Genomic DNA, 70416 nt, shown 5'->3' with positions numbered 1-70416 from the left:
TCTCGATGTACCAATGGTTGTAGATTCGATCGAGATATATGTGACGAAAGGACCGTACTATACGCTAACAATAACTTAATGTTCTTGCAAGCATTATCAGTGATACCAAGAGATCATGTGACGATGCTACTAGACTCTCTTACCATGATCCGATAGATGTACTTAGAAATGAGTTATGACATTCTTGATCAAGAAGTTGATGAAAAGAATGAGGCGAATATAGGTAAGTTCGAATAAGAATAAATATTATTCTGAATCACATGGAGATGTGACCCACGACTAGCTGTATCTATGAACCAGCGAGGGCCACATAAATATCGAATTCTGTGTTCTCGTTGAAAAAATTCAAAATTTAAGGAGTTGAACTTGACGATTGTAGTTTGATGGAGATCAAATAGAATATTTATAAAATGAATCCATAAGATGGAATAAATAGAAGTTAGCTTAACTGCTAATTGAGGAAGGAAAGTGAAACTGCTAATTGAGGAAGGAGAGTAAAACTGCCAGTTTTGGTGAAAGAGTTCACAAAACTGGCAGCTGCCAAATATAGTAACGGAAAATTCAAAATTTTCAATTTTCATTATATCAACAAGATTTGTACAATCGTTATATCGATGTTGTCAAATCATCGATAAGGATTATAATGAGTTTACAATTATTTATTTAGTAAATTTATATTTTACTAATCAAATATAATACTAGTAATAATGAATACACATATATACAACGTTCACATAAAATATTTTAGAAGTATGTGTGTGTGTATATATATATATATATATATATATTGCATTGTCAATGTTAATACATGATGTTATCATATGAAAATCTAATAATGATGGAAATAAATAATCTTAATTTAGGAGTGATTTCTTATGAGTATACATGTCAAAACAGATTGGCGCCCGCCACTCGCCGCAACCCGCCATTAGGCGGCGCGGCACGGGCCAGCCCGTCATTTCGGTTGGCTTCTAAATGGCCAACGCACCTTGGGCTGCGAGTTAGACGGTCCGACCCGTTTTTTTAAAAGAAAAAATGCTAAAAAGTAAACATAAAATAAAAATATACTTCAGTAATATAGTTTCATAAAATACTTAAAAACATTAAAATAAGAAATTAAGAAAGCATATAATATAATCCATAAAAAATAAAGTAGTTAAACAAAACATGAAGAAATTAAACAAGTACTTCAAAGTCTATTCTCATTAAACTTCATTCAATTTTCATCTTCTACAACAGCTTCCTCCACTGTTTCTTCATCGAACATTACAAAAAAGAGTGCACAAACTAAAGAGAGAAGGGACGAAAATAATTACAAGTGTGGTGAATTATTTATTAAGATACACATATTACCGCACCAATAAATCAACAAATATTTCAAGATCTGAAGATCATACAAAATCAAATAATATGTGTTTCGAATTCTTTGTCTCAAGAAAATAGAACCACGTGAAGCAAAGGGATGAGCATTCTAAAGCAGCACGAGATTGAAAATCACATGTTAGATGGAAAATAAATGATTCAAGAAATATGGCCCGTGACAAGAAACGAAAAAACCTAGGGGCCCATATGTGAAGAATAAGCAGTCTGCATCCTACTTTCCTTGTCGCATTGGGCTAGATTTTGGACTTCCAAAGGCAAATAAATAAACCGATTACTCCTCCACACACAAAAAGGAGGAGAGTATAATATCTTAAAAAAAAAAAAGAAAAGAAACACATAGATTTTACCAGAGTGACGGAGATGCGTGATAAAATTTAACGAAGAAATAAGATACGAGAGTGATGGAGACGCATGAGTCTTATCTCATTTTTTATATAAAACTTAAAATATAAAACTCTATTCTAATTTGGCGGGCCACGACCCGTTTAGGCCCGCAAGCCAAACGGGCTTAATCCTTTTGGTCCGTCTCCTAACAGGTTGTTCAATTCGTTCAATTTTTATGGCGAGACGAGCCTGACCCAATTTGACAAGTCTACTTGTGAAATCAGAAATCAACGTCTATAAATATCACATGCGATCATATGATTCTACGGAGTTAAAAAAAAAACAAAGTAAAGTGAATAAATGAAATAATTGAACTAAAATTTTTCAAAATAAATATTTAAAATAAAGGCAACACAAATCCATAGCCTGAAACAAATGAAAATCAATACTTTAATTATGTGTAATGGCCTACAAAATCAATATATATACATATATATTTTGGCCAAATACAAAATCAATAATTTAATTTTTAATCCAAAAAAATTAATTTCACCAAGATGAGCTTCATAAATATAAATAATTATAAAATGTGAGCGGTTGACTCATTGACTAATGGCTTCCTCCTCCTCGCCACTTGAGCACAATTTTCTTGGGAAAAATCAAAGCTTGCTTTGGATTTCTTTCTCAATTTCTTCTTCTTGATTTGAAGACAGCTTACAGAGTATAATAATATGTCAACAACGTATGATAACTGGGAGCGGTTGGTTGCAGCCACTCTTAAAAGAGAGCAGTTTCGGCAGCTTGCGCTTGCCCATTCAAGGGAATCCAGCTTCAGCTCCATACAATCAGATTTCTCCTTTGATTCTCCTCTTTACTCTGATTCTGGTAGCTTCAACGGTGAAACCTTTTTTTCTTTTTTGCTGTTTTTGGAATTGTACTACTATGATGTAATTTTTATCGAAATCATTTGGTACGAACTCGATATTTAGAAGGTTTCACAAGCTGATTATCTTGTTTACTGTTTTTTTGCGCGCTTTAGACTGGTCAAGGGTTGGGTTGGGTGGCCTCGGCTCTGATTCTTGATTGGTAGGTCAGATGGTTAAAAAAAACTTTACCTTTGTGGAATTTTTAGTGTTTTCATTGGCTGTAAGAGCAGTTCTTTTGAGTTAAATAAGCTTTTTTTTATTTTTTATTTTGGCTAGTCTGAATTTCCTTCTAGTTACATATTTACTATGCTTTACATCTACAGATGGACTGAAGAATGATGTGATTAATCTTTGTTCAGTTATTGTAATTACAGCCATCGCTCTAAGAAACTTCCTTTGTCTTCCATGGGTAGAAGTCCTCAGCTTCGTTTTGTTATGATTGTTGTCTATTCGGTCATTCACTTCAAATCATTAAATCTATTCACACGAGTCCTAGAAAAGCCAAAAGTATACCATCTCAGTAATATCATATGTATCTGATTGTATGGCGTTGTCACATTGATTTATATCATGGAATGTCATTCTTAATGGAGCATGTTACAGTTCGGAGTTGGTTCATATCCGTGTATTGTTTCGGTCCTATAAATGCATCAATTAAGATCAGATGGCATAAGAATTTAGCTGCAGAAGCCAGAACTTGAGATTGTGAACTATCCCTTTCTCCTCTCTTGTTTGGAGGTATCCTCAAATTTGCCGAAAATCTTCATGATTTGGTTTGTCCCAAACGAGGACACTTCTAAATGATTCTCATGATTCAGCTGCTAGATATGAAAGTAAGTGAAATTATTCTTGTTACTCAAAATATAACCACAACGGGAGTTTCAACTGCTAGATAAGAAAGTGAGTGAAATTATTCTTATTACTCAAATATATAACCTCTTTCTATTTGTGTAGAATATTTAGAAGGTTTATGTTTCAGGGGGTTTCAACAAGCTGATCATCTTGTTTATTCTTTTTTGTGAGCTTTAGAAGTGCCAGGACTTCCCAACATGTCCAATTCATCAGCCCGGTCCAATAGAAGCATTCGATTTTTGACTGTTAAAAGTAGTGCTGCAAGCCTTCCCACTCTGAGATCAGAAGTTGAAATTCTATCATCACCTTACGTGAAGGCCTTTTCATTTAACGAGTTAAAGTGTGCAACAAGAAACTTTAGACCCGACAGTTTTCTTGGGGAAGGAGGATTTTGTTATGTTTTCAAAGGTTGGATTGATGAACATACACTTACGGCTTCAAAGCCCGGTTCGGGATTCATCATAGCTGTCAAGAAGTTGAAGCTCGAGGGTTTCCAAGGCCACCAGGAGTGGTTGGTAAGTAAATTATATTTTGTCGATGGATGGCAAAGTGTTCCAAGTTTTTAATCATATGAAAATTTTGAAAAATGCCTCTGGTTTGCAGACGAAAGTTAATTATCTTGGTCAACTTCATCATACCAACCTAGTTAAACTTATTGGATACTGCTCCGAGGCTGATAACCGGCTGTTGGTATACGAGTTCTTGCCCAGAGGAAGTCTCGAGAATCACTTGTTCAGGAGTAAGTTATCCTCTGAGATCAACTGTTATCGCGACGCTTGATTGTTTTGCCGCCTGTTATTATCATTTTTAGTGCATTTTTCAATCAATATTGTTGATATGGTTCAAATGAACATGTTCATATTTTCTTTTGGATTCTAGTTATCTTCTTGATCAAATGATTTAAAAGCAAATTTTCTCATTTGAGGAACGCCATTATGTTTTGCAGGGGGGCCTCAACCCCTTTCTTGGGCGATTCGAATGAAGGTTGCAATAGGTGCAGCTAGGGGACTTTCTTTCTTGCATGAAGCAGAAGAACAGGTGATATGTAGAGATTTTAAGGCCTCTAACATTCTTCTTGATGGGGTAGGGTCGAAACTCATTTATCATAATCTACTTTATCATTCCCAGATTTACATGTGTAAAACTGATAGCTATATATCACACTGGCAATCCCATTTGCAGGAATTCAACGCAAAGTTGTCTAACTTCGGTTTGGCCAACGCAGGTCCCAAAGGCGATGTTATTGGTACGCGTGGCTATGCTGCGCCAGAATATGTTGCCACAGGTCCCTTGTTATCTTTATATTTTTATTCTTTCTCCTTGCAATTTGGTTCCAATTTTTCTGGCTTCATGAATAGGGCGATTGTCAGCGAAAAGCAATGTCTACAGTTTTGGGGTGGTTTTGCTCGAACTTTTGTCTGGAAGACAGGCTTTTGATAAAACAAAAGTGGGTATCGAGCAGAACCTTGTTGAGTGGGCGACTCCATACATGTTTGACAAGAGAAAAATATTCCGGATAATGGACACTAAAATGGAGGGACAATACCATCAGAAAGCAGCATTCAGTGTTGCTGCTATATCTTTGCAATGTCTATGCAACGAACCGAAACTCAGGCCACGCATGGCCGATGTTTTAGCAACACTCGAAACGCTCCAAGCTCAAAAAAGCATCAGACATTCAAATGCAGATAACCGAACTTCTTTTGATGCTCTATCTATCTCACCACTTTAACATTCCACTGCACGCGTAAGCTGAATGGAGTTGGCTCGTAAACTCTTCAGCTAGAGTTCGATTTTTTTCAAGCTTGATAATCCTAGAGTTGGAGGGGGATGGGCAGGGGTCGCCCCTTCCATTTCCAAAATTTTTTTTATAGATTCCTAAATGTATTTGTATCAATTATTTGCAAAAATATGAAATCATTCCACAACTCGTGAACCAGCTCCCAAGCCTTCTAAAACCATGCATACGCTGAATGTGAATTATAAGAAATATTTTGAATGAAAATAATAAAAATAGAAAATTATAAAATTAATATTCATATTTGATTGTGTTAATAATTTAAAATAAATCCAATATTATTTTTAAAATATAATATAATATAATAAAATACCGAATTTTCGGTATACCAAGATTACTATATCGAATTTATTGAATTTTCGAAATACCGAATATTTCGATACAGTACGGTAACTATAACGCATTTTTCGGTACGATAACAATATGACATTTGAAAATTTACTGAAAATATATATAATTTTAAAATATATAATATTTTAAAACAATAACTTGAAATGTAAGGTTTTTTCGGTATAAAATTGTATATATCTATATCGTACCGAAATATCGGTATACCGTACAATTTAGATATAATCGGTATGTTAATTATATGTACAGAAATTTTCGGTATGATATCGGTATAATTTGCTTCACCGTAATTATCGATATGCTATAACATAGATAATTTTGGTTACGATATGGTACGGTTTACCACCATTTCTCAACCCTTTTGTCGGGCGACCCGTATTAAGGTTGCAATTCGGATTTTCAACCGAACAGAACCAAAAAATCGATTTATTCATTTATTTTTATTTTTTTGTTGATTTATACTTATTAATAATAAATATAAATAAATAACTAAAAGTTTAAAAGTACCGAACCATTAAATTGGTAGGCGGTCTGGTACCTGACTTTACAACTACAAGTATAAAACAATTCATACATTATTTTTTTTTTATCAATAATTTCATTTCTATCACATAAAATTTTAAAATATTATAATAATATTTGAAATTATAATATGTCACATATGAGTCTAAAATGAATGTTTAAAAGGTTAATAAGAGTTTAGAAATTAAGATGTGCTCATACAACATTAATATGTTAATACTTACAACTTAAATAATCAATAGATAGCAATCCGAATAACAATTAATATTTAATTACAACTTAAGTAATTAATTTTTCATTTGTTTGTGTATGTATATGACAAAAACCATTGGGAACATAATTATGTGGGTGAAATAATTGTTGGTGGGTTGCAGAAAGTTGGCAAACTTGATTTTGTGATAAAAAAAAATTATTATTAAATTGCTAACATATTTCATTAAATGTGTAGTTCATAATTATCAAGTTTGAATATTTGAGAAACTAGAACTCGAATTTAGTAAAAATGAAAATATTACGAGCTTAAGTATTTCGATGATATCTCAGTGATCGAAATGACCAAGGGGAAAAATGGATATAAAACTCAATTTGTTACAAGTAATATCTCAGGCCAGCTCGACTAGTTTGGATGTTATCTAGGTGAAATAGTGGTTGCAAGATTAAACTAGATGACACGTATACAAATGCCAGCTAAACCTGAGCAATTCTGGTATTTTGATCATATCTCTGAGCTCGATTATTGAAATAGAATAATTTAGTATGTGTTACAAAGATAACACAATGATGTACAAATCATCTTCCAAAGTAGACGCTCAGATCAGATCTTTAGATGATGAAAAACCGCGATGAAATTGTTGGTTTTGTACTGAACGAAGAACAAGTTTCAAATTGTATATAGTCTTGTAATTTGATAATCTCTCTCACATAAATATGACATTGAGTGATTCTTGATTATTTGAAAAGTTAAGAGAAAATGTTACAACTTTCATGTTCATCACTTTCCCCAAAATCGAAAAATCAATAGTTACAATCAACAACTAGACTTGATCAACTCCAGCCGTAGCCGGACCAGACCAACTCTAGCCGCTCCTGCTTGAAAAAAGGCCAACATTAAAAATTGGTCAGAAATTCGAATATGACTATTTTTTGTCAGAAACCGTACATAATCTTTCCAAACGGTCATATTCTTGTTTCAAATGTCCATATCATTCTTGAGCCGCAAATACAATATTTTGAAAATTAAACAACAATCTTTTGATCGGGATTCAAATCATGAACATATTATAAGAAGAAAACAAGCTAGAGTGAGAGCAAGCCAAAGAAACTAGTGTGATGATACATTTGAAAAATATACACTTTAATAGTTTAAATCATCTCACACAATTACATATACGTACATGAGAGTTGAACTTTAAAGAATAATTGAGCGATAATCTTTATACAAAGACGAAAATGTTGTGTGTTTGTAGTCCTGACATAAAAAACAAGAAAATTTTGTGGATTGTGAGGTTGCAGACTACAATTGAGAGTGTATTAGGAGTTTCAATTAGGAAAATGATAAGTCATAAGTAGAATGGATTTGTAAAAAGAGTTGTATAAATCAAAGTTTTCTAGTTAATCTTTCATAAGTTGTTAATATCTGAACATCCATAAACAAATTTGTGTCTTGCTAAGACACGTCCTAAAATTTTCTTAAAAACTTGCAAAAAAAATTTTTTCACGTGGTCGAAACTCTAGGAATTTAAACAAAAAATATACATCATCGTTCACCAATAAAAAATAATATATTTCCTTAACATGTCCTCAAAGTTCGACCAACTATGATCATTAAAACTTTAGCATAAAATATGTCATGACCCAGGGACGGGGTTGGTCGATACCGACGTTGCTTTAAAATTTACATTAAAAAACAACAAGTCTCAAAAGTACACAATTCAGAAATCAGTCTTTTATTCATAATACTGAATGTTTCATAGTATGATACAAACTCAAATAACTAATGTTTTACAGCGGAAATGTAAAACCAGACATAACAATGTCTTAACAGATGCAGCGGAGAAACATAAATTCAAACTGATAAACAACAGTCTTCTTCACCAGCCCCAGAACTAATTTTGCTCCTCTTCTTCTAACGTTTCTTCTTTGCTCTTATCTGAGATGAGTTTGGTGGGTGAGTGATATGGTTGTCACTCAATAAGCGGTGCGAGAATAACTCCTAATTTTCAAAATCATTTTCAACAGAAACAGTAATACAAATAATATACAGAAAATCTTACTTTCAGAGCAGGAATCAGTATTCAGGAATAACATGATTCAGAACAGAAATCATAACTTAAAATTTAGCAAGCAAGCACTGAGCACGTTTGTGAATTTCATGGCTGAACTGATATCAGTCCCCTATATGTTATCTCCTCTAAGGGATGAGAGCAGTAATCAGGAATCAGGAATTATGAATGTTTCAAAATATATATTCCTACCATTAGTTCACTAGGTTTCAGTGCTTCAAAAACAAGAAATAAAAAATCCACATACTTTGCTTCAAAACAGGAATTATCAAAATGATTTCAAGATACTTATACATAAGCCTACTTACAGTAATTTGCTAGAAGGTTTCGGTTAGAGTCTGGAATCTGCTTGTTCTCGCTACTGGATTTTTCTGCTCGAAAATGCACTCCCTTAGCTCGAATTTCAAGTGATAACTCAATATTTGTGTAACAACATTTCAGAGATTTGAGGGTGTTATTTATGGGCAAAATTCTGACTGTTAGCCTCCCAATTAATGACTATAATCTTCCATGATGTGCCATTAACAGTTTTTATTTCATGTTAAATGCTTCATTATGAGTCATAAGCAAAATCGGTAGTTGTCTGCTGGAATCTCGCGCTACTGAACTCTTCTGCTGCTGGATTTTATCTGCTGGAAAAATACCAGCTTCTGAAATATTAGTTACTGCTAGAATTGTTAGCTTCTACTGAAATTTTGTGCTTTGCTGCTGCAAAATGCTAGCTACTGCTGGAAATTCGGGTTCTCACAAAATATAATTTCTTAAACATTAAAAACATAAACTTTAGCAACTAAATTCCGTAACATGTTTCGAAAATGAACTTTTCAAGAATGCTGAACAAAATTGCCTCAACTGTATTCAACACATTCTAATAAAATCTTCGCAGCAATATACCTTTTTATCATTCAATTATGACATGAAACTTTAACTCAAAAGAAACTACTCATCAATACATATTTATAAAACTAAACATAAATGCGAAAATACTATAGTGGCTTGAATGAGTGCTCTCCACCACGAACAGCCTATCTTCGTTAGCCAACACCAACTCGATTTTCCTCAACTGCATCGATGGACTAGTGAACCTAGACTAGAGGCCCAACAAGTTTTTCCGGGGGGAACTTGGTGTTCAGTCCCTGTTTGACCACAAACTTCCATTCCACTCCCTCCTTCTTCTTATCTTCCCAAAATACCCCTCTTCCCTATATCTTAAATAATTGTTTTTCCTTTTAAATTTAATGGCCCATCATGCTTCCGAAAATAAATTAAATCTTATACCTTTTTGACCGGAGTGCTACCGGGTTATATCCACCGTTTTTTACAAACTGCTCCTCACAGTCCAACCACACGATCGCAACCGATGGTTACAGACGCAAATTCCTTCAGCAGCACTTGGCACAACTCTAATTCGTTTCCTACCTTAGAGTGTACAGTATAAGAAAATTTTTTGAAAATAATACATGAGAGGGGCTAGAGCAAAGATCTCTTTTATTCAAACACAAATATTTATATATTACATAGTAACCTCCTGTAGAGGAGGAGAAACTTGTTTAGCTACTTATAGTAGCTGGACTTTCTACACACATAAAACTTGAAAGAAAATATTACAACCTTATATGAAAGAAATGAGGAAAATGTTCGATGATCTTCACTTCCTTCTTCCGGCTTTATTTGTAGGAGGCTCTTTCGGATTTGAAACTCGGATTTCAAATCTTCATTAGCCTTTACAGCTTGCTTGGAGACCATGTAGTGGTTGAAGGGTCCCTGTCTAGATTATCAATCTGGACATCAACTTCTCATCCTCCTTTATCTCTCTTAGATACCATTGACGATGAGTTTCCAGGATATCGGCAGTAATTTCATCTTTTTTATACTCTTTGAAATGATTTACTGACCATTTAAGAGCTTCTGCCTCTTTCCTCTTGTATGTTAACCTTCTTTTCAAAACTTTCAAATATACTCGATACATTTTTTAGTTTTGATTCTGGTGTGTTAACTGGTTGTCATTCTGTCTTTATTTATAGATGAATTTTCGGGACCAGTTAATTTACTTTTTATTCATTGGATTCCTTTTAACTTGGTATCCAATGCTTGCTGAGTCATCCACCATTTGTTATTGGTGGTCTATTTGTCCTTTACCACTAATTAGTGGTTGTATTGTTTCTACCACTCACATGGTAGTGGTCCTGCTTTTTGTAATGGAGGGTCACATGTCCCTTTTAATTTTGTCGAGGAATCTTCGGCTTTTTGTTTCCTCGAGAAAAATGTGAATGTGTTCCTTCCCCACTTGTCCTTGTTTCGGTAAAATGTTTCCGATCAGATCTCGGTTTGAAACCTTTACCGAACTCTGGTTCTTTCTGAATTTGGCATTCAGGGCAGATGTTCTCCGACCATCTTCCTATGTGTGCCATATTACAGAACTTTCGGCGAGTCTCTTTACTTGCCGGTAGCTTGCTGTTCCACAATAGATTTCTTTTCTTTTCAAATAGATCTTCTGCGAAACTTGTTGTTTTTCCTGTCATGGTATTCAACAGGAATGATCCGTTCACTGAATGATTGTAAAATTTGAACGGAAACTTGACTTTGTCCATCTCAGTAAGACAGACCCATAGACCCCAAGCTCTTCTGGTGGAAATGTCATCTTCAGTAATTGAAGCAACCAGGGGTGTTTCTTCTATTGGAGGATCCTTGATAAATTTTTGGATATTAATATCCGGCCTCCTTAGCTTGATGAAATGAAAGGCTTCGTGAGAACCTTTTCCTGCTGGTTCTGGTGCTGCACTGAAAAAGTATAGCTCCAAAACATCTCCTCTGGACAAATAATCATTATTCGCCCAAGTTTCGTGAACAGCTTCCTGGATCCACTTTGGTAGACCTGAGATTTCCGGAAAGCTGGGTGATGTCGTATAAACTGAGGCCAGAGCCCCGAATTCATACCATGATTTAACCTCCTTTGGATATGAATTTTGTTTCATCCATACCCTCGAATATTTTCCTGATACATCAACCCTATTGGTGGCTGGGTTAATGCCAATTATTGTTTTTAATTTCTCCCAATTCTGCTGGTAAACCTGAAATGGAGAAATTGTTGTTTCGTTAGTACCAACCTTAGATTTGCCTTTATCAATTCGAGGCCTAAGGTTGATCTCTCCCTCTTCAATCCCCGAGGTGAAGGGTTGACTTGAGGACTCAAGATAAGGATCAGGAGTCTCAATTTCTGTTTTAGCCGACTCATCTGGTGATGATCCCGACTTAACACTTGTGCAAGGGGTATTTGAATCCCCCGCTACAGGTATAGAGTCCTGTACTCGAAAACTCTCCATTTGGGAAACCAATGGCTTCTCAATGCCCTGGAGGATAGGCCTTTGCATTACAGACCATAACTGAGTATATGCCTGTAAACATCCTGTAATTCGATCAGAGACAATTCTCTTATCAGCCTGTTGTAGCCTTCCCGCAACTTCTGCGTTAACAGCTAACTTGTTGAACTCGGTTTGAAGCATTTCAAGGTGTTCCCTCAAATGCCTCTGCATCTTGATAATAGCATCAATGTCAATGCTGTCCATCTCTTGTTAAAAAATCTGCAAGAATATTTTCATGAGATTTTATTATCATAATATCAAAAATATAATTTTGACATAAAGCTTGCCATCGTAATAATCTAGCCTTCTCAGGTTTAGACTCAATTCTATTCCTAAAAAAAGCTTTAACTTGAGTGTTATCAACTTTCAAAGTGAATTTCTTTGCAAGTAAAAATAACTGCCATTTTTCAAAAGCCCTCTTTACTGCATAAAATTCCTTTTCGTTGATATGCCATCTTATGGCTTCTGCATCTGAGAATAGCCCACTACAATATCTGCATGGTTGTTCTCCATCTGGTGTGAGCTTTGTTAATACTGCAGCCCACCAATGATCACTGGCATCGGTATACAATACCAGATCATCCTCGTCTTGAGGAATAGCCATCTTCGGAAGATTTTTGCAAATCTTCTTTAAATGGATAAGTCCTTTTGTGTGTTCGTCTGTCCATATAAATCTAGCATCTTTTTTCAACAATGGACTGAACACCTTCCTGTGTTTTGCTAGGTTTTTAATAAACATCCCAGCAAAATTAACAACCCCTAAAAAACTTTGAAGTTGCTTCTTGTCTTTGAGATTCTCTGGGAAATTCTGCACTTTTTTCACTATGTGTTCTTGCAGAATTATTCCTGACTCATCGATTTCAATTCCGAGGAATTCAATCTTTCTTGTAGCAATGACCGCTTTCTTTTCAGATAAAACCAGTCCTTCTTTCTTGCAAACATTAGAGAAAATTTCCAAATGTTTAACATGTTCATTCATATCTTTGGATGCTATTAAAACATCGTCGATGTAAACAAACATAAATTTAAAATAATCTTTGAAAAGATTATCCATTTTTCTTTGAAATATCTGTGGTGAATTAGCCAATCCCATTGGTAATACCTCCCAGATATAATGTCCTTGCGGGGTGGAGAAAGCTGTGAATTTCTTGCTTTCTTCCTGCATCCGAATCTGATAGAATCCGGATTTGCAATCAAACTTAGAGAATATCTTGGCGTTGCGTATGCAACTAATCAAGTGTTCTCTACTAGGTATAAAATACCCATCAAACTCCAGAATTTTATTAATTTCTTGATAATTAATAACCAATCTGGGTTTTCCTCGTTTTATCTCACCATGGTTTCTTACTAGGAAACCTGGACTGCTATATGGTGATATACCTGTTTTGATCAAACCAAGGTCCAAATGTTCCTTGATTATAATCTGCATATCCCTTTGATCAATGATGTTCATTGGGATGGGTTTACAACGGACAAATTCAAACTCTTTGCCTTCCTTGATCTTAAGGCAAGCCCTGAGTTGATTTCTGTCCTACCATGCCAAGGGATCTTCATTGTAATTTTCTTTGATCCTCTTCTTGACATCTTCCAATGATACCTTAGACTCGAACTCTACTTCATTTGTTTGTAGAGTTATCTTAAGGCATTCTATATCTTCTGTTTGGAGTTCTTTATCTGCTCTCAACTGGAGCATTGTTTCTCCAAACCGTCTTGAATCCTTCATTTTTGGGTTCAGAAGTTTTCCTGAATAACCACGCTTGTTGCGAAACTGGATTGGCAATTTTCTGTAAAATGCCTCTCGAAGTCTCTGGACTATGATTTTGTGAGCACATGGTGTTGTGAACACTAATCTTCTAGTCTCATTTTCTTGTGTATAGGACTTGAACATTTGTAGGAAGTTATTTCCTAACAATATGTCAGCTCCTGTATCATGAAAATAAATTGGTGGTGTCTTTACCTTGTACCAAGGTGTTTGTCCAGCACCGCCAATCATGATTTCAGTCATCTTAATCCCTTTACATAAGATTAAGATTCTTCTGGAAAAATCTCTTCCAGCAATCTTGGGTAACTCTTCTTCCAAATTATTTGGAAAAACTCCTCGTTTTGCTGTACATATTCCAGCACCTGAATCAATATATGCAGCAAAGTATTCTGCCTTATATTGTTCATACAACATTCCTACTGGAATGTATATGGAGAATGGACTTGTGGTCATTGGACTTTCCACATCTTATCTTCTGCCATAAACTCCATTCCATACTCTAGACGTTTCCAAGGTTTGTGTTCCTCGAGAAACTCTAGTCCAAGAATCAGTCGATCTGATTCTTTTCTCGGAATTCCTTGAATATGGACTTCCAATTCTCCGATATTAATCAGTCCTTGGTAAGTTCCTTTCGTAGGTTGTTCCAAATAGTATATTGAATTACAAGGAAATTGATTCCTTTGCTTTGTAATATCAAATATTATTTCAACCTCCTTCCATCCTTCCGGGCATCTAAGTTTTCCTATTGTAGAAAAACTTTTCAGCTCCTGTTGGGTTTCTATGACAGGCTTTTTATCCCATCTGTAACTTGTAATTCTATCTCCTTGAAAAGATAGTCTTCTTGATTCCAGTCTAAGACTTTGATTCCTCTGTAGAATTGGTTTGTCTTGGATCTGGATATCTGTTTCATGTATTAAAGGAAACTCGACTCTGTCTGGATAAATTGCCTGAGCAACTTTTCCGAATATATCAGGGATTTCAATAAACTCATTTCTAATAAACAATTCAGAATGATGTGTATTAGATAGAGCATATGAAATTTGATAGGTAATAGAATATGGTCTATTACCTTCTTTCATCAACCTTTTTTCCTTGAAGTTCTGATGCAATGTCAAGGCTCGGCTGAAATCTCGATCTGCCAGGTTGTAGGCTATCCTTGGATAGATTACTCCTACAATCTTTCCCGCACATAGATTTCCTGAGATTGTTCCCAGTACTGAATCTTGTAGATTCCCCATTCTTTTATCGCATATAGCAATATCAATCGGTGAATCTATCCCTTCTTTGAAAGTGGCCTTTATCATAATTTGGATTGCTCCAATATGAATCCAGGACATTGTCCTTGCTACTTCTATCTTGAGTTTTTGTAATTCCTCTTTGATTTCTTCGGAAGGAATTAACTGCATCTCCATTCTATTTCCTGTAAGTTCCATCGGGATTGCCATTTCCCTTCGAGAAACTTTATAGATTAGATGATGCTTCCTGTTTCTTAGGCCAATACTTCCTAAGAACTTTTCTACCTGTCCTGCAGAGAAACCTTGATATCTCTGTAGACTTGGATTTTCTCTCATGATTCTTTGAACCATGTTATGAGATATAGTTGTCTGGCTGAAAAACCCAGACAAATCTTCATGTGTTTCGTGTCGAAACACCTCGTCTTCAGTCTGATTCCGATTCTGTTCCATCAGATTCTTCCTGACTTAAGACTTCCTCTTCTTCATATATACTTTCATCTGAGGCAATATCCTCAAATCTGTATATTTGAATAAGATCTTGGTAATAAACTGCTTCTTCAATATCCGGAGTAGGATCGAATCGTTTAATATCTCTTTTTTCATTTTCTGGACAATTGGTCGAGATATGACCTCTTGCTCCACATGTCCAGCAATTACAATCCTTGAAACTTTCATTGGCTCGAGTATGAGCTCTTCTGAAAGTTTTCTTTGTAGGTGTTCTTCCTGTGCTTCGAGATGAACTCGATGCTTGGGATGATATCCTACTTCTTGATGGTCCGCTTCTTTGTCCAGATTTGTAAGATCTGGCTTTTTGTTTAGACCATACGGTTCTTGGTTTCCAAGAACTTCTTCCACTTCTTGCATAAGGATGAGTCCTAAAACTTTTCCTTTTATGCTTCTGTGGTTTACTTCCAATAATCGTTGGAAGATCATTTTCTTTACAACACAAAGGAGTTCTTTTGTTTATATCCCTTAAGCGTTTGTAATTCTTTTGTAATGCTGCCATGTGACACCATTCTGCCAGTTTTCCTTTGAGGAAAGAGGCTCTTCTTGCCAATGTATCTGGATTACCAGGTACGTATTCCCTTATGAGCATTTCTCTCCAAGGACTTGGCATTTTTGCGAAGAAAAGCTGCATAGCTATATCTTCTTCGACTCCTGAATTCCATCTATATTTGATGAATAACATAATGTATTCATCTACTAAACATATATCATGTAATTCAAGACTATACAGAGCTTGAGTATATTTTTTCTTTTTCTCTGTATCTTGACTATTGAAATAGTCTACCCCTATAAAGTGTGCTTTGAATAGGGTAGCCATCTTTCCAGCGATCTCACTAAGAGATTCCCCAGCTAGGACTGACTCTTTCATGTCTGATGAAGTCATGTCCCAAGCAATTTTCACTGATCCCATAAGACTCATTTCCAAAAGTTTAATGAATCCTTCTTTGTTGAGATCAAGTGTTCCTGCTGCAATTCTCATAGCAGATGTCCAATCGTCTATGAGTTCTTCTCTGTTTTTGAAGTCTAATACATCAAGGTTAAGCATAACCCCGTAGGATGTATAGGATCTAAAACAGTTTTCCCATAAGGTGTTTGGTGCAAAGGAATTTGAGTTCTCCTTGCCCTTGTTCCCGCTGGGTGTGATCCTCCACCAGTATGGAAATCAGTCTGAGATTCTCTCATATTTACATTATGAGATCCCATACTTTCCCTTGGTATTTCCTGAGAAGATGACCAGGTTATTGCGGGTGGTGTTTCACCTACTGCTGTGTTCATCTTTAGATCTACTACTTTGAGGTTTGCGAAAGATTCCGCAAGCTCTTGTAGATCCTCTAAACCAATCCTTTCTAAAGTTGTCATCAGATCAATTTCTTTTCTGAGACAGATTTAATTAGATTGATCATCTTTTCTTCTTCAGTCAAAGGTTTTGACACCACTCTGGCCTTCCCTTGTTGGTGTAACAAAGGTTCGGTACCAAAGGATGGTGGTAACCAACCTCCCGAAGTACGTCTACTAGAACTTGGTTGTTGTTCTAGTTTCTGAATTCTTGTTTGGATATCCTTTAAGGTTACAAGAATTTCTTCTTGTTTCTCTAGGATTTTCTCAACTCTTTGAGGTACATAATATAGCAAAGTGCCATAACTTTGTACCGTTTTCTGGATTTCTCTAAGATCTGATGATAGCTTAGAGGAATCGGGTACTATCTCCAGAAACTTATTGTTCTGAATCATTACTTTACCTGATATTTTACCTTAGGGTGCTGATGCTTCCCTTCCGACTTCTGAGATCTAACAATAGTTAGAATCACTTGTTTATATTCCAAAATATTGGAATATTCCTTGTAAATTATTTTTCTCGAACCAAAGTTCGGATTCATAATTTTTTCGAAATTCTCCTTCTCATACAATTAGTTACTTGTAATAATAAATTTTTGTGTTTGAAATAAATCAACCATGCTCTGATACCATTTGAGAAAGCACGGGGATCAATTATTATTTAAATAGGGTTAAGGGTATTTTTGGATTTTAAAACTTATTTTTATCTCTCCAGGGAGCTAAGGCAAAATGGGTTTGAATTGGGGACTGAACCCCAATTCTCCCTTTTTCCGGAGATAGAAAGCATTATATAAATAAAATAAGACAAGCATTAAACATTTTTCCTCAACTCAGATTTTTATAAATAAACATAGGAGTCATAGAGTCAACATTTTTTCTTAAAACTTAATCTACCTCAGATCTTAAAATAAAAATCCTCAAAAATAACTTTATGAAGAGTGACTCAGAAATTTCCTGCAGTCATTAGTCATAGTCACTTGATTAACCGTGCAAGTATCCAGGTTTGGCGGGAAATCCAGATCCAAAAGCCAACAACCACACGCCGTCAATAGTCAAGTTGGCAGAGATAACCGACTCAGCCCGACCCGAAAGCCGGCATCTAAACCCGTCAAATTGGTGGAGGCTACCCAATTCAAAGTCCAAAATCCATAGCCGTCAAATTGGCAGAGACTTCTCAACTCGAAGACTGACATCCAAAGTCATCAAATTAATCATAACTTCGCTACAAATCATTATAAATCCTTGTATTTTCCTATTAAAAATTTGCATACACGTGCTTTGAGGAAATGAAATACACAAACTGCCTTCATTACACATGATGACCAAAATATTGTGGTGTAATTTCTGCTCGCAAGCTCACAATGTCAAATTTTAATAAATGATAAGTAAAATTCTCACTACACTCTAAAAAAATATTTAATAAAATATAATTTTTTTTATATAATATTACGTTTTTCGACTTTTTTTTACTAACCATAAAAGCTGACCGATATAGGAAGTAATAGCCACAAATTAAAAGTTTATCCTGCGGCAAGGGTAATATTAATATTAATAGAATGAGTAAAAAACAAACCTCCCTTACCACCATTTCTTTCCGACTTCCATGAAATAAAAACTTGGAATTTTGAAAATTAATCCGGGCCATCATATATATCAAACTGTAGCACAAGAGTTCCTCCAAACACTTCATCGAATCGAGGCGGTTCTCACCAACATTATGGACCCAATGAAGTGCTCAAGAGGAACTCTAGAACACATCTGATATCAACAAATATGAGTGCTACACATTTTTTTGGTTTGCTGGTTTCACTGACTATTTATAGGGTTTCCTCTGCAAGGTTTTCTTCGCTTTCAGATTCCTCGAACGCGAATTTTCTTCCCTTTATCAGCTTTCTAAAGTTCTTACAAACCCACGTTTCAGCAATGAACCTAGACGAGTTGGAGGGTCAGATGAGAAAACCATATTCATTATTTTGCTTGAGGTTCATCTGATGCTGTCGAATCCACGTGTTTTCTAGAAATATCATTTTTTTTTTAAAAAAAATTCTGTCTAAGCTGATATTGTGTATGATCTTTAAGCAAACCATGGAAATTAGTCGAATTATCTTTCAAGAGATGAGACGCTTCCACAGTCTCCCATTTTCTCCGCCTTATGCTTTGTCTTTTGGTCTCTTATTTTGTACTATTGTAGCATTTATGAGCAAACGTTGCAGTTAATGTTATATTTTTTTGGAAAATAATATTTTTGATACTGTAATTTACATTATTTATATTTTAAGCCATGTTAATTGTGAATACATGCATTTTTATTTGATTCAATAATATTTTATTCATATTCGAATTATAGAATTTGAGCTTAACTCGAATATGTTTGACATTTTTTTAAGCCGAAATACTCGAGCGAGCCTTGCGGGTATTAATGTTTTATTAAAATATAGTTCTATATATATCGAATAAATATATTTCAAACTTTTATTTTTAATAGGTCATATGTTCGAATATTTTGAGTCAAGTTTGAACTCTAGGCATGATTCGAACTAAACTCGAGCAAAAAAATATTATTCGAGCTTCGATCGAAATTGAGCTCAAATCCGAGTCTTAAAATTTAGATGTTCAATTACTAGATTTGATTTACATCCCTTGTCTTGGTGAGGTGTTAGACATGTTAGTGATATCCGGTGCTATGTGCAATTTCAAGGTGTACGTCGACACAACAGTAATTTTCGGCAAAAATCATTTTACCACCATTATTTAAAAGAATACCGCACCCAAAAAACTCGATCGGGCTCTGTAGCAAACCATGGATTCTCAACCTGTTGGCTCAAAACTCCAGATACAAAAGTTTCGATAATTTTACTTGCGCTAGTTAAAACATATGGTTCTGAGTGTCACACCCCGAGCATGCGTCAGCATGACTGCACAATTAGCCCTTATAATTCAATCCGTCCTTGTTTTATGAAAATGATTAACTCAAGTTGCTATATAAGTCCATTGTAGCCCATTATAAACTCATTTTAAATATTTAATTTATCATGTGCGACGAGAGGTATCACAATCACCCCCTCACACTGAGGACGACCTTGGTTGTGGAGTGTTTGAAGAATACAAGTCTAAGCCGCCTATATTAATTTAGAGTAGGTTGTAGCATTTTATTTTGGTATCCTTTATATACCAAGACATTCAGATAGATAAAGACATTTTTATCTATGAGACATATGCATATGAAATGGTTGACAACCATGAAACATATTTTTTAGTAATTGTAGTATCTAAATTTGTTTCTGACCAGGGTCGTCTCCAGAAAATTGGAAACCCTATGCTAATTTTTAGAGGAAGGTCATATAGAATTTTTTTTATTAAATTTAAAATATTATATATGAACTAATAATTAAATGCAAATAATTATCACAAATATCCAATATGCTACATAAATTTATTAAATTATAAAAAATGATATATATAAACTAAAAAAGAACTCATTGAATTAACTCACTAAGCCTAATCTCATGGATCGGAGATTAATCTTTGTATAATACAAACAAAATAAGAATCATCAAAATAAAAAATCATAAATAATTTATTTTTGTCACAAAACAAATCTAACAAAAAATAAAATTATAATTCAAATACTAACACGTTGGATCATTTAAGTTTTGTTGATGTGCTTGCCTTAAGAAATGAACTCGGATATATAAAATTCAGCACACTGCAGAATTCAGTAACTGATCAGTTCAACAGAACTCTTGATTATTTATTAGAAAATTTAATTAAGGTCTACTGAACTGCAAACAACCTTCACCGATTATCTACAGTTTACTGAGGTGTGACAACGGCTGTCTATGATAAAAACTGTTACGAAATTGTTGTTAAAACATTAACAACCCATTTGTTTTGTGATCGTTTCTTTGGGGATTTAGTTTGAAGTTCTTGATTGATGAGTGAATTACCATGTATTAATTGATGCAACCAGCAGGATTTTTATGAATTTTAAGTTACTTAACTATTTGTTTCTGATGTGCAGATGCTAAGCGGCTGATCGGTAGAAGATACAGAGATCCATCGGTGCAGAGTGACATCAAACTCTGGCCATTCAAGGTTATTGCAGGACCCGGCGACAAGCCCATGATTGTAGTCTCATACAAGGGCGAAGAGAAACAGTTTTCTGCTGAGGAGATTTCATCAATGGTTCTTGTCAAGATGAAAGAAATTGCAGAGGCTTTTCTTGGAACAACAGTGAAGAATGCGGTTGTTACGGTGCCCGCTTATTTCAATGACTCTCAGCGTCAGGCCACTAAAGATGCTGGAGCCATTTCCGGGCTCAATGTGATGCGTATTATCAACGAGCCGACTGCTGCAGCGATTGCTTATGGACTGGACAAGAAAGCAAGTACCTCCGGTGAGAAGAATTACTCAGAAAAAAAACACATTAAAGTCTATAAAATATTTTTAGAAATAAAATTGTGCTACCTTGTGCTCACTATAACTTCATCACTCATCTTTTAGAGTGAGTAATTGTAACTGAAATAAAAAGTCTTTCTGTTTAGATTTCATTCTATATAAGTCTTGTGAAATTGATACTAAGAGTTTCTGCGGGCAATGATTAATTCCTACTGAAGTGGTTGTTTGCAGAAGCAACAAAAGAAAGAGAGACGTTTTTGTATTTTCTTACTGCACTAATGTATTTTCTTGTATTTTCTTACTGCACTAATGTTTTTGTATTTCTTCACAAATTATCGATAGAATTTTTATGCATATTACACATCAAATATTGTCTACCGTACTTTGTTGGTCAAGATTAGACTTTGGCCGTTAACACCAGTAGAGGTCATCAAATAATCAGAAGCAAAAAAAAATTGCGAGGTGTCTATTCATCCCTTCTAAAACACCTCCACCGATCCTGACATAACATATGCAATGAATAATTATAATTGAATTAGGTAAAAATAAGACCAAGAGACAAATAAGCAAATTACAAGATTATAGAATCTCGGAGACCAAACACAAAATAAATTTAAAATAAAAACAACGACCACAACACACAAATTAACAGAAAAGAAAAATCACATTCAATGAAAAAAACAACACATATAATTGACCCAATTTGAGAACCCAACTCACCCGAACAGAGAAATTTAAAGAAGAAAGAGAGTTTTTTAAGAAGAAAGATGATTTTTCACACAAAGAAATGAGTAACAAAAGTACAAAAAATTGACCACAGCTTCAAATTTTCAACAAAAAAATTGAAAGGCTCGCTGGAGTTTTAAATGAAAATATCAAAATAAAATAATAATAATAATAAAAGATTAAAAAAATGGAAATCCCACAAGGGTGGAGAGAACCTGAGTAGGCGCCTACCCCCGGATCCGGCACTGTCCCATGGGTATATTTATCAGCTTCATGTCTAAGTATGAATGTTTGGGACGTCGATGGGGAATCTATGTATCGCGTGGTTATACATGAGGCTAGCTAGGACGATGTCAAATAAATTTTTTCTTTTAAATAATAAATTACTTAATTTTCCCGAGTTACATAAAATCCATAAGAATTTTCCCAAAAATTATCAAAGAAGAATTTGGGGTTGTGAGTGATAGTCATGATTCGCTGCGGAGGTTTTTCCAACTTATTGTGTATGTTAAAGATCAGTATATTTTATTGTTGGAATTATTTTGTGGGCTCACATAATTTAATTAATTGTACATGGACAAGCTATCTAATAAAAGACCCAATAAAGTGATCTAATTAATTATGGGTTTCCAAAGTATTAAATAAATTGGTATGGTCCACCTTATGTATAGAAACCCAGCCCAATTAGGTCTTCTATGATGGGTTGAAGACTGCTAAGGTTATATAAGGTTATGGTCCCCGAGGCACAGAGAATATAACACAGAATACATACGGCACACGTATTCTACATCTCTCTCCTTCTCCCATCAAAGGCAAGAATAAGGTGGTCGATTCTCTGTTGTCTTGGAAGATCCATAACTCTGACGTTAGATCAATCAATGGATTCTGGTACGTATTTACTGTTATTCATATTTTCTGATAATTCGACATGAATTCCTGGCTTGTTGTGATATATGGATTTAATCACATTATTTTATAGATTTAATATTATTGAATCTCCAACAAGTGGTATCAGAGCCACGTTCATGTTGAATTATGAGAATTTTTTTATTTATGGATCGAAACAGAAAATTATGTTTTATTCCCAGATCTGATGCAATTTTCTAGTCTATAAATTTTTTGATTCAGATCTGATTTTTCTTAAAATTTTCTGAATTTGAATGTGAATAAATTCATGCTTTTTGGATCTAGAATTTTCGATTTTTTACATCCAAAATTCAGATTAATTTTCGAATTTTAAAAAAAATAAAAATAAAAATTCGAAATCCGTTTTTCGCTTTTGGGTATGGGTCGCCGGATTTTGGCGAAATCGACCGTTCTCCGACAACTTTCCGGCGCCGACTCTTTAGGTGTTTTGTTCTTCACACTTTTTCGCTCCATAACCCTCCATCAATTAGCCGTAAACGTTTCTGTATCCATCGAATTTCGTCGAGATTTCATCATGAATCGCGATCTGCGATAATTTTTTTTATCTGGCCATATTCCGGCCGATTTCTCGCCTAATAAGGACCGAAGATGGTAGGGTAGTGGTCGACCATTGTAAGAAGATTATGGGTCATGGTCGCCGCCGACTGATATGGCCGGATATAGTGGCGGCGCGTTTTTTACGTTAGGGTTAGGGTTTTTCGAATTTGGGAATTTTTTTTTTTGGTTGAATTTAAGGCCTTGTTTGGTTGTCCAAGTCTTGAAATCCAGAATTTTAATCTTTTATTAAATTTTGACTTCCGCGATTCTGATTTGTGAAAATTAAATTCGACCATTTCAAGATTTAATTGCATGAAATAAAAATAATATGGGATTATTCATTATTTTATCGCTTTTGTTTATTTCGATAAAATATTTGTGCATGAATAATTATGAGGTGCAAATATTTTATTTCTTGCAAATTTAGTCTTCATGCTTTATTTGGCCCAGTCAAAGTAAAATTAATATCTTGTATCTCAAATTTGGTTAAATTTAAATTTCATGTTAATAAAGTGATTTTTTGAGATATGTAGATATTGTTCAAGTTGAAAATAAATTGTGTTTCAATTTATGCGAAAAATAGTCGGCCAAAAGGAAGATTATTTTTTGGCCAAATTTCAAACACAATAGATGATTTTAAAGTATATCTAGATCTATGCGGAAATTAATCGGCTTAAAGAAAGATTATTTTCTGGCCAGATTTTAGATTCAATATATCTTTTTCAAGTGCATTTATATCTATGCGAAAAATAGCCGGCCCAAAGGAAGAATATTTTTTGGCCAGATTGCAGACTTTATAAAAATAATAAATAAATAAATTGTGTTATATCTATGCAGAAAATAATCGGCCCAAAGGAAGGTTATTTTTTGGCCAGATTATAAGCACATAATTATGTGATCTTAAAGCGTGTCAAAACTACGCAGAAATTAATCAGCCCAAAGGAAGATTATTTTCTTGCCAGATTGTAGACACATTATATAATATTGAATTGTGTTAAATTTATGCGGAAAATAATCGGCCCAAAGGAAGATCATTTTCTGGCCAAATTTTAGCACAATATGTGGTGCTAAATATGTGATAATTTTGGATTTATCCATGCATGCAATGGCCGGTCCAAAGGAAGGCATATTGTTGGCCGGATTTATTATCAATATTTAATAACCATGATTTTTGAGTGTACCACTTATAAATTGTTATTTTTGTTCAAAGACTAAATATCAATGTTATGCTAGGTACTTTTTTTTTATGGGCCCACCACCAGCATGCTTATATTTTCTGATTTATTTAATTTAAATATATGCATGTACTATATTTTATTGTGAGTTTTTTGTTCTATTTTGTTATAGCATCTTCTATATCTGCCAATCTGAACAACATTCCAGTACTTAATGGCTCAAATTTCAAGAAATGGAAAGAGCATGTTATGATAGTGCTCGGCTGCATGGATTTAGACTATGCGCTAAGGGAAGATCGCCCCGCACTTTTGACCAGTTCAGGAACTGCTGATCAAAAAGGTTCTTTGGAAAAGTGGGAGCGATCAAATCGCATGAGTCTGATGATTATGAAACACTCCATTCCAGATACTATAAGGGGTGCAATTCCTGAAGAAAATGATGCCAAAAAGTTTCTTACTCAAATAGCAGATCGTTTCGCTGCAAACGAAAAGGTCGAGACAAGTACTATTCTGAATAAACTTTTCTCAATGCGGTACAAAGAGAAAGGGAACATAAGAGAGTACATAATGGAAATGTCAAATCTTGTGACTCGACTAAAAGCATTCAAGTTGGAATTGTCGGAAGACATAGTCGTGCATTTAGTCTTGATCTCTCTGCCTGCGCAATTTAATCAATTCAAAATAAGTTATAATACCCAGAAGGAAAAGTGGACTTTGAATGAGCTTATTGCGCAGTGCGTTCAGGAGGAGGAGAGATTGAAACAAGTTATGATTGAAAGTGCTCACTTGACATCTAACTATCAAGGTAATTGCATCAATAAGAAAAGGAAATGGAGCAATAAGGAAGTAAACTCTGGGACTTCACATCATATGGAGCAACAGAAACAAGATAAAGTGATCACTTGTTTCTTTTGCAAAAAGACTGATGGGCATGTGAAGAAGGAATGTCCCAAATACGCCAATTGGCGTGCAAAGAAAGGGTTGCCTAAGGAGCCGGTTGCCAACTGATGGTGAAAGATACATCTTATAAAAAATGACAATAAGATTGTTGGTGTTTTTTTTTTTTAAAAGCTTTATTTAGGAATTGAGTTTTTTTATTTTCTGATACTTGAATTTGAAAAACGAAATTTGATTTTAGTTTAGACAAATCAAGTTTTTCCTTTATCTATGTGGTATTTTCGTTTTTTCGAAATTCAAATATGTTTGGTATGAGTTCTTTGATTGATAAGCTTGATAAATTGAACATCAATATAAATGTAATTGACATTATGAATGCATGAAATTTTGAAATTAAATGCAAATTAATTTCGTATGTTGACTTTAGTGGGAGTGAGTAAATTGGAAAGTCAACATTGAGAAGAATATATTGATGTTTATATGTATATATATGGTGGTACAAATTTTATCTTGTGGTAATCTCATTCGGATTTATAGAGAACATTGTTTAGATATTGTGAACATCATTAGAATGTTGGGCAGATATTTAAGAAACCTGAAATTGTATTATTAATCGGGTTATACGGTACATAAAGTGAACTAAAGATTTTATGCTCACACATCGGAAATCTGACATTTGGAAATAGTTGGATATTTGGAAGTCCGAATAAAGTTGCGGAATTTTATCACCGGTAATGATCATTGGTCTAAGAAACCATTGAGGATCAATTGTGATAATAAAGCCACTATATTATACTTAAAGAACAACTGAAACTTGTCAAAGTCAAAATATATTGATATGAAGTTTTCAGTTGGAAGTAAATAATTCGGAGTGGTTATGTGTCAATTGAGCATGTTATTGCAAACTCTATAATTGCGGATGCATTTGTCATGGGTTGGCCACCCAAGATGTTTATAGGCATGTGACACGCATTGGTGTTGTCCATATAGTTGATATGCCTGTTCAGTGGGAGTTTGTATTTGATTTGAGTATTGACTCGGTTGACATGATTTAAGTTTCTGTACAGACTAAGGTTTAATTGAATTACTCTGAAATAAAGTGATGACTTTTCATGCGGTTTAGCATTTGGTTGAAAGTTTGTTATTGGACTCTTTGAGTCATTAGGAGGACCAGTTGGAAATGCAGGTTTTATTCTGAGATCACATTTATGTATTTCCATGCTACACATCCATACTTGATCTATGTTATTGATTATGCTAATATTGTGATCATTGATGGGTCTAGTGATTTTAAATGTAGCGATGACTGCTTTGGTTCGATATTGGTATAATCGATAGACCAGATTGTTAAGGAATATTTTGGTTTAGATAGCAAGAGCTCAATCCAGTTTTTGCATGTACAATATCCGGATAACTTATGTGGCCCAAGTGGGAGATTGTTGGAATTATTTTGTGGGCTCACATAATTTAATTAATTTTACATGGACAAGCTATCTAATAAAGGACCCAATAAAGTGATCTAATTAATTATGGGTTTCCAAAGTATTAAATAAATTGGTATGGTCCACCTTATGTGCAGAAACCCAGCCCAATTAGGTCTTCTATGATGGGTTGAAGACTGCTAAGGTTATATAAGGTTATGGTCCCCGAGGTACAGATAATATAACACAAAATACATACGGCACACGTATTCTAGATCTCTCTCCTTCTCCCATCAAAGGCAAGAATAAGGGGGTCGATTCTCTGTTGTATTGGAAGATCCATAACTCTGACGTTAGATCAATCAATGGATTCTGGTACGTATTTACTGTTATTCATATTTTCTGATAATTCGACATGAATTCCTGGCTTGTTGTGATATATGGATTTAATCACATTATAAGTTATATGATTAATTGCAAATTCACAATTAGACTAAAAATAAAAAAGTGCACACTAATGACCAAAAATGTGATTTTCTGTAAGAATATGATTTTTTGTTATTATTATTAATTATTAGTATTAGTATTATATTTATTAGCCATTATGGAGTTCAAAACATTGACAAACATGAGCTCAAAATATTGAAAAACAAGAGTTCAAAACATTGAAAAATCATGAGTTCAAAACATTGAAAAACAAGAGTTCAAAACATTTAAAAACAATTGTGCCCAAATTCTTGACTATAATAATTAAAATATTTTAAAGCATGCATTAAATTATAAGAATTATTCTCCAATCTTACCTATAAATAGATGTGTTGAGAATGAGGGAAGACACACCATAAACCTCTCAATCTAGAGCAAGCTTGAAGCTTGAACACCATCAACATTTTCTTGAGTGATATTTTTGAGCTAGAAATTCTGTTCATTTTCGAGAGAAACTTTCAGGTCCAACGGTTTATTCAAATCTAATCTCCACCGTTCATATTACACTTTCATATGTTTTAAACATCATATCAAAATTTCAGCCTCATCCATACGGTCACATTTTGTAAAACCCTTCGGCAAGAAAACTGCTCGGATTCCAAACGAGTTTAGCTAATTTACAGATTTTCGGACGATAAATTCCAGCTTGTTTCTTCCGTAATTTTGGAACACCTTTCGGTAAGTGGGCTTATGTTTTAAAGTATTTAAGTATGTTTTCGAAAATTCGATCGACATGATATATTCCTTCGATTTGATATATGAATATTTCGTTTTGATAAATTATTAAGCATGTTTAAATCAATTTCAAGTGCATGTTCTTTTCGTTTAAAAAGTTATGTTGTCTTCATTTCATGTTATATTCTAATATATGTTCTTAAACACCAATTTGGTGTATTCTAAGAATTATGTTTAAAGGCACTGTTATGATTCAAGTTAGAAATGGTAAAAAGGAAAATTTTCCTACAACATGATAAGATATGACAAGTTTATGGCCCTGATACGGTGGGTAATAATAACCGATATATGGCCTCACCCCTTAGAGGAATTACATATAGGGGACTGATCAGTAACACCATGGATAATAAGATGAAATAACAGTGCAATACGAATAATTTATGTCTATATGCATATGCTAAGTTATGTTTGCTCATTGTTAATATTATGTCTTGATTTTGTTATGAATAATTATTGTGACATGAAATTCATTTAATATTTACTTAAATATATATAAGTTATGTCGTATCTATCATTTTATTGTTCCGACGTTTGTTGAGACACGGAAAATTTAGAATTGTTAAAAATCTATATATGTATATCCTTGTGTTATTGTGATCGATCGGCCCCCACTTGCTGAGTATTTCACAAAATACTCACCCTTACACATCTCACTTCCAGATAAGAATGAAAAACAAGTTGAAGAAGAAGAGCAAATGCATTTCTGGGGATGGTAACAAGGTTTCAGTTGATCACGACATACTTTGGAATTTGACTATCTTTTATTTCTACGTTGTTCGCTTCCGCACTCATTTATTAAGTTGATTATGTTGTAAAGACAATGTATGTTTTATGAAAAAGACTGGTTTGGTTGTACACTGTACTACGAGGCTTGTTGATTTACGATTGAATAATCGTAAAACAACGCCGGATGTCAACTCACCCTGGTATCGGGACGTGACATTTAAGTGGTATCAGAGCCCTCCAGGTTCATAATCCGGCTGGGAAATTGCCATAGGAAATTTGACAAAGTCATTTTTTGGCAAGACCCTAGCGACTTCCTACCAATGAACAATACTCACTATTCTTATCGTGACATCTGAAAATCACAAAATTCTATTGTTGAAGCGTCCTAAATCACGTTTTGCCGTTTTTGGTAATAATCGTGAATATCATAAACTCCTTGTTCTAAGCCTTTCCATTGGTTTTATTTCAGGAAATGGCTTCCCGTACTCGTGCTGAAATACCCAAACGTATGCGTGAACTCGCTCTTAGTAACCACGAGATTGCGATGGAAAATCTTAGAGCTCAACTTTATGAAGAGCAACAAAAACACCAAGAGCAATTGTTGGCCAAAGATTTGGCATATGAAAACTTGAAAAAGGAAAAACAAGAGTTAGAAGAGATCAAAGACCATTTTCAGGCTGACATACAAAGGTTTGCTTACTATCTCAACTCAGAAGAGAAAAATCACGAAATGACCAAAAATAAACTAGAGGCTTTCCAAACAATAGTCCTTGAATTGAACAAAGAACACCAACAAATGCTAGAAGAATCCCAAGCACTCCAGTCTCAAATTCAACAAAGTATACTGATGGAAAATCAACGTCGTCAGCAAGATGAGGCAACCATTCAAGAACTACATAATTCAGTGCACAATTTGACTATGCAAAATGAACAATTACAGAATTATGTTCATCATATTGAGGATGCCATCATTATGGCATTGGAGCCGGAAGTAGAACCGGTAGAAGAACATACGGAAGATGAAGTACTAGGAGATGGCGAGGTTTTAGATGATTGAGTATTTAGTGTCGTAACTATTTGTAATAAAGATTGATAATCTATTTCCTTTCTTTTACTTCTTATCATTGCACTTCTGAAAACTTTGATTTGTATTGCTTTTCCTTCTCATTGGAATCAATAAAAAGTTTATTTGATCTATTCCTTGATTGATTTCATATTTGAGTTAATCTTCAATATTTTTGTACATAATTATTCAAACCTCTTAGAAATTCTCATGCGTGTAGGAAATGGCAGAGAGACCCTATCGTAGCAACCGCAACCCACGATATGCCAATCACAACAATGATTGCAACAACAATAACAACAAAGATTCACCACCAGCAGCAAGAGTTGGCCTTAGCAGAGAAGATTTAATGGCCATAGCAACCATTGTGGCAACAACCATCCAAGAAATGAGCCATGTAAATACCAACACTAATCAGCCACCACCACCTCCACCACCGAATGGAATCAAACACCATTATGAATCTCTTCGGAGGAATCGAGTCCCAACGTTTGACTGCAACCCTGACCCAGAAGTTGGTCAAGGCTGGCTCAAGAATATTGAGACACAACTCCAATTGCTTGAAGTGCCAAATGAACTAAAAGTGACTGTGGTGACACCATTCCTAGAAGAAAAGGCGGCCAAATGGTGGGAGACAATCTCAGCAAATATGACAGAAGACGGACCAATCACATGGCAAAGGTTTCGAGAAGCATTCTTGAAACAATATTATCCAGCAGAGTTGAGATTAAAATTGTTGAGTGAATTCGAGAATTTTACTCAAACTCCGGACATGTCTGTTGTGGAGTACACTTCTAAATTCAACTCCCTTGGAACCTATGCTCCTGCCATCATGACAGATAATATTCTGAAGATGCATCGTTTCAAACGTGGTCTGAACAGTCGTATCCAATCAGCTCTGGCAGTTTACCAACCCACAGGTTTTGATGATTTAATGGGAGCAGCCATTAGAGCTGAGACTGATATCAAACGCCGAGAAGATGAAAACAAAAATAAACGACCTCTCTCTGGACAATCTTTTCAAGGTAAACAACCAGTTAAAAGGTCAAACCAATCGAGTGGACCATTCAAGGGAACTCCTTCCAATTCAACTACTACATTCTCAAGCATAAAACCGTGTCCATTATGCAACTACCGACACATTGGAGAATGTCGAAGGAACACTGGTGCTTGCTTCAATTGTGGGAAGATGGGACACCGAATTGCTAATTGTCCTAAACCATTAAAGAAAATGACATGGTCAAACACTAATGATACCCCCAACAAGCCAAAGGAGAATAAGACCAATGCTCGTATGTTTGCCATAACTCAAGAAGAGGCAGATGATGCAAACGATGTCGTGGCAGGTACCATTATAATCAATAAAATTTCAGCTTATGTGTTGTTTGACTGTGGTGCCACTCATTCATTTATTTCTAAGAGATTCACTAAGAAGTTAGGACTTATACCAGAGATACTTGTTGAACCTTTTAGAATTGCTACTCCGACCAGTATAACAATTGAAACACATAAGATACATCGGAACTGCATAGTATATATCAATGAACACACATTCAACGCTGAATTGATTCAAGTCAACATGGTGGAGTTCGACGTTATTCTGGGAATGGATTGGTTATCCAAGAGTCATGCAATAGTAGATTGTCGGCGTAAGATTATCAAACTCCTAACTCCAAGCCAAAAAGAAATCACATACCATGGCAAGGCTAAGAAACGTAAATCCCTCATTTCTGCATCTCAAACCTGGAAAGCCATGAAGTCTGGAGAAATAGTCTATCTAGCAATGGTAAATGAAGTAAAAGAAGGAGTCGAGCTCAAGATAGAAGATATTCCAGTGGTACAAGAATTTTCGGATGTCTTTCCCGAAGAGTTACCTGGAATGGTTCCGGATCGTGAGATAGAATTCGAGATTAACTTGGTACCAGGTGCTACACCAATATCAAAGGCACCCTATCGAATGGCTCCAGCAGAACTCAATGAACTAAAAGAACAACTTCAAGAGTTGTTAGACAAGAAACAAATCAGACCAAGTGTCTCTCCTTGGGGAGCTCCAGTCTTATTTGTAAAGAAAAAAGATGGAAGTATTTGATTGTGTATCGATTATAGAGAACTCAACAAGATCACAATCAAAAACAGATATCCTCTTCCAAGGATAGATGATCTTTTCGATCAACTTAAAGGAGCCACAGTATTTTCCAAGCTTGATTTGAGGACAGGATATCATCAACTGAAGGTCAAACCAGAAGACGTTCCAAAGACAGCTTTCAGAACAAGATATGGTCATTATGAGTTTACGGTAATGCCATTTGGATTGACAAATGCTCCAGCAGCTTTCATGGATCTCATGAACAGAGTATTCAAGCAATTTCTCGACAAATTTGTGGTGGTATTTATCGATGACATTCTCGTATATTCCCCAAGTGAAGAGGATCACAAAGAACATCTTCACCTGACTCTTCAGATGTTAAGAGAAAAAGAGTTATACGCGAAATTCAAGAAATGCGAATTCTGGCTAAAAAGTGTGACTTTCTTAGGCTATATCATTTCAAAAGAAGGAGTATCTGTGGACCCTAAAAAGGTGGAAGCAATCACTGGCTGGCCGAGACCTAATACAGTAACTGAAATTCGAAGTTTTCTAGGATTGGCAGGTTACTATCGAAAATTTGTTGAAGGTTTCTCTTCAATAGCTACGCCACTTACAAAACTCACACAAAAGAACTCAAAATTTAACTGGAGTGAGGAGTGTGAAAAGAGCTTCCAAACGCTTAAGGAAAAGCTTGCATCTACACCAGTACTGGTTCTACCCACTGAGGACAAAAGCTTTACCATTTATAGTGACGCATCAAAAGAGGGTTTAGGATGCGTACTCATGCAAGAAGGAAGAGTAATCGCATATGCATCAAGACAATTGAAGCCGTACGAGAAAAATTATCCTACTCACGACCTCGAACTAGCTGCGGTAGTTTTTGCCTTAAAAATTTGGAGGCATTATCTTTACGGTGCCAAATGCGAGATCTTCACAGATCATCAAAGTCTCAAGTATTTGTTCACACAGAAATAATTGAACATGAGGCAGAGAAGATGGATTGAATTGTTAAAAGATTATGATTTAACAATAAGCTATCACCCGGGCAAGGCAAATAAGGTAGCTGATGCTTTAAGTAGGAAAAACATGGGTAAAGTGATCCTAGCTTCACTTTCTGCACAACCATGCTTTCAAGAAACAATCAAGTTAAGACAGAATCAAGATCCTATTTTGACAAAACTTAAAGAACAAGTCAAAGAAAAGAAGTCACAAGATCTTTATATAGACGAGAAATGAGTTTTATGGATGAAAGGACGATTGTGTGTACCAAACGTCGATAATCTTCGACAGGAAGTAATGTCTGAAGCACATAAATCAAAATTTTCGGTCCACCCCGGCAGTACAAAAATGTACAGAGATTTAAAGAAAAATTTCTGGTGGAGCGGAATGAAGAAGGATGTAGCAGAATACATCTCTAGATGCCAGGTCTGTCAACAAGTTAAAGCTGAACATCAACGGCCTGGAGGAATTCTTCAACCCTTGGAAATTCCAGAATGGAAATGGGAACATATTTCCATGGATTTTGTAGTAGGTTTACCAAAGTCTAGGCAAAGTCATAATGGAATATGGGTAATCGTAGATAGACTCACAAAATCTGCACATTTTCTACCTGTCCGCATGAATTATAATCTGGAAAAATTGGCTAGATCCAAGATTTGTATCTCGGTTCTGGAAAAGTTTTCAACAAGCTATGGGGACTAAGGTTACTCTCAGTACAGCTTATCACCCTCAAACTGATGGTCAAACAGAGAGAACAATACAAACCCTTGAAGATATGCTACGAGCATGTGTTTTAGAATTCAGTGGTAATTGGAGTGAATATCTACCTTTAATTGAGTTCGCTTACAATAACAGTTATCATAGCAGTATTGGAATGGCTCCATACGAAGCTCTGTACGGCCGAAAATGTCGATCACCTCTATACTGGGATGAGGTAGGAGAGAAATCTATAACTGGACCTGAACTTGTCCAAGAAACCGTGGACAAAGTAACAATCATTAAAGAAAGACTCAAAATCAAGATCGACAGAAAAGTTGGGCTGATCTAAAGAGGAGGCCAGTGGAGTTCACCGTTGGAGAAAAAGCTTACGTAAAAGTTTCTCCCATGAAAGGAGTTGTTCGATTCAATAGAGCTGGGAAATTACATCCTCGATACATAGGACCTTTTGAAATTTTAGAAAGAATCGGAACATTGGCATACAGACTAGCATTGCCACCAGATATGTCAAGAATTCATAATGTATTTCATGTTTCACAATTGAAGAAATACATCCCAGATCCAAGTCATGTTCTTGAAACTGGACCGCTCCTGATGGAAAGTAATTTGAATGAAAAACTAAGATATGAAGAAGTTCCAATTCGAATTTTGGACACCAAAGAACAAGTATTAAGGCGTCGCAACATTTCCTATGTTAAGATACAGTGGTCTAATCATACTGAAAGAGAAGCTACTTGGGAACTAAAAGAGAAGATGTTCGAGCAATATCCCTATCTGTTCGAAAATCTAGAAAACTCAAGTTTCAGGGACGAAACTTCCAATATGGAGGGAGGAATGTAAGAATATGATTTTTTGTTATTATTATTAATTATTAGTATTAGTGTTATATTTATTAGCCATTATGGAGTTCAAAACATTGACAAACATGAGCTCAAAACATTGAAAAACAAGAGTTCAAAACATTGAAAAATCATGAGTTCAAAACATTGAAAAACAAGAGTTCAAAACATTTAAAAACAATTGTGCCCAAATTCTTGACTAAAATAATTAAAATATTTTAAAGCATGCATTAAATTATAAGAATTATTCTCCAATCTTACCTATAAATAGATGTGTTGAGAATGAGGGAAGACACACCATAAACCTCTCAATCTAGAGCAAGCTTGAAGCTTGAACACCATCAACATTTTCTTGAGTGATATTTTTGAGCTAGAAATTCTGTTCATTTTCGAGAGAAACTTTCAGGTCCAACGGTTTATTCAAATCTAATCTCCACCGTTCATATTACACTTTCATATGTTTTAAACATCATATCAAAATTTCAGCCTCATCCATACGGTCAAATTTTGTAAAACCCTTCGGCAAGAAAACTGCTCGGATTCCAAACGAGTTTAGCTAATTTACAGATTTTCGGACGATAAATTCCAGCTTGTTTCTTCCGTAATTTTGAAACACCTTTCGGTAAGTGGGCTTATGTTTTAAAGTATTTAAGTATGTTTTCGAAAATTCGATCGACATGATATATTCCTTCGATTTGATATATGAAAATTTCGTTTTGATAAATTATTAAGCATGTTTAAATCAATTTCAAGTGCATGTTCTTTTCGTTTAAAAAGTTATGTTGTCTTCATTTCATGTTATATTCTAATATATGTTCTTAAACACCAATTTGGTATATTCTAAGAATTATGTTTAAAGGCACTGTTATGATTCAAGTTAGAAATGGTAAAAAGAAAAATTTTCCTACAACATGATAAGATATGACAAGTTTATGGCCCTGATGCGGTGGGTAATAATAACCGATATATGGCCTCACCCCTTAGAGGAATTACATATAGGGGACTGATCAGTAACACCATGGATAATAAGATGAAATAACAGTGCAATACGAATAATTTATGTCTATATGCATATGCTAAGTTATGTTTGCTCATTGTTAATATTATGTCTTGATTTTGTTATGAATAATTATTGTGACATGAAATTCATTTAATATTTACATAAATATATATAAGTTATGTCGTATCTATCATTTTATTGTTCCGACGTTTGTTGAGACACGGAAAATTTAGAATTGTTAAAAATCTATATATGTATATCCTTGTGTTATTGTGATCGATCGGCCCCCACTTGCTGAGTATTTCACAAAATACTCACCCTTACACATCTCACTCCCAGATAAGAATGAAAAACAAGTTGAAGAAGAAGAGCAAATGCATTTCTGGGGATGGTAACAAGGTTTCAGTTGATCAAGACATACTTTGGAATTTGACTATCTTTTATTTCTACGTTGTTCGCTTCCGCACTCATTTATTAAGTTGATTATGTTGTAAAGACAATGTATGTTTTATGAAAAAGACTGGTTTGGTTGTACACTGTACTACGAGGCTTGTTGATTTACGATTGAATAATCGTAAAACAACGCCGGATGTCAACTCACCCCGGTATCGGGACGTGACATTTTCCTTATATAAATATACTAGTACAACTGATTTAAATTTTTTGTGAATATGAAACTTGTAACTAAAAAACATTTTATGAATAAATATGTATTTTTATATATGCAATTTTATATATTTTAAAATATAAATGAAAAATAATATATATTAATTTATGCAATGTGTTCTATAAATAAGTTTTGATCATATAATGAGGGTTTATTATTATGATCTTATGGTAACATGTATGATTTCCGTGGATCTATATTATTTTTGTAATGGTTACGTTGTTAGAAATTACATTTTTTATCTTGCAACATGCACATTTAACATTTTTTTCTCATGTTACTAATCAATTCACATTCTTAATTCACTAATTTACATTTATTTTCCACTTTAATATTTTTATTAATATGCTGACATAGCATTAAACACGTCAACAATATCTGGTGACTAATGTCATGTGATCATTTTTTCAGTTTTATGTCATCATTTCATGGCGCCATTTTAGCACTCTGATGAAAAATATTAAAATTTAAAAGAAGGCAAATTAGTGGACTTTGATTATAAATTAACCAATAATATGACCAAAAAATAAAGACGTACAAGCTACGCGATGAAAAATGCATTTTTCTAAATATGTCATGCTAAAAAAATGAAAATTGAATACATCCACAATATTAAACATACATTAATTTTCTGTAATTGTATTACTATCTCATGTTATCACGTGCAACGAAAGAAAAATAAACCGATATTTAAATTCGAATGAAGTAACCATGATCCCGGCCGATCGGGACGCCGAGGGTTAGTGTTTCGCTGCGGTGGGTGATCTAAATAATCAAAGTGTATGTTTGAAGCATTGGCTAGTTTTTTTTCTTTATTTTTTGGAAACATTGTAAAATTGGTTACGAGAGTAGTGATCCGTGGCTTATAATGCACGTTTACAATTTTCAGTGGATTGAATCTTTCTCGTCTGCACAGGAAAAAAGAAGGGGAAGAAGCAACGAACCGACACAGAAAAGAAACTGGAATAAAAACCTAATTATATATATGGTTATGGCCACCAAGTGAGCCCCGAAGTTCCCCCAAACACTTCAGGATCCATCTGCATACGCCTAAATCCCACCGCCATGAAGCGTTCAGGAGAACTCTGGGGAACACCTGGTTCATATCTCATGTTGAGTTACATTCATATGCATTAACAGGGACTTACAATTTAAAAATCTTTTTAACTGTAATGTTTATGCAAGTTGCAGCAAAGAGGAGCCAGAAAATAGAGGTTGAGGGAACAAAAAAATATTAAAAAATTTTGGAGTGACAAAAACAAATATCAGGAAGAAAAGTGAAAAAAAAAAATTTAGACGTATATATCTAATTAATGAAATTAAAAAATTGAGGGGATCTCCCTTTGGCTCCGTCCGTCTCTGATGAGAAGGGTAACCCCTCGGGAGAATGAACCTGGATGTGATCGCGGGAATGTGGAGCTGGCTAGCTAGGTTGGAGAATCGAATACGTACATTCCTTATCATCAGTACTGCTGCTACTTTTGTTACCTTGTCTGTACTATTCCTTCGTTTTCATTTTCATCTTTGGAATAGCTTTTTCCTACCTTTATGAATGTACTCAACCATATTATGAGCAAGTTTTCTTCTCAAATTTAAAAAAATTTATTCAAGTTTTACTTTTCACAAATGTAAATTGTTTTTTTATGCATGAACGTTATAATGTAGAGTAGGACTTTCATAAAACGGTATCACGGATCTTTATTCGTGAGAAGGATCAACCATATCCATATATATTTACATAAAAAGTAATATATTTGACATAAAAAATAATATTTTTTCGTGGATGACCCATATAAAATATCTGTTTCACAAAATTGATCCGTAAGACCGTCTCACATGAGTTTTTGTGTATAATGTATTGTGAACATTTTCCAGTGCCTAGATTGTCGCTAGAAGGTGTGTCTATAAATGATTTTTTTTGAAAAATAATTAAAATGTCAGTGTGGGGTCGGAACTAGACGTTTTTGTTTGGGTCATGAAAGTAATATTTCAAAAAAATTGATTATTAAAATTTTTAAAACATAAGTTAGTGTTTTCCTCTGCGTTGCAGGCTGAGATCGGGGAAGATATTGTTGTCTTGGGAGAGGAATTTTGTAGGAAGAACATTATCGAATTATTCGGGTTAGGGTTGTTGGACGTTTAGTTTGGGGAGGAATGGACTCATGTGCACTTAACATCTCGCAGACCAATTTTGTTAGATGCATCTCCTACCTGACCCGAACATTGAAAATGTATTACTTTCTATTTCAAAAGTATTATTTTTTACTATAAATATTGATTGTGTCGACCCATCTAATGGATATAAATCAATGACAATGTCTCACAACATACATACTCTTTTCTAATTTACCCATATTTTATTTTAGGCGTTGTAATTAAATAAATATTTCAAAGATAACAACTATTTATATAAGAACTTATTAAATAATTGTAAAATTGGAGAGTTGTTTGTATAATTGATATTTCCAATGAATTTCTTAATTTTTATGAAATACAAAAATGACTATATAATGATCAACCATGTTAGGTCTTGATCTCCAAGAATGCATTTGGATTGAGCAATTTATTAAGATATAAAATTACAAATCCATTTGATTTAATTTCTTGGGAATGTGATTTAATTTAAAATTTGAAATGAAAGGATTTGAAATTTGGATGTTTATGAATTTGAGATCCCTTCTTCTCCATTTAAGTTGTTTATGTATCGATTTAGTATATTCCAAATTCTCCCTAAATTTAGAAATTTGGAAATCCGATCGAATGCAACATTGGTGAATGTAATAAAGATTCAATACAAATTCAGACTCTAGTAGTCTACTAATTTAGGCAAATGAATTAGCATTAATTATGTGATACATGCATCTAATGGTAATCATTTGGAATTCTAGTGGTTTAAAATCCATTCGAAAATGAATTAAAACAGGAAAAACTGGACATCAAAACAGGAAAAATTTTGTGGCAGACCAGAAGCCCTTCCATTGACATAAAAAGAGGCCTCGTCTTTGCAACAGTGCAAGGCTCGACTGAATAATCAAACGCCGCCTCCTCTCTGGAAGGAGGAGGAGTGTGGGGTGCTGCCACGGATGGAAAACGGGTTTATAAAATATCTTAAATGGTGATAGACTCCCCTTTACGCTCAAGCCATCCACTCAGACCCAACAGCAGGTGGATGGGTGGCAATGGATGCCAACACAGTGCAGCTTCTGTGGACCAACGCTGATCCGAGCAATGACGCTGCACACGGACCGGTGACTATAGTTAACTGAGTCTTGTTTGCAGGGTCGGTCACACATACGGGACCTGTATATGCCATTGATGCTGCGACAGGACCTGGAATAGTGGGAAATATCTTTTTGGCTTTTTTCCATAGTTGCCTGGAAAAATTAAGCAAACTTGTTCCAAAGAATGATTAATACATGCCTTTCAATAAGATGATCAATATGAGAAGGAAATAAATAAATGAAGAAACAGGTCCTGTTACCCGGAAATTACATATATATCAAAATATTGCTCTCTGAATATCATGTCACATACATCATTCAAGTCAAGAAAAAAGATAGATAAAACCCATCATTACTTTAAATATCAGTTGGTCACCGGAGTTCCCCCAAACACTTCAGTGGGAAGCTAGCACGGAAGCTTTTCAATGAAGTGTTTCGAGGAAACTCGAGAGGAAACCTGATTCTTCGTTAACTCTTCCTCATGTTATATTTCACCTTGCTATGTATCTATTTATAGAGAAGTTGAATTTATGTTTGGATAAAAGAAAGAAATATGAATTCATGTTTCCGGCTTGTAGGAAAGACTGCATGCATGACGTTGAAGATCGAAGACACAATATGCTTCGGAGGACCACATTTCCTCAACGTAAAATAAAGTTAAATACTTATGAGTGCTTGAACCTGGCCATGAATTCAGGTTAAATAATAAAAAGGGAATATTTTTTTAGAGCAAGTGACCTCAAAATCTCCATCTTTCCGTCCATCACTTTTCGGATTACATTTTCTAGCTATTAGAATTCTATTTTGATTTTGAGAAAAAGCATGCAACGGGTTCAGTTGATATTAAGGATACGTGTGTACTAATATTTTGAGTCATGTTCTTTTTAGTAACAAATTTAACCGTGTGTGGATGAGTTATTATAGTGCTTAATTCATAATGTATAATGAGTATGATATTAACGTGTCATGTTAAGATTGGAACTTGACCTATCTCAACTCCAAAAGCTAGCTCAAGGGGGGATGATTGTCCAAGACCATATATACAACTCCCAGGTATTAAATATCACCGATGTGGGACAACAAACACACCCCCTCACGCACAAGAATAAACATCTGGAGCGTGAAGTTTACAAACGACCCAATTATGAGCAGAACGGGTGTCTCAACTATGGGCAAACACACCCCTCTCACGCTCAGGAATGAGCATATGGAGCGTGGAGTTTATAAATGACCCAATTATGGGCAGAACGGGTGGCCTAATTATAAACAGTCCAAGACATAACGGTGAAACCTAGCTCTGAAACCATGTTAAGATTGGAACTTGGATCTAACTCAACCCCAAAAACTAATTCAAGGGGGGAGGATTGTCCAAGACCATATATACGACTCTCAAGTATTAAATATCACCGGTGTGAGACAACTAACATATCACATAATGAAATATAAAAAGATGGAACATTCGTGTGCTGAAAAGATTCTAACTTATCAAACACTTTTTCTTCACTTGACCCAAAGAAGCGGCTAGGTTCGGACATTAAAGCTTTAATCGTCAAGTTCTTCACCCCTTGGAAATCCGGAAGGCTCAGCCTACAACAAATATTCCAAGTTTATATGCAACATACCAGCACATTATATATATACGTACCGTGTGAAGTATGGGATTAATTCAACCATCCAAGAAACGAAACTAGTCATCGGGTTTCCCCTAGAGTTCCCTCAATCGCTTCATTGAGTATTCTCTTCAAGAAACATGTCCACTGAAGTGTTTGGGGGAACTCCTGGTGCGATCCGATCCAAATACAAAGTTTTTAACCACAGCAGAGAGAGTGATGAATCGTGAATATATAGCTAACGGGTCGCTTAAAGGCCGGGTCACGTAACAGGTACATACATGCCTTTTGTAGAGTGATTCTTGAAATATAAACGACATTTACCGATCGCTAGGCATTGCCCTGTTTGAAATTACTACTCCTAGGCATATACACGCTCAGAGTGAATCAGATAACTTGAAGTACTTTTAGGCAATGCGGCCGAGGGTATTTTCAAATTTCAGATGCTCTATTACGAAAAAAATTAATTGTATTTTTGGTCTTGTCACATTTTCATTGCAACTATATATTTATTGATTTATTGAGTTGAAAGTTAAAAGTTGTAAGGAGATACAAGCAATGGAATCCTCCTTGGAAATATTATACCAAAAGTTAATACAAAGTTGTAGCGCGACCTAAGGCATCAATCAATTCTTAAGAAACTGAACATTTCATGAGTTATTGTTTGACGGTCTCAAATACATCATTTACACAACGCAGCACCTAACATTACTGAAAAACACTGTGAAACATGAGAATAATTTGATCTGAATTGGAACCAGCATTAGATACATTAAAAAAGAATTTTTTTCCCTTATATTCTTGATCCCCAATCTTGAAGATACAAGGTAGATCTGCCAATCTACTTCGGCTGTGGATTCAGCGATTCAAGATATTTGCTCAAGTAACTAGTGGCACAAGCAGCAACACCATTTCTTGACGATGGCTGTGAAAAACTCAGACCAAAATTCTCACCCCACTTCAGGTTCTGTCCTAAATTTGTTTCTTGAAATTTATTGACACCACCTCCATTGCGAAGAAGCGATGCGACTGCAGTAGATAATGCCGCTTGAAACTTGGGATCACGAGTAATAGCCTTAGCCGCAGCACTTATTCCATCAATACTCAGAACGTCTTCTTGAATATTCTTGTCAAAAACATATGGCTGGGAGTAAGACGAAGCATGGCTTTCGGTATGAAACAAGGTCTTAGAAACCCCTAAGGAGCCAGAATCCGAACGGGGCACTGATGAAAAGTTGAGACAAGTTGAGGAAGATCGTGGCACGGAAGGATACAAGCTTGAAGAATTACTGTATTTGTTGTATGGAATGGAGGTGTGACTTGGTGGGGTGAGGTCTAGGATAACAGTGGGGTGTGATTGGGAAGTGGAGATTGATGCTCTTGGGAAACAGTAGGGTGATGTGAGGGTACTATTTGATGAAGAAAAGTTTAATGTATTGAAATTGGATGCGGTGGCAGATCGGGAGGAGGTGGAAAAGATTCCTTGGCTTGGTGGAGATGAGGTGGAGGACCCACAGTTGAGCATGGCGGCAGCTGAGGTGGTCGCAGATGCCATGGTGGTGGCAGAAGGTGGAAGTGGGTGGTTGTGTGTTCCTTCGTAGGTGGTGATTAGAATGGCCATGTTATCTGCACATCTTTGCACCTGGAAATTGGCAATATAATGATTAGTGGAGTTAATTTAATTAAAAACTGATCTTAATTTAAATAATACAAAAAATAGCTTGTTTACATTAAGTGCAAACTCATATCCTCCCTATGTGAAAGTCAAATCAAATTATTTTGTATAAAGTACATAAATATGGCTGACATTCCTCTAAGTGACCTGTGCATGTAATAGAACAAACTAGGGTTTATTCTATGATTATAACATTCACCATTATTTACCAGATGCATAATAACAAACCACTTTATTGATAAGTGTTTGAAGAATCCGCGTACCTGTTTTCTTACTGGGCATGAAGGTGAGGCCGTGCAACGATAGTAAGCTCGAGGACATGGATTCCCTTTCGCTATCTTTTGTCCATATTTTCGCCATTGACATCCATCGTTCATCTGAACAGATGAAAATTCGAACTTTTCAGAATTAAATGAAGCCGCCCTTTTGACTCGAATAGCAAAAAATCAACAAAAATCAATAATCTGAAGTGTTTGAATCCATAACTAACCGTCTGTGAGTCACACACAGCTCGCACAGAAACCCTAGGCTTCTTCACAGGACTAAGCTCCAAGATTTCATCACTTGTAGCACTTCTCGCACTTTTCAGACTTTTAAAAGATCCTTTAGCCTCGATTTCTTCTTCCTTTGATTCATCGACACTGTTATTCTCCGAGCACGAATTCTTTGTGGCGTCACCAGAATCACATAAATGAAATTTGTGGTCCAATCTCAGTTCAAGTCCATCAGCTTTAACAAGCTCCTTCAGGTTCTTGTTCTCCTGGTTATTTTTCTTCTCTTGTTTCTTGCAATCTGCACCTGAAAAACTCCCCAGGCTTAGACGAAAAACGAGCTCGGACCTGTCTTCTGATTCATCAGGCTTGGGAGATGAATCTTTAACTTTAATGGGATGATCATCTTGTTTGAATGTGCCATCAAAACTCATTTTCAAAGATAGGTAATTTTTCATCTTCTGCGACAAAGTCAACTTCAGTTTCTTATTTTCTTCTGCAACTTCATCCATCTTTGCTTTAGCTAACTTCAGACGATCCACCTGCAACATCACCAAATTAAATTAAACCTATGTGACACCCCAAAATCATAATTGAAAATCTTGAATATTTTTTTAAAAAATTAACAATTACCTCCTGATGAATTCCTTCTATGATTGTTTCTTCAACAGCCTGTCCCGAAAAGATTATCATATCTTCTTCCTTGACCATCATCCTTCAGATCACTTTATGAGTACGTAAAGATCTTTGTAAACTTAAGTATTCTTCAAACTTAGCTTTTGTTTTCCTGTTGATTTTGCATGTCAAGGATGAAAAACAGACGCCGTTTTATAATATACGAGTCCAGAGTTTTGACTTTTATTAGACATAAAATAAATAGATAAATTTTTTGAGAAAAGTCAGACCCTAAATCTTACCTTAGCATATCATGTACACACACAAAAAACGAAAATGTCAACTTTCAAGAGTATCAACCCTTTTAATCTTTTTTTTTTATTAGGATGTACAACTCTTATATTTCACAATAAATAACTTGTCAAGTTGAATTTATATATATATATAAATATAAATATATATATATATATATATATATATATATATATATATATATATATAAATTTTTTTATATGTTACGCATCTACCGTGTCCACTTATGGAGCGCCGCTGTGTTGACATTCACATTGAATGTATAATTTGTATATGTTCATCACATCTAATAGGTGAGTGTCGTCTCAGCGGTGCTCATATAGGTGTCTACGATGAGTAGACAACATATCAAAATTGTATGTGTGTTATATATATTTAAAAGAAACTATCTTCCATAATTGTAGTTAGTTATTAACTTTTTATTGTATCAATAGTGAACTAATCATTTTCGCACCAAGATTTAAATTGCTTCTCTTTGTCGAAATTTCTAATCGGTCGATGCACTTCATAGGGTTTGGTTCACATTTTAACGATGGAAAAATTCAACTCAAAATTTAAATCGAGATGGAAGAAAGTCTATAAATGGAGCGTCACACTTAGGTTTTGTATGGTTGTGTTAATTCAACATGTCTTAGTTGACGATTCGTACCAAAAAATGGCGCAATTTCTTATATGAGAACCGGCGTTAGGCCACGAATATTTATTATACGACTTCTATTTTGAATTTATTTGACTATTAAAGTCATGTAAAATGTATATGGTCCGCACATATTAAATGGAGTTTGCATGCATGCTGAATAAGAATTCAAAGTTTCAAATCTTCAACTCTTATTGCAAATAAATACCATCTAAATAAAGCCACTAACAAATATTTGGTCAACACAAGAAACAAAGAAAATCTTTTGTGAGATAGTCTCACAAATCTATACTTGTGAGACGGGTCGACTTGGTCCATACTTGCACTAACAAATTATACTTTTAACCTCATAGATCCAGTCTGGTTCGAGATTCATATCACAAAATTGATCCATGACACCATCTCATAGAAGTTTTAATTTGTATAACGAAAAACATGATGCTAATATGATGGTTGTAAATAGTGTACTTCAAAACCCGAATTTTCTAAGTTAACATGCTAGAAACACTATTTTTCGTTCCCGTCCCAGAGCCAGGAAAGATCCGCCAAAACAAGAATTTACCTTATTTAACCTTGAGAGTTAGGGTAATCTCAACGGGTCAAAAAAACTTGTTACACCGCATCAGAACTTAGACATTTAGATCATGAATCCATTACACCTCGCATTTGGTCGTGATTTTTCATTTTAGTAATAGTATATTAATGGATCAAACAATTCACACCAGAAACAAAAAATAATTCGCAAACATTCATATAATGACAAAAACTCGTGTGAAACGGTCTTACGGGTTGTATTTTATGAGACGGATATCTTATTTGAGTCATCCATGAAAAAATATTATTTTTTATGCTAAGAATATTACTTTTTATTGTGAATATTGGTAGGGTTGACTCGTCTCACATATAAATATTCGTGATATATATATATATATAGGGAATCTTACCAATGCTTTGGATCAACTATAATTTATTCGTCTAGATTACATATTACGATTAAAAAACCATATTTATACAGTGATTAATTGCTTAGGCCATGCGTCATCAATTGACTTCTGATGAAACGACCAGATCCAACAAATACTAAAACGAGTAATAATTTCATTCGAAAATAACAAAACTTTTAGTTGTGTTTACATATAATCTTAAAATATACACATCGTCTCCAAATCTCGAATATTTAAAATGGAAAAACCATACAGTGTAATGTCTGTATTTCTTAAAAAAAAAAGACTAAACGTGCAAACAAAATCAAATTATTACATCGAAATAAATTTTTGACTAATTATATTTATTGGACGGAAATTACGATGATTATTTTCCGAATCCATTTTACAAATAATTTCTATTTTGTCCTAGATATTTGCAAGCTGCAACACAACGCCGTCCAACATTAATTAATTCAATTCAAAGAAAGAGAACACATGAAGCCTTTTGTTCGATGCCTTTATTTATTGGGAACATGCAATAGAAAAGTTGAAGTTAAATTTAGTCTTTACAAAGAGTCAAATGGACCAAAGAATTGTTTCTGAATCTAGTCATTTCAACCAACGTGGTTGGACTTTGGAAAAATCAATTCTTAATTATGCCTTTTTTTAATGAAATTTCTAAATATATATTTTAGTACTACGTTATTTTAAACTTTACAGATCGTACTCAGAGAAGGTCATATCGTATGCTCAAAATTTTTATTTAAAAATCAGGTTGATCGTATTTTTGCTTATGTATATTTAATTTTTTTACTATCTGAGTTTTAAATATTGTCAAATTTTAGTTTAGTTTATTATAATTATTTTGTTGTTTTTTTTTTTTTTTACTATATTAGTTTTTTTTCCGATATGACTTTGTTGTGACATATATGCGACACTGACATGTGTAATGTTGCAATATATGAATAAAATCGTAAAAAATTGAAAGATAAAATATTTTTTGGGTGCAATAATTGTCTCTGTTTGGTAGAGCGATCGAACCGTGGTGCTTGAGCTGTTGTGCGGTCTAAAAGATTTTAGTTGCACAATTACCACTAGTTATATCTTTTTGTAAAGCGATAGGCACTTGGTCCTACAATTGGTATCAGAGCCAAGGTCACGAGTTCGATTCACATTGATTGCAAGGAGTGTATTATTGGACGGGAGATTGTTGGGTGCAATAATTGTCCTGCTTGGTGGAGCGATCGAACCGTAGTGCTTGAGCTGCTCTGTGGTTTAAAAGATTTGAGTTGCACCATTATCATTAGCTATAGCTTTTGATAAAGCGGTAAGCACTCGATCCTACAATTTTAAGACATAAATTTGATAATTTAGAAAAATAAAATCGCAAGGTAAATATATATGACCATAATATAATTTTTCCTTATAAATAATATGAAAGGTGTTAAATGTAGTAAGTTGCAATAAAATCGATATATGTGAGAGCCCAATATATTTGGCCCAAACACATTCCTAAGCCCGGCCCAATTTGAGTAAGTTTTAATTAAAAAAAAAAAAAAAAAAAAAATGAAATGATAATTATCACTTTCTCTCTCCCGTAAGCTGCATCGGCCGAGCTTCGTTTTCTTTTCCTTCCCTTTCGAAATTTCATTCCTTGATTGTGGTCGCTCCGCTTATCAAAAAAATAAAGTAAGCATAGTTTTGGAATCTTCTCGACGAGAGCTATCCAGTGATACCCATTTTGCAAGGTTTTATCGCGACTCTCGTAGACCCGTCGGAAACCCGCCGCCTGTTTTTCGCCGGAAAAGTTGAAAGAAATCTCGGGTTATCCTAGGTGAAGCTTGAATCTGAAGTTTTGAGTAATATTCGAAATTTCAGAGGTATAATTATGATTTTAGGGTTTCGAATTTTGGGGATTTTAATTCAATTGAGTTCCAATAATTAATATATATTGGATTATTGATTGTAGGTGCTATATCGGAGCCGATTGGAGGTATTAAGCTAATTTTCGAAATTTAATTAGATAATATTTCGAATTTAGCCTATTAATTTGGGAATTTGTGATTTTTGAAATGTTAAATCGTTATTGGGATGCGTTTATAGCATTAGAAATAGAAAATGAAAATTTTGGAAATTCCTAGAAAATATCGAAAATTTCAGATTCGGTACGATTGAATTTTCGAAATTTCAAGTTGTCCGGTATTGAGATATTTAAGTTAAATAAATCGCTATATTTGACTTTGCTATGAGTTTTAGGAATTTTAAAGCCTAAATTATGGATTTTTGGAATTTTAGGCTAAATTAGTGAATATTGGAATAATAAATTGAAGTTGATATGAAATGTATTATTTGCCACAGGATTGGATTATTCGAGAAATCCTTAAGAAATTCAGTGGTAAATTAAGGGTTCAGTTGAGGTACGCATGAACTGTTTTATTATGACGTCTATAGTGATGTGAAATGACGTTAAGTATTATGTATGAGTTGTGGCGTGCTTTATGTGCTTTTGTGAATAACGTGATTGCATTCACGCATTTATTTGAGTTGATCTCATTAGTGCATAGCATTTCGAGCCTTGACTCCGTTGATTGTTATTGTTACTGATCTATCGAGTTGTAGCGTCATCGATGGAGTGGGTGGGTAGGATTAGCACTCCTGATGACTTGCATGAGGACTGAGCGGGTCGCACCCGTACCCTCGATGCTACGTGCATGGATGAGCGGCGGCATGTTATTACGTTGCTGCAGTCCTGGCACGGGTGGCCACTGTTACTGTTGCTGATGCGTTTCATTTGGACTCCATTTTGGTATCCATTATTTCGTTGCTACCGACACGCATTGCATTACATTGCATTGCATCGCATTTTACTTGACTTTATTTCATGTCAGTTATATTTGTCGTAATATTACTGGTTCGTCGTACTGGGGCCCGACCCCTCGTTTCTTTTTATGCTGTGGTTGTTTTTGATGCCATAGCAGGTTATTCAGGAGGATTTGACGCGTCTGGTGGAGCGTCAGGTAGTGGTGCCCAGTCGTCGAGTCGTGGTTGAGAGTTCCCAGATATATATATACTATATTATGGAGTCATACATTTACCGGGGAGATGCCCCGTGTAGCTGTACTGTTATTTTTACGATGTTTTGAATTGATAGTTGTGTGATCGAGCCTTGCCGGCTCTGCATGTGTTTAGTCCTGGCCAGTGCGGCTATAGGTTTGTGAATTGATGTTATGACTTTATTTCGAGTATATAAATGTTGTTGTGATATTTTGATATTTTTGGGATGTCCTATTTACGAATAGGTCATGCCGAAATTTCTGTAGGCCCAAAATGAGAAAATTTTAATCGCTTTCGCTGTTTACATTAATAAATCCTGGTTGTTTGGTCATTAAATATTAATCAGGAGCACGGGCCCCCACAGTTGGTATCAGAGCGTAACTGGGATATGCTCGAATTAGGGTCTAGGGCACTTGAGTCTAGACACAAATAACATGATTGTGCATGTGTTTGACTATTTGCTCTTATTTGAATTATTTGGTGTGATTTGATTGAATTTACCTGCATTAGAATGACTAGCTGATTAGGCATGGTATGTAGTTTAAAAAAAAAAAAAAAAAAATTGCCTATAAATTTCTTTTACCTGTTATCTGCCTGTGGATTTAATCCTCGTGTCTTGTAGAATGGCACCTGGAGGAAGAGGTAGAAAAGGAAAAGAAATAGCACAAGAATCTGAGGCGCAAAATGTTCGAGGACTTGCAGATATCATTAGAGGTAGACGTGGTCGACCTCGAGGACAAGTCGCTCAAAATGTTGAAGAAGAAGTTAACCAAGAACCTCCTCGACCTGAAAGACCTGGAGCTAGACAGGTAGCGATTGAGCAAGAAGTGGAACAACTGACACAGAAAGTTGGAGGAATGCAGTTAATAATTTCTCAGTTCCAAGAACTACGTCCTTCAAAATTCTTTGGCAACGAGAGCGGAGAAAAAGCAGCAAGCTGGCTGAAAAGTATAAATCATCTATTTAATTTGTTGGAGTATTCCCAAGATATTAAATTGAAGCTTGCCATCTACCAACTTAAAGATCGAGCACAACTCTGGTGGGAAGCCACAGAAGAAGCAATGAAGGACTCTGGTGAAAGTATTACTTGGGATGCTTTTCGTGCTCACTTTACCCAGGAATATGCACCGCCATCATATTATGCTGCTAAAGAAGAAGAGTTCAATCAGTTGGTACAGGGCAACAAATCAGTGGTGGAATATGCTTCACAGTTTTCCGCTCTTTTGCCCTATGTTCCACATGTTGCCAGGAATGATCAGGCTAAACTATCACGTTTTCTGCATGGGTTGCAGCGGACTGTTCATACGTTGGTGATGACTGGATCGCCTAATACGTATATTCAAGCAGTGGAAAAGGCGAAGAAAATTGAAGCAAGTTTGCTTAGAGGAGATCCCCAGCCAGGTCCATCATCTGTTTCTCAGGGATCTGGGAGTAATATGTCAATGCCAGTGGATTTACCTCCATATCAGCCTGTACAGTCATACCAACAACCCAAACAGCAGAGGTACAAGGCAAAAGGAAAGCAATTCAAGAAGAAGTCTCAATCCAGCTCCTCCAGTTCAGGCAGTGCACGAGGGGGAGGTTCTGTTGGGTCGTCTAGCACTGTGCATTGTGACCGATGTGGTGGTCGACATTTTAGTTCCCAATGTGTAGGAGTTCAGGGGTCTTGTTACGTTTGTGGTCAAGTTGGACATTTCGCCAGAGTATGTCCTAATGCACAAAGACAGCAATTTCAGCCACAACAGTCTGGACAAGTTCCCCGAGTACCAGCTTTCCAGCCACATGCTCCTGCACAGTCATTTCAGCAATCTGGTTATCCACCGCCTAGAGGTCCTCCTCAGCAACAAATTACAGTGCCACAGCAGGCTAGAGTCCATGCATTGACTCAAGACCAGGCTCAGGATGCACCAGGAGGAGTGATTGCAGGTATTTGTTATGTTTTTGACTATCCTGCACGCATATTGATAGACACAGGAGCATCTCATTCATTTTTATCTGCCGCATTTGTTGATGAGCATGAGATTGCTACTATTCCTTTGTTGGATATTGTGTCAGTTGCTACTCCTGCCGGTGTATACTTGGTGTCCAATGAGATAGTTTTGAATTGTGTGATTAGATTTGAGGATAATATTATGATAACTAATCTAATCAAATTAGCTATGTCTGATTTCGACTGTATCCTCGGTATGGATATATTGACGAATTATCGAGCTACTGTGGATTGTTTCCATGGAGTTGTCAGATTTAGACCGTATTATGGCAGCAAATGGAATTTTTATGGTTATGATTCACAGTCTCGAATTCCATTAGTATCTGCAATGGAAATGTTCAGGTTGTTGTCAATCGGCAATGAAGGATTTTTGATCTATGCTCTTGATGCAACACGGGAAGAACGATTGAAAGTTTCAGACATTCCCGTTGTCAAGGATTTTCCAGATGTATTTCCTGATGAGATTCCAGGTTTTCCACCTCAAAGGGAAATAGATCTTAGCATTGAATTGATGCCGGGGACAAATCCTATTTCTAGAGCACCATATCGTTTAGCTCCAACAGAATTGAAAGAACTCAAGGAACAGCTACAAGATTTACTGGAGAAAGGCTATATCAGGCCCAGTATGTCACCTTGGGGAGCTCCAGTATTGTTTGTAAAGAAGAAAGACGGAACGATGAGAATGTGCGTCGATTATCGGCAGTTGAACCGGGCTACTGTGAAGAATAAGTATCCTCTGCCGCGTATTGACGACTTGTTTGATCAGTTGCAGGGTACTTCTGTGTATTCCAAGATTGATCTTCGTTCCGGATACCATCAGCTCAGAGTCCGAGAGGAAGATGTTCCTAAAACAGCATTTCGGACACGTTATGGACACTATGAATTCCTAGTCGTGCCGTTTGGTTTGACTAATGCTCCAGCGGTTTTTATGGATTTAATGAATCGTGTATTCCGGGAATTCATAGATAAATTTGTTATCGTTTTCATTGATGACATCTTGATTTATTCTAAGTCAAAAACAGAGCACAAAGAACATTTGAAATTAGTTCTCCAAACACTCAGAGAAGCGCAATTGTACGCCAAATTTTCTAAGTGTGAGTTCTGGTTGGACAGAGTTTTATTTTTAGGCCATGTTATATCTGCACAAGGAGTATCTGTTGATCCTAATAAAGTTGAAGCTGTTATCAATTGGCCTAAACCAACCAATGTGTCTGAGATTCGAAGCTTTTTGGGATTAGCTGGGTACTATAGGCGTTTCATTGAAGGATTTTCTAGAATAGCTAGACCTATGACCCAGTTGACACAGAAAGATCGACGTTTTGTATGGACTGCAGAATGTGAGTCTAGTTTTCGGACTTTAAAAGAAAAGTTGACCACATCTCCAGTGCTAGCTTTGCCTTCAGGCTCAGGTGGATTTGTTGTCTGTACAGATGCTTCTTTAAATGGACTGGGTTGTGTTTTGATGCAAAATGGGCGAGTGATTGCGTATGCTTCTCGTCAATTGAAGTCACATGAGACTCGATATCCAGTTCATGATTTGGAGTTAGCTGCCATTGTGTTTGCATTGAAGATATGGCGTCATTATCTGTACGGAGAACAGTTTGTGATTTATTCTGATCACAAGAGTCTGAAGTATCTTTTTACACAGTCTGACTTGAACATGAGACAGCGTCGATGGTTGGAATTACTTAAAGACTTTGATTGTGAGATTCAGTACCAACCAGGGCGAATGAATCAAGTTGCAGATGCTCTGAGCAGAAAGGTTCAGCCTAAAATGTTGACATCTTTGACTATTTCAAAGATTCATGAGCATTTGGGAACTTCAGGATGGACTTATCAGTCTAAGGGCGACTACTTTATAGTTTCATCTATACAAGTTGAACCACAAATTGTTTCTAAAATCAAAGCAGCACAGAGAACTGATCCGCATGTTCATAGATTGAAAGAATTGACTCAGACAGGTCAATCAGAAAAGTTCAGTGTTGCTTCAGATGGATGTCTGCGCTATCAAGGTAGACTTGTGGTTCCGAATTTGATAGATTTGAAAGAATCTATACTTCGTGAAGCTCATTGTAGTCGACACAGTGTTCATCCTGGAATGAGAAAGATGTATCATATCTTGAAATCTCATTACTGGTGGGAAGGTATGAAGAAAGAGATTTCTGATTTTGTGGCTAGATGTTTGACGTGCCAACAGGTTAAAGCTGAGAGAATGAGACCTGGTGGTATGTTACATAGTCTTGAAGTACCACAGTGGAATTGGGAGCACATTGCTATGGATTTTGTGACACACCTACCTCGTTCTAATCGTGGTTGTGATGCGATTTGGGTGATTGTTGATAGATTGTCTAAATCAGCCCACTTTATTCCTTATGATCGTACTTGTACTTATAAGAAAATGGCGAAAATGTACATCGATCATGTGGTGAGATTGCATGGTGTGCCCGTAACCATAGTATCAGATCGTGATCCCAGGTTTGCTTCGAAGTTTTGGGGTAGTTTGCAATCAGCATTGGGTTCAAAGCTGGCGATGAGTACTGCATATCACCCACAGACAGATGGTCAGTCTGAAAGGACCATTCAGACACTCGAGGATATGTTGCGAGCAGTCGTGATGGATTTCAGGGGTGGTTGGCAGGAATCATTGTCACTTGTTGAGTTCTCTTACAATAACAGCTTCCAAGCAACCATCGGAATGGCACCATTTGAAGCTTTGTACGGTAGAAAGTGTAGATCTCCGATATGCTGGGAAGATGTAGGAGAAAGACAAATGTCAATGCCAGAATTTATTCAAGAAATGAAAGAGAAGGTTGAAATGATCAGGAAAAGAATGAAAGCAGCTCAGGATCGTCAAGCCAGTTATGCTAATAAAAGGCGTAGGCCTTTAGAATTTCAGGTTGGCGATCAGGTTTTCTTGAAAGTATCACCGTTTCGTGGTACTATGAGATTTGGGCGCAAAGGGAAACTAGCTCCGCGTTATATTGGTCCATATGCGATTGTTGAGAGGATTGGCACTTTGGCTTATCGTTTGGACTTACCGCAGAGTTTGTCTGCGATACATGATGTGTTTCATGTATCTATGTTACGAAAGTACGAACCAGATCCTTCTCATGTCTTGAGGACTGATGAGGTGGAGTTGGATAGTTCCCTTAGCTATATTGAGCATCCAGTGCAAATTCTTGATCGCAAAGTGAAGCAACTGAGGAATAAGACGATTCCATTGGTTATGGTGCAGTGGAGTAGACATGGGAGAGAAGAAGCTACATGGGAATTAGAGGCTAAGATGCGTCAGGAATGGCCTCACTTGTTTGAAAATGTAATAAATTATTCCATGTATTCTGATTTCCCTATGTACTATCAGTGGTAAATGTTTGTAAACCACTTTTGTATAAATGTTATGTATGCTAGATTTCGAGGACGAAATCTTTTATTAGTAAGGGAGAATGTGAGAGCCCAATATATTTGGCCCAAACACATTCCTAAGCCCGGCCCAATTTGAGTAAGTTTTAATTAAAAAAAAAAAAAAAAAAAAAATGAAATGATAATTATCACTTTCTCTCTCCCGTAAGCTGCATCGGCCGAGCTTCGTTTTCTTTTCCTTCCCTTTCGAAATTTCATTCCTTGATTGTGGTCGCTCCGCTTATCAAAAAAATAAAGTAAGCATAGTTTTGGAATCTTCTCGACGAGAGCTATCCAGTGATACCCATTTTGCAAGGTTTTATCGCGACTCTCGTAGACCCGTCGGAAACCCGCCGCCTGTTTTTCGCCGGAAAAGTTGAAAGAAATCTCGGGTTATCCTAGGTGAAGCTTGAATCTGAAGTTTTGAGTAATATTCGAAATTTCAGAGGTATAATTATGATTTTAGGGTTTCGAATTTTGGGGATTTTAATTCAATTGAGTTCCAATAATTAATATATATTGGATTATTGATTGTAGGTGCTATATCGGAGCCGATTGGAGGTATTAAGCTAATTTTCGAAATTTAATTAGATAATATTTCGAATTTAGCCTATTAATTTGGGAATTTGTGATTTTTGAAATGTTAAATCGTTATTGGGATGCGTTTATAGCATTAGAAATAGAAAATGAAAATTTTGGAAATTCCTAGAAAATATCGAAAATTTCAGATTCGGTACGATTGAATTTTCGAAATTTCAAGTTGTCCGGTATTGAGATATTTAAGTTAAATAAATCGCTATATTTGACTTTGCTATGAGTTTTAGGAATTTTAAAGCCTAAATTATGGATTTTTGGAATTTTAGGCTAAATTAGTGAATATTGGAATAATAAATTGAAGTTGATATGAAATGTATTATTTGCCACAGGATTGGATTATTCGAGAAATCCTTAAGAAATTCAGTGGTAAATTAAGGGTTCAGTTGAGGTACGCATGAACTGTTTTATTATGACGTCTATAGTGATGTGAAATGACGTTAAGTATTATGTATGAGTTGTGGCGTGCTTTATGTGCTTTTGTGAATAACGTGATTGCATTCACGCATTTATTTGAGTTGATCTCATTAGTGCATAGCATTTCGAGCCTTGACTCCGTTGATTGTTATTGTTACTGATCTATCGAGTTGTAGCGTCATCGATGGAGTGGGTGGGTAGGATTAGCACTCCTGATGACTTGCATGAGGACTGAGCGGGTCGCACCCGTACCCTCGATGCTACGTGCATGGATGAGCGGCGGCATGTTATTACGTTGCTGCAGTCCTGGCACGGGTGGCCACTGTTACTGTTGCTGATGCGTTTCATTTGGACTCCATTTTGGTATCCATTATTTCGTTGCTACCGACACGCATTGCATTACATTGCATTGCATCGCATTTTACTTGACTTTATTTCATGTCAGTTATATTTGTCGTAATATTACTGGTTCGTCGTACTGGGGCCCGACCCCTCGTTTCTTTTTATGCTGTGGTTGTTTTTGATGCCATAGCAGGTTATTCAGGAGGATTTGACGCGTCTGGTGGAGCGTCAGGTAGTGGTGCCCAGTCGTCGAGTCGTGGTTGAGAGTTCCCAGATATATATACTATATTATGGAGTCATACATTTACCGGGGAGATGCCCCGTGTAGCTGTACTGTTATTTTTACGATGTTTTGAATTGATAGTTGTGTGATCGAGCCTTGCCGGCTCTGCATGTGTTTAGTCCTGGCCAGTGCGGCTATAGGTTTGTGAATTGATGTTATGACTTTATTTCGAGTATATAAATGTTGTTGTGATATTTTGATATTTTTGGGATGTCCTATTTACGAATAGGTCATGCCGAAATTTCTGTAGGCCCAAAATGAGAAAATTTTAATCGCTTTCGCTGTTTACATTAATAAATCCTGGTTGTTTGGTCATTAAATATTAATCAGGAGCACGGGCCCCCACAATATATAAATGAATTTATATTAAATTATAGTTTAAATGGATTTTTTGACATCATCTTATTTTCTTAATATATTTTTTCCAGTTGAATTCCATTTTTCCTCAACACATAATTTGGTATAATGGGTAATATTTAATATTTTAATTGCAGATCTCCAACTGAATATATGTATTATTATCCACAATTAATAATCAAACAATTATGCACTTTTAAATTAGGGGGTATTAGTGTGTATATTCTTTAACCACACAATTAAGTCTTTTTTTAAACCCAAAAAAATTAGGGCGGTGCTAAGATTTACTGTCAGATTAATTAAATTATAGCGTGTAAGATGATTAGGAACCTTTTACTATTCCATAAATGAATACATGATATATTCAACACCAAAAGTTGACCAAATTTAATGATGAATATGATTTTTAAGATTTAATATATCTATACACACAAAAAGTAAAATTATCATTATAATGATCAAAACAGGACAATGTTTTCCGATTGTGAATTGGCCATACTAGTTCTCTTTATGTGTAAAAATTAGACATTAGCGTTTTTCAATTATTGATCATGTCAAACCTATAATAGTTTGAATAGAAGACAATGTTTTGTGAATTGACCAAACTAGCCCTTCATGTTCCCGCAAATAATTTTTAATATAACGTTACCATCAATAGATTTGAAGTTAGGTTGATGTAATGACAATCACCAGTTGTATAGTTAATACATATAAATTAGAATTTAAGTGAGACGGGGAAAATAGTCTAAAATTAATTTTCTAAATTTTTTTATGTTAAAATTCTAAATTTATATCTATGTGATGCCTTTGAATTTGTAAAAAAGGAGGGGATAATTTTTTAATTTACAATTGTAAAACAATTAAGTTATGATAATTATATCACTTAAATTAATATGATATAAAAAATTATAAACTGCGAAAAATTTTAGATCATTATAAATATGGAATTATCATCATTCATCTGACACGTCTCAAATATATTCTCATGATCACGGGTCGTAATTTTACAATCCCGATCCATTGTTATTATCATCTCATTATTATTTATTATCTCATAGCTCACCATTTTGTTATGTTAAATTTTATTATTTTTAATTAGCAAAAAAAAAAGAAAAATACTAGGTATGAATCTAATTTATTGATAAACTTTTATTAATAATTAATTGAATTGAAAAATATTGTTATACTTAATTAGTTATATTTTATTCAAATTCAAATTTAATAATTTGTAAGTGTCTAATATATATAGAATTCATCGATAATATACATGATTTTACATTTCAGATAATAATAAGAAAATTCAAATATAATAGAATTCAAATTTCCTGTTAATTGCTTTGAACCTTGGCAAATGTAATTCTGAAAAAATGAGAGAATAATGATTATAATGAGACATGGTACTGAGATTAATTTAGAGTTGTGATATTTTTTTTCTATTTTTTGAGATAGAATAGTGATATTTTAATAAATATCATAATATAAAAATAAGATGAATATACAATTGTTTGGAAAAAGTTAGGTATTTGCAACATCTTTGCATCACAAGTCACTTAATAATTGGTTGATTTTAATTATTAAAGTAAGGAAATGAATATTCGTTTGGTGTAAGAAATGAAGTTTTATTGGTTAACTACTTTAAACAAATATATCTTAGACACAAAAGAGTGAATGAAGTATTATTATTATTATTATTATTATTTTTTCAATTCTTATGTCTAAATATATCATTTTTCTGAAAATACAATTTATGTATATGGGCTCTTTTAGCTAATATATATATATATATATATATATATATATATATATATATATATATATATATATATATATATATATATATATATATATATTAAATACTATTTTAGATTTTCAAGATGTAATTTTTTAATTTTTGGAGTATATTTATCAATTAATTGATATAATGAATAGAAAAATATCAACATCATACACCAAAATAATTTCCTACACTCTTAAATTGCTTAATTAATTAAAATACATTCAATTCATATAATTCTATTACACTCTTATATTTGCTTAAATAATTCAAATTCATTTATATCATTACATTTGTATTATTCTGTTAGTTCAATTTAATACTTAATCTGATAAACCATTATTTATAATTCTTATAATTTGTTTTCATCTATCTTTTTACCGAAAAAATTGTTGTGAAGTATAAATTCAAGAAAATATGGAGATACATGTATAGCCACCAAAATAGTGCAAAAGGTCAACTAATTGGTGCACCGATGGAGAGTAGTCGATTTAACAGAACTTCGTACCCTTCGTTTGACTCGCAAAACAGGCTAGTCCTACTGAAAGAAACTTATATAAACACGTCCCTGTATCTACAACACGCTCGAAAATTATCTCCCAACAGCATCCGGTAGCAAATCCAGGTGTATACATTAAATAACTGGAATCTCGTCCCTTCTGCCTTCAAGAACCTGCATACCCAACATAAGACAATTTCTCAGAGACAATGCGAACTCTTGTGTGTAAGCGGTCGCCTCATTTCGTTGGATTCATTCGTCATGGAAATAATAATAAAATGAACAGCTAGCCAGACAAGGAAGCATTATGAAGTGTGACAGCTAAATCAAGTTGTTCATGTTTACATATAACTACAAGCATACTTAGTTTCTTCAAATTGAGAACTGAATTAATTAATGCTATAAATCTCTTACACTTGCAGAATGCGCTTAGATTCTCTTGTAAACAAAACCAAGTTGTCAAACAGGTATACCAATGCTGATTTAAGAACAAGTATTGACTATTTTGCGTGTATCTGTGATATCTTAAGAGTTAGATTAACCTCAGCATGTAAAAAAGAGAACCTAAACTACGACTTCTTGAATGCGATTAGATTTTTCCCTCAATCTCTATAGATAATCCTCTGGTGAGTCTATTATATATTCATACCCGAAATATTACGAGCCATATAAGTCAAGAACAATACATAATTGTACTCAACTCAACTAAGCCATGACATGGATTGAAGCCAAAATAATAGAAAAAAGGTGATTATTTATGTTATGACAGATAATAGAGACAAGGTTTCCCTGTCTCACAAGTTTACAAGTATTCAACTCTTCTTTTGTAATTTTAGGAGATTAGTTCTAACAAAAACTGTGTATCAATTGGCAGATAAATTGAATAATTTACACTTTTCGTGTGTCCGTGTGTGTATGACATGTTCATTATCGTCATAACATACACGAAGGCACAGGAATTCGCTACATGTAAATCAAGATTAAAATTGCCAACTTGGTTATTAGTAGTAATACTATCCAGTGCATATTAAAGAATTCAATACAAACTACAGTTATTCAACTTCAGAATAATAATAATTTAAATTATACTGATACTTAGGTGGGGAGATCACACCAGAGGACCTGTTCTAATAAACTTTCGGTGAAGTCTGACCTGGTCCATCGACATATATAACCACTGATAAATAGGGAGAAACACTTTTATTTGTACTCAGTTCTAACATCAGTTGCAATCAACTTGACATCATTAATCTATGAACATGGACAATTATATAATAACAGTAAAGCTCATTGATTATGTACTATAATATCCCACACACAATGTTTTACCTCCGTAGATAGTCTTACAATTTTATAGTCATCTGAAATCATAAATTCAGGCTTGGCAGATTGGTAAAAACTTATTAATATTAAGCAAGGCCAGAAAGATTGAAATCCTTGGTAGATACATATTGAGGCCAATCAAGAATCATGTTGCAGTATTCTACAAAGTTTATGAATTAGAGCCTACAAGGTATGAGTCAAATTTTTACGATCAATTGCACGGTCTTGTAAAATAAAATACGTAGACTAAAACCAAAAAAAGGGATAATGGGCCATTTTCTACATGATTTTTAGTTCAATGATATTTCCCCCAGAACTTGGATAAATGTACTCAAGACCTAACCGTTTTCTTTTCTTGAGCATATATTGAGGTTGAATTCGAAAACTAAATTCAATTCTTTTTAGTGAGTCAAAATCTTGTCACAATGGTAAAATCACCTCAACCTATGTAGTGAACACCATTAGGCATTAACTAAAACAATTTATAGCATTAAACACTTTCAAAAGATTGACAAAGGGTATTTGAAAAAGGTAAACAGATTAGTACATCATGGCTGGCTACAATTCACAACTTGATAATTTGAATTATATAGGAAATGAAGCGGGATATGATTGCTTTGAAATTGTAAAATTCAGTGAAAGAGGAACTTCGAAATTCCTATTTCTACTTTCTGGCATCATGACATACAACAGCAAAATGTCATTAGAATTGAAAATACAAAGGGCGAATAAGAGGGGGGAAAAAGAAACAAAGAGTACAAGAAAATGAAAAAGTCAATAAAACAAATGGTCAAAGTTGATTGAGAAGCTCATTTATTACTAGGCTCGTGAACCTCGTGTTGAAGCTTTATTCTCTGTTCCAGACAACGTTCGTGCCAGATTTAGGATTAACATTGTTTAGATTATTTGTATCGTGACTTGCATTCCAGACTAAAAGGTATGGCAAAAGAACTGCAGGGATTTATGAAAACAGATACAAGCAAAAGGAGATCTCCATACAAAATATTAAAGTCAGATTCAATAAGAAGTTTAATGAACAGGCCAGAAGGCCTTCGTTCAGATGATTTCATAATGACTCTTCTTTTGGCTTCTCAGCATATACCAGAAAGAATCAAACTCAGACAAGCTTCAGCCGGCTAACACTATGCTGCACCTCGACCCCAAGACAGGGTACAGTTCCCATCCAATGGGTATGCATGCACCGGGATAAGATAGCCAAATGTAGCTTCAGACACACGAAGTTCAAGAAAAATTACAAATAACAGCGTAAAAAAAAGAACCCGAGTTGGTTGCGTGGCTTAATAAAAAGCACAAGAATGCGAAATGCCTGATGGCTATAGACTGAAAAATGAAAGAAAAATCAGCAACACTTAACTAGAAAAACCCACCTGCACAACAATTCAAATCTAAAGGATAAGCGTAAAAATAATAATAGTAAAAAAAAAAAAAACCAAACCAAGTAAGAGTATTAGCGTCTACAATCGCTGAATTAGGCTACGAAAGACAAAACCAAGTTAAAAAATCAGATGTTCTAAACACAAGCAAAAACGATTCTCCAAATAAAACAAAAGAGGCCTGAAAGCGGTGAAAGAAGCTGCCCCGCCAAAACCCACGAGCCAAAATCAAATCTTTACCGCTAAACATAAGAAGCAAACCTCCGGCGCTGTTGGAGCTGTTATCAAAGTATATGTTCAGAATCTTTACCAATTAAAGAGGCGTTTTTTTCTGCTCTTCTGGCGAACATAATTTGGGGTGGATATGGTGGATTCACAAGAGAAGAATTCATCGGGGTTTAGCTGTTGGTGCAGAACCCTGTACTTAGTGGGGTGGGGGTGTATTGAATATAGAGATTCAATCATTTTCAACTATTTTTTTAAAATTATAATTTTTCGTGGATTTGAATGATTTTTATTTACTTATTCTATAATTCCATGAATTTTTGTGGAATTTTTGCAAAATTTTCATATATTTTTGTAAATAATATAATATTTTTTTAGTATTTTCTAGAAGTAAATTTCGATTTATCCATTCTCAATTTTATATTAAGATTACGGGCGCCGCAATTCATATTCCAATACAGGTCCCATCCCATGTCTCTTCTGCGCCACACAAATTCATTCGTCACCTCTGTCACCTTTGAGCTATCTAATCCATACATGGAAGTCGAGTAGTCTTCTTTTGCTCTGCTTTTTACTCTAATGTCACAAAAATGTCTTCTTTATGGTCCTCATCGCACCGACTTGTAGTCTCTCAATGGAGGCCCAACCGCGCAAATCGCCGCTACTGGATTTTGCCACATTCTAGGAGAATCTCGACTTTTGTTCCTTCCCCTGTCTCATACTAGAAAAAATCTTGACTCGTGTTTCTTTCAGTGCACGTGTTCTTTTGTTTGCATTTTCTCTTGATTTTTTCTTTTTTTTTTGGGTGATGACGATCCCGAGTTTATGTGGTTACAGTTGGCCTACGATCCTTCCGAAGAATTGTTTGGACTGTCTGCTGATTTGCAATCAAGGCTTTGCCAAATTCTTGGTGTCTTATTTCCTTTTTGTAAATCTTGTTCGTTCTTGATTTTGTATTTCTACATTTATCTGCTCATCATTGTATAAAATATAATTTTTTAAAAATGAAATGAACGCTTTTTATCTTAGATTCGGGAGAGTTAGATTACTGAATTACAGTAATTATATTTCTTGTTGGACATTGTTTAGCAAACTTTATGTATTTCGTGTCAAGGAAAACAATAGCCATGGTATGTCGATTCTCTGTCGTGATTTAACAATGCGTGGAGCCTGAGGGAATGACAAGAAAAATTCAGTGCTGTAAATTTTCAAGGGATGCTTGCATCTGTTGTTGATGCTTTGCTTATACAATATACTTTTTATGGTTTTTATAACATATGATTTGTTGAAGAATGAAATAGATTTGATTTTAAATAAATCAATATAGTAATTTCTAATTTGGCAGATAGGAACTTGAAATCTATCATCGGACAAGTGATTTAAATTTTAAATGGCGAATCTTTGGTGTCGATGTTCATGGAGTTCATGGGGAAGTTACTTCACCTTCGTGACTATTTTACAGTTATTTCATTGTTTCCTATATAGGAAGGTTGCTTCTGCTACATCCAAACCAAGGTCATGGTTTGGTCCAAATGGCCTATATATTATAGAATTACCGTGCCCAATTTGCCGGGGAAGAGGTTACACTCCATGTACCCAATGTGGAGTAGAAAGGTCACGATCAGATTGTTTGAAATGTAATGGAAAGATAAATGATATTTTGATTTACTTACACATGTGTTACAACTGTTAGCAATCGCCAGCACAAACTATTTATGTGGTCAACTGTATTTTTTCATGGATATCACTTGCCAATGTAGCTTCTAAGATGTTTAGCTAACTCTGTATTGCCGATTTGTAAGAGGGTATAGTCACTTGCCATCAGTGCCTTGGTGATTGCATTATCTGGGAAGAGTCCATTGATGAACGACTTTGGGAGAAAGCCCGCTCAATGTATGTGACTGTGTTTTACTAGCCTACCACTTTCATGTGCTTGGCCATTGTGTAAGTACACATGATTGATGAATCATGAACAATTCAATTCAGTTTCACTCTGAAACACAATATGCTTGTACCTGAATTGAACCCATTTTCAAAAAATTGCGGAATTGATTCGTCTTGCTTGTTTTTCACTGTTTTTTATATGCTTGGTACTCTTTGTGAAATTGAGACTTCACGTTTTAGAATTTTTGTTTTGAGTAGTTCTAGTTAATGCGTGCATTTCCAGTTCTCCACTAAAAGTTAAGGAAGACGATGAGGTTGACAACTTGGATACAAAGCTAGATGTAAGAAGGAAAACCGAGAGAGTTTATCGCAGCTCCCGAAGTCAGTTAAAAAGATCAGTAAATCCTTGAAAGTTTGTTAACATTTTTCTTGGACCTCTGCACAGTATATTTTCATCCTCTTTGTTGCATTCTTCCATGCGAGTTATTCAACATTTGATTTTCTTTTATAATCTCTTCATTTCAACTCTAAGAATGCCTGGTTTAGTGTTCTACTTTATTTTTATTTGATAAGCTTTAGAATGTGTTAGAAGCTACTAATCTACATCAATAAAACTTAACTAATCTAATCTTCGAGGTGGCATATTGATTTCTGCATAAAACTAGACAGGCTCCTTTACTCCAAATGTTTCTTTCATATATCGATATCCACTTCTCTCAATGTCAATCGTGCTCTCTGTAATTGAAATGTGGTGCTTTTGCTGCCAAAAATGTACTGTTTCTATCATTTATAACTTTTTACATAACACCAGTCACTCGTACCCATATTCTCTTGATATAATAGCACTCACTCATGCCTATACACAGTACAAGAGAAGCTAGCATTGCAATGAAAGTTCCGCTCTATTTTTTTCATTCCTTCTAGCGACTTTCACCGGGTTCAAATCAGCTTATAGTTCTATATTTCCTTATTATGATTAATATATGTTCTTTTTGCAGGGGTAAAATTTTACTGCCATGATTGTGGATGTGAGTGTCACAGGCGAAACTATTGTCCACAAGCTACGGTCAGAGTTGCTCTTGGACAGTTCCATTGCTGTCTGTGTACGCGAGAAGGGGTATAACATAAGAACATGCCGAAGACCTAAAACAAGCTAACAACAAATCCCGGCAGGGAAGATTCACCATTGCAAGATTTGTTGTCAAAGTGGTCATAACAGGAGAACTTGTCCACGTCTGGCTGAAGTAGAATCTACTGTTACTGTGAACGAAGATGCTTCCTCTCCAGAAGGGCTTTTACATGCTGTCCCTTTGGAGAAACAACGCAAGGAATTGTTCATACAGAAAATGATCACTTCAGGACTAACATGGCAAGCCTCACTGAAATTCTTGGAGCTTGACTTTTTCATCTTTCATCATTCGATTCACGGGGTCTCTGGATTTGACCAAGATTTCGATCCAAGAACATGAATTTCAATTGGTTGCTGTCATGTATTGATTGTGTTTTTGTGATTGTGTTTATGTGATATTTAGAGTGGAATTTACGTATGGAAAAAACTTATGGTAAATGAGCTTAGATAACATAAATACAATTTTTATGTAAAACTAACGGTAACCTCGTGCATGGAGTGTTTGTACATTCTATTTTTTAAAATAAAAAACAAAAAAAAAAGGGAAAAAAAAGGTCACTACAGTAAATACAAAAATTAGTAAAAAGAGTGACAAAATGAAATAAAAAAAGAAAGAGAAAAAAGCCACACAAGGTACAAACGTACCAATTTTGGTCTGTCTTCACCCTTTATAGTAACAGAAGATTATATCGACTATGGACAAAAGTATGTATAGTGGTGCCAAATCAAATGGACCTTACAATTCTACTGATAAAATTAGTGCAAAACTCAATTTAATCCTACCCAAGTTCAAGGCAAGAAGAACACCACCAGATGGGATGCCCTTGCGGGCTGCAATTAAAAAGAGCAGATTAAGATAAACCGAAAACAAAGTAGAACAGCAGCAGGGTTTGTACGTATAACATTCCTTTTTTTCCCATCTTAATCTTGAGTATTATTTATTAATCAAGATCCTAAATGGGAATGAAACAATATTTATATAAAAGAAAAGTAAATTAGCAGGGTTTGCCTTTAATGCACTTGAGTGCACCAGCAAAACGTGTGAGCCTTCCTGCATAGGAACCAGGCTTGAACTTGACCATATTTCTCTTTGTCAATGGACTTTTTGAGTGCTTAAACTCGGGCCCTGATTCAACAAAGTAGGCTCCATTCATGAACACGTCGCCTTCCGATCGCCATTGCCATTTCATCCATTGGTCCTTAGTAGCATAATCCCTCTTCGTCACCTACATGGGACACGCATATTATGATTTAGAAACTTTTGTGCACATATGATATATGTGTCTACAAACATGTGTTTAGATCTATTCTTTTTACCTCTTTGGTGAAGGGGCCGTTTGAGGCTCTGAACCGGTTCCCTTGGCTGAGAATGGTGGGGTGGGCGCTACCACCAATGGCGTACATTTCCCAGTGGGAGTAGTCGTTGTTCACGACGTGGAAGAAACCCCATCGGCACCTTGGCATCCTTTGCACCAGACCCCTTCCGAATCGATTGAATGCTACTGTGACTTGCATGATTGAATCTTTAGTAGTACTATCATGCGCACCCAAGAGCATCACCTGCACCACAATGTGTTAAAAAAAATGAACAGTTGTGGAAAGGTTTGAGCGTAAAAGAATTGAAGAATTATATCCTTTTAAGATTCAAGAAATAACAGGCAAATCAGGGGAAAATTCAACAGGTTCATTCAATCACCCCATCTCAACCCCCCTCATCCTCTATCGGCCTCCTTTCGGCTTCTAGGTTATGTTCCAACTTACATCATTGTGGTTGTTGAATTTGCAGTTAGATATGGTGATAGCAGTGGAACCCTCAATCACGTCTATGAGCCCATCACTACACTTAGACAACGACACATGATCGATCCATATGTTGCTAGCACTAAACACTGAAATCCCATCACCATCGCTCCTCGTACGCAGTCCGATGTGGTCCAGTGAATCTCGAATCATGCCACCATTCGCCGGCACAATATCATGGATCCAAATATTGTGTATGATAATATTCTTCACAAATTGTAGGGTCAAACCAGCCCCATATGCAATGTGCACAACTGCACCTCTTCCATCAATGGTTTTGTCACTTTCGAAAATGAGTTCTTCCCTTAGCCTAATGACCATGTGATGAGCAAAAACGATCCACAGCGGCTTCTTCTGGATGACAGCGTGGCGGAGGGTTCCTGGTTTCGGAAAAAACATGTCATCATCTGAGGGGTCAGTTACAATGTAGTACCGACCGTCCTTGCCACCTGTGGCATGGTGGCCAAAGCCTCGGGCACAATCAGCTATCTTCTTCCGGTCCTTGGCCCAGTTGGGATCGCATCGCAAGCACCTGTCGATGGGGTTCGTTGCCGAGCAATCACTTTCTTTGAGGCTCCTCCTCGTCACATTGGAGCTTACCAATACCCTACACATGCAAAAAATAAAAAATAAACAAACATTGCCAAATAGTTGAAAAAAGATTGAAAGCAAAAATGATAGACCTACTCTCCAACTTGTTCGTTGAACTGATCCGTAAGTTCCTCGGGATTCGGGTCAAACGCGCTCAAGGAATCCTCGAAAGATTCCTCGGATCTCTTTTGCAAATACTCATCGTAATTTGCAATCTTAGCTACAGATTTTGGTACATTATTAACAAGTAACACAAGGCAGAAGAGAATTATTAACGGTAATTTACAATAACTTAGCGCCATCAGAGCGCTGTCTTATATTTTTTTATCTTTTCAAAATTTTCTTGGATTTATTTATGTATTTTCGAGAAAACTCGAATCACTGGCATTTATCTTTTCAAAATTTTCTTGAATTTATTTATGTATTTTCAAGAAAACTCGAACCACTGGGAATTTTGTGCCAGCGATTCGGTTTTTGTCTCTTCTCAAGGAAAAAGACCAAACGTTAATGGGAAAGAATTTGTTTATATTTATGTACAATTTACAAAATCAGCGGACTAGAAAGTTTTAAGGAAGCAAGAATGGTGGATAGATATTTACTTCAACTTGCCCTCCCACGAAAGAAAGGCGGGAACAATGGGGAACCAATAGGAAACAGAGGTTGGTAGTTAAACTAACTTTTAAAAGGTTAACGTTTAAATCATACAGGATGGGGTCGTTTCCCGCTAAAGTTAAATTTTTCGCCCCTTATATTTTGACTATTTACAATTTTAGTTATTTATATTGTCAAAATTGAATTCTAGTTTTGTATATTTCAATTTTGGGTACTTTCAACTTTTTTTATCGGGATTTTTGACATGATATTGTGTATATGAGCATCACGTCGACATTAAATCGGCGCTATGTTCATGCTATATCCGCACTACATTAAAAGAAGAACAAAAATTCAAAAAAAAAACATAATATTAAAACTTAAATTTGACAATATAGAACACCAAAATCTTAATAAAACATATATACGTATTCAAAATTGCAAATTTTCATAAAATAAAATTTAACATAACTCTTCTATTGAACACTACTGACGGGCCAGTATTTTTCTCAATCCACATCCGAAGTAAATAATAATCATTTAAATTTAATTTACTTATTTAATGCACGATCTTGCAACGAGAAAATCTATATATGTCATAGGAAATTTCAGCTTATTTTTGGCACAATATTTTTTTAGTTCCATACAATCATAATCATGAAAATGTGAATAATCATTGTCCCTTCATTACTGACTATTTATCATTATATGGAAGTGCATCAATCTTGGAAGAAATTCATGAAGCCAAAATCACTCTCCATTTGCACTTAAGGAAAACCAAAATCACTCATGAATCTCGGGTGTGTATCTTGAATCAAGAAGAGGCCACGTTCATTCGGGAGAGAAAAGTGCAATCATCACGTTGATTAAGCAATCAGCGACATTCTTGGAGTGATACGGGCTTACCTTTATAGTTGATTATTCAAGCCTATATAAGAAACAAACTCTCTCCCCATAACTTCAAGAATTCGAAATTTAGCAATTGCAGCAGCCTAGTCAAATCTCTACCGCAACCTTGTTCGAACGAAGTTCTTTTAGCATGTCTTTTTAGCGCCTTAATCCAAACGAAATCAGGTAAGTGGGCTTTTGCTATGTATTTCTTTGTAACTTAAACTTTGTATAAATATTTCATGACATACTTGTATGTGTGTCAAGCCATTTTTCGAAAATGCTATTACATATTTCATAAAATCTCGATCGATGTACGATATGTTTCTTCTATTTCCGATGTTCTTTGATTCTGCTGAGTTCATTCAAAAATTTCGATAAGTGTTGTTTGATACATCTGATTCTGTGGTGCACTGTTATGATTCGAGTGGATATGGAAAGACGATTGTAAATTATATATGGCCCCCATCAGTGGGTATAAAACTGTGTTTCGGCCCCCATCAGTTGGTATAAAACTGTGTTTCGGCCTCCATCAGTGGGTATAAAACTGTGTTTTGGCCTCACCCCTTAGAGGACTAACATATCGGGGACAATTTTACCATGGAAAACGAGATGAATATCAGTGTTTTCGTTTGTTCTGATTCGTTCTGTTCTTAATTGTCTGATAATCTCTGTTTCGCATTTCGATTCCGATTCTGATATGATATAAGACACTATGTTTTGAAAAATCAATTTGCAATATGGGTTTTAAATTATATTCATATATATTTGTGGTAATCGATCGGCCCCCACTTGCTGAGTGTTTCCCAAACACTCACCACTTACATTTCTCCCCAGATAAGAATGAAGATCAAGTAGACGAGGATGAAATAGGACATGCTTTGGAGTTGGTGAGGAATTTTTGAGATATGAAGATTTCTCGCTTATGTTCTTCCTAAGTTTCGATTCAAGTTATATACTGCTTCCGCATATTTTATTTCGTTTTGGAATTTATCACTGTAAGACAAGATTATTTTGAGTTATTTATGAAATAGACTGGTTTTGGTTTATACTGAACTACGAGGCTTGTTGTTTGACGATTATGTGATTGTTGAACAACGCCGGTGTCGACTAACCCCGATCTCGGGGCGTGACACAAAGTCTGAATCAATTCATGAAGTCAACCTATTGAGATCAGCTCAATATAATTCTGAAATGAAGAATCACTCTATTAAGATTCAATCTTTATTTATCTTTTGTGTGTGTGTGTGTGTTTTACTCGAATTTCAAATATTAAGTTATTGGCCTAGTGGCACAATGTACCAATAAAAGGACGTGATATCGAGTTCAAAATCCAAGTTTGTAATTATCATCCCCAATATATATATATATATATATATATATATATATATATATATATATATATATATATATATATATATATATATATATATATATATATAAATCAATTATTTTATCAATTATAAATTAGAGCATCATTTTGAATTATGTTCGGCTCCTTGTAGGTTACGATCACTATGAAAATATGATGTTACTGTTGAAAATTTCTAAGTTAAATTAAGTTGCCTTCTGGAAGACACGACAGGTATTGCTTAAATTTGCTCTCGTCTTATAATAATATTATTGATATACGTATCTGAGCAAATGATTAGATTAACAATATGGTACACAAAAACATTTATGTTGCTCCAAAGTTGAAATCGCTCAAAATCGCTCACCTTAGGCGTCCCTCACCACCGGCCCGACAGGAATGTGAGAGGAGGTAAATCATGGTGACTCAGCCAACCAGCAGCAGCTAGACCTTATGTTTCGTCGAGGGAATTTAACTCTCACACTGCCGCTTGCGAGACTCGATCCCTGGTCATTGCTCCAAGATTCACTCCTGCTGACCAACTGAGCTAAGCCCATACGGGCACACATATTGTGTGTTTTGAATCTATGTTATACAATGAATTAATGCTATAGTTGGAGGGAAAAAATATGCGGAATTATTTTTATTGGATTATGTTCTCAAATTAAAATATGTTTTCAGTCAGTTTTAATCATGAAATAATATTTAAAAAAATTTCTTTCGAAGATATTATTAGGATCGAAGCTAAAATTTAGAGGGTAGTGAATAAATATAAGCAAAAACTATTTCGGTTAGGTTAGAAACTTGTTTCCCGGTTTGATCTCAAATATTTTGGTGTTCCCGGATTAGTCCTAAAAGTTCACTAATTTTTGACTTAGTTGGTCTTTCTGTCCATTTAATGGTCAAAACTAACGTTAGAAATGATATGTATTAGTTACGCCCCTAAAATATCCAAAATGATTCCACTTATTGTTTTATCTCCTCGGTTAGCTTCACAACCTTTGATGCAT

The 70416-nt window shown here is 35.1% G+C and overlaps 8 protein-coding genes and 1 long non-coding RNA gene across 31 annotated transcripts; 6 read left to right on the top strand and 3 right to left on the bottom strand.

The window, feature by feature from the left end:
- Positions 1–2294: 2294 nt before the first annotated feature.
- LOC140815958 (probable serine/threonine-protein kinase PBL3) lies at positions 2295–5441 on the top strand. Of its 3 annotated transcripts, XM_073175017.1 has the most exons (7): positions 2464–3371; positions 3459–3533; positions 3663–4000; positions 4089–4224; positions 4432–4568; positions 4668–4770; positions 4844–5441. In XM_073175017.1, exons 3-7 carry the CDS (start codon positions 3683–3685, stop codon positions 5215–5217), a joined length of 1068 nt encoding a protein of 355 aa, XP_073031118.1. In that variant the 5' UTR covers positions 2464–3371; positions 3459–3533; positions 3663–3682; the 3' UTR covers positions 5218–5441. The 3 variants fall into 3 exon arrangements, with proteins under 3 accessions (XP_073031116.1, XP_073031117.1, XP_073031118.1); XM_073175015.1 differs by lacking the exon at positions 3459–3533 and having other exon boundaries at positions 2295–2604; XM_073175016.1 differs by lacking the exon at positions 3459–3533 and having other exon boundaries at positions 2296–2592; positions 4844–5440.
- Positions 5442–29949: 24508 nt separating this feature from the next.
- On the top strand, positions 29950–31815 carry LOC140817374 (uncharacterized). Its single transcript, XM_073177026.1, has one exon. It carries the CDS (start codon positions 29950–29952, stop codon positions 31813–31815), a length of 1866 nt encoding a protein of 621 aa, XP_073033127.1.
- Positions 31816–32061: 246 nt separating this feature from the next.
- Positions 32062–33048, top strand: LOC140817372 (uncharacterized mitochondrial protein AtMg00860-like). The gene is made up of 2 exons (XM_073177025.1): positions 32062–32610; positions 32803–33048. Exons 1-2 carry the CDS (start codon positions 32062–32064, stop codon positions 33046–33048), a joined length of 795 nt encoding a protein of 264 aa, XP_073033126.1.
- Positions 33049–33198: 150 nt separating this feature from the next.
- LOC140817371 (uncharacterized) lies at positions 33199–34368 on the top strand. The gene is made up of 2 exons (XM_073177024.1): positions 33199–33381; positions 33841–34368. The coding sequence occupies exons 1-2, from the start codon at positions 33199–33201 to the stop codon at positions 34366–34368; spliced, it is 711 nt and encodes a 236-aa protein (XP_073033125.1).
- A 7069-nt stretch (positions 34369–41437) lies between these two features.
- On the bottom strand, positions 41438–43832 carry LOC140816659 (WRKY transcription factor 72A-like). Its single transcript, XM_073176051.1, has 4 exons — positions 43665–43832; positions 43031–43573; positions 42804–42917; positions 41438–42507 (listed from the first exon to the last, which is right to left on the bottom strand). The coding sequence occupies exons 1-4, from the start codon at positions 43743–43745 to the stop codon at positions 41707–41709; spliced, it is 1539 nt and encodes a 512-aa protein (XP_073032152.1). The 5' UTR covers positions 43746–43832; the 3' UTR covers positions 41438–41706.
- A 3231-nt stretch (positions 43833–47063) lies between these two features.
- Positions 47064–55945, top strand: LOC140816834 (uncharacterized). Of its 7 annotated transcripts, none has more exons than XM_073176314.1 (5): positions 47065–47401; positions 47491–47514; positions 47880–47938; positions 49198–50501; positions 55511–55945. In XM_073176314.1, the coding sequence occupies exons 4-5, from the start codon at positions 49199–49201 to the stop codon at positions 55579–55581; spliced, it is 1374 nt and encodes a 457-aa protein (XP_073032415.1). In that variant the 5' UTR covers positions 47065–47401; positions 47491–47514; positions 47880–47938; position 49198; the 3' UTR covers positions 55582–55945. The 7 variants fall into 7 exon arrangements, with proteins under 7 accessions (XP_073032418.1, XP_073032415.1, XP_073032411.1 ...); XM_073176310.1 differs by having other exon boundaries at positions 47071–47401; positions 48497–50501; XM_073176309.1 differs by having other exon boundaries at positions 47072–47401; positions 48500–50501.
- Positions 55946–58283: 2338 nt separating this feature from the next.
- Positions 58284–61371, bottom strand: LOC140817140 (uncharacterized). The gene is made up of 2 exons (XR_012114720.1): positions 61188–61371; positions 58284–59736 (listed from the first exon to the last, which is right to left on the bottom strand). It is a non-coding gene; the product is annotated as an uncharacterized lncRNA (long non-coding RNA).
- A 268-nt stretch (positions 61372–61639) lies between these two features.
- Positions 61640–64254, top strand: LOC140816333 (uncharacterized). Of its 15 annotated transcripts, XM_073175534.1 has the most exons (5): positions 61640–61926; positions 62010–62820; positions 62977–63065; positions 63340–63437; positions 64055–64194. In XM_073175534.1, exons 2-5 carry the CDS (start codon positions 62563–62565, stop codon positions 64177–64179), a joined length of 570 nt encoding a protein of 189 aa, XP_073031635.1. In that variant the 5' UTR covers positions 61640–61926; positions 62010–62562; the 3' UTR covers positions 64180–64194. The 15 variants fall into 15 exon arrangements, 2 of the variants coding, with proteins under 2 accessions (XP_073031635.1, XP_073031636.1); XR_012114564.1 differs by having other exon boundaries at positions 61640–62809; positions 62984–63065; positions 63315–63500; positions 64055–64165; XM_073175535.1 differs by having other exon boundaries at positions 61640–62809; positions 62984–63065.
- A 565-nt stretch (positions 64255–64819) lies between these two features.
- Positions 64820–67066, bottom strand: LOC140816332 (pectate lyase-like). The gene is made up of 5 exons (XM_073175533.1): positions 66966–67066; positions 66673–66902; positions 65947–66592; positions 65503–65745; positions 64820–65411 (listed from the first exon to the last, which is right to left on the bottom strand). The coding sequence occupies exons 2-5, from the start codon at positions 66876–66878 to the stop codon at positions 65181–65183; spliced, it is 1326 nt and encodes a 441-aa protein (XP_073031634.1). The 5' UTR covers positions 66879–66902; positions 66966–67066; the 3' UTR covers positions 64820–65180.
- Between the last annotated feature and the right edge of the window lie 3350 nt (positions 67067–70416).

The sequence above is a fragment of the Primulina eburnea genome, chromosome 16, assembly GCF_022965805.1.
Source record: "Primulina eburnea isolate SZY01 chromosome 16, ASM2296580v1, whole genome shotgun sequence".
In the NCBI taxonomy this organism is placed as follows: domain Eukaryota; kingdom Viridiplantae; phylum Streptophyta; class Magnoliopsida; order Lamiales; family Gesneriaceae; genus Primulina; species Primulina eburnea.
This window is presented reverse-complemented; position numbering and strand designations above follow the sequence as displayed.

Excerpts from the sequence above, each read along its gene's own strand:
- LOC140815958 (XM_073175015.1), top strand. The coding sequence starts at position 2,439 with ATGTCAACAACGTATGATAACTGGGAGCGGTTGGTTGCAGCCACTCTT. Across the intron at positions 2,605-3,662 it reads TGATTCTGGTAGCTTCAACG|AAGTGCCAGGACTTCCCAAC; the intron begins GTGAAACCTTTT and ends TGTGAGCTTTAG. Across the intron at positions 4,001-4,088 it reads AAGGCCACCAGGAGTGGTTG|ACGAAAGTTAATTATCTTGG; the intron begins GTAAGTAAATTA and ends TCTGGTTTGCAG.
- LOC140817374 (XM_073177026.1), top strand. The coding sequence starts at position 29,950 with ATGGCAGAGAGACCCTATCGTAGCAACCGCAACCCACGATATGCCAAT.
- LOC140817372 (XM_073177025.1), top strand. The coding sequence starts at position 32,062 with ATGGATCTCATGAACAGAGTATTCAAGCAATTTCTCGACAAATTTGTG. Across the intron at positions 32,611-32,802 it reads TACTCATGCAAGAAGGAAGA|AGAAGATGGATTGAATTGTT; the intron begins GTAATCGCATAT and ends AACATGAGGCAG.
- LOC140817371 (XM_073177024.1), top strand. The coding sequence starts at position 33,199 with ATGAAGAAGGATGTAGCAGAATACATCTCTAGATGCCAGGTCTGTCAA. Across the intron at positions 33,382-33,840 it reads AAAGTCATAATGGAATATGG|AAAAGTTGGGCTGATCTAAA; the intron begins GTAATCGTAGAT and ends CAAGATCGACAG.
- LOC140816659 (XM_073176051.1), bottom strand. The coding sequence starts at position 43,745 with ATGATGGTCAAGGAAGAAGATATGATAATCTTTTCGGGACAGGCTGTT. Across the intron at positions 43,574-43,664 it reads TAGAAGGAATTCATCAGGAG|GTGGATCGTCTGAAGTTAGC; the intron begins GTAATTGTTAAT and ends GTGATGTTGCAG. Across the intron at positions 42,918-43,030 it reads CTGTGTGTGACTCACAGACG|ATGAACGATGGATGTCAATG; the intron begins GTTAGTTATGGA and ends TCATCTGTTCAG.
- LOC140816834 (XM_073176317.1), top strand. The coding sequence starts at position 49,199 with ATGGCACCTGGAGGAAGAGGTAGAAAAGGAAAAGAAATAGCACAAGAA. Across the intron at positions 50,502-55,510 it reads ACCAGGAGGAGTGATTGCAG|GTTATTCAGGAGGATTTGAC; the intron begins GTATTTGTTATG and ends ATGCCATAGCAG.
- LOC140816333 (XM_073175534.1), top strand. The coding sequence starts at position 62,563 with ATGGCGAATCTTTGGTGTCGATGTTCATGGAGTTCATGGGGAAGTTAC. Across the intron at positions 62,821-62,976 it reads GTTTGAAATGTAATGGAAAG|GGTATAGTCACTTGCCATCA; the intron begins ATAAATGATATT and ends GATTTGTAAGAG. Across the intron at positions 63,438-64,054 it reads AGTTTATCGCAGCTCCCGAA|GGGTAAAATTTTACTGCCAT; the intron begins GTCAGTTAAAAA and ends TTCTTTTTGCAG.
- LOC140816332 (XM_073175533.1), bottom strand. The coding sequence starts at position 66,878 with ATGGCGCTAAGTTATTGTAAATTACCGTTAATAATTCTCTTCTGCCTT. Across the intron at positions 65,746-65,946 it reads AATTCAACAACCACAATGAT|GTGATGCTCTTGGGTGCGCA; the intron begins GTAAGTTGGAAC and ends ATTGTGGTGCAG. Across the intron at positions 65,412-65,502 it reads ACGGCCCCTTCACCAAAGAG|GTGACGAAGAGGGATTATGC; the intron begins GTAAAAAGAATA and ends TGTCCCATGTAG.